The sequence below is a fragment of the Pinus tabuliformis genome, chromosome X (assembly GCF_031772625.1).
Source record: "Pinus tabuliformis cultivar Carrire ecotype Pingquan chromosome X, CPIR1, whole genome shotgun sequence".
NCBI classification, from domain to species: domain Eukaryota; kingdom Viridiplantae; phylum Streptophyta; class Pinopsida; order Pinales; family Pinaceae; genus Pinus; species Pinus tabuliformis.
In genome coordinates, this window is record NC_142308.1 from 352,733,516 (window position 1) to 352,805,604 (window position 72,089).

Below are 72,089 nucleotides of genomic sequence, written 5' to 3' on the forward strand. Positions count from 1 at the left end.
AAGATGCAAACCTTTCATTTACTCACCAATATCCCTTTTTGAGGCTTCCCATTATTGCCTTCTACTGCTTATCAAATCAACTCCCCCGAGAGTCAATACTCTTTGATCTCCTACACAACTTTCTCACCTCTGCATGGGGACTGATCCTATGGACTTGACTTGACTGTGAACTTCCTATCATTCCACACTTCCACTCAAGACCATATTCTTCCCTCAACATAATATATTGTTGTGTACTCCTCATGCTAGTTGCACTCCTCCTTTTCAATGTTGATACATTCAAAATAAACCAATTTATTCTAGTAATCAACAAGAACACAGAACCATACCTTCATCAATCAGATGCACCTTTCTGTTCATTTTCCTTGGCTTCTTGTATCTTATTTATTTGGACTCCCTTGAGGCCCTTCTCTTCCTTCACTGAAGAGAAACAAAGGATCTACTCCCCCTAAGTAGATCATCCCCCTTCTTCCTCCAAACCTTCAAAGGTCAAGTTCTAACAGAAGCCTTACCATATTGATTTTTATTTACCCCGGTTTGGGTATTATCTTGATTGTGCATGAATAGAGGAAACTTTTATTTCACCTCCTCTTTCTTCACCCAAGTCCACTTGGAACATTTCTACCTTATGTAGGGGTATGCTACAAGAGTAGGAGGATCATTCTTTTGATTTCTTCCTCCTCTATTCACCTTTCCCTGTTGACACAGAGTATTTAAGACAAATGTGTATCTCTCAACTCCATTCTTTCTCCTTGTCTTCAAATCCAAAGATGTTGCATTTGCATGCGTATGCTGAGAAGCATTTCGTTTCTCCTCATTTCCGGAACCAGCTCTCATGTGCCAGATATTTCCATAATTGTAACATTCAACATGGCTTAAGTATGGGGCAGAGGAGTTACTCTTTATGAAATTTTTTTTGTCAAAACTCCTATCGTGGCCAACATGCCTTTTCCTAGCCTTTTAGTGCATTCATGGGTTGCTTCTACCTAACACATCTGGTTTCCTTGAATGCCATCTACAGTCTATGGCTTTATGTCCAAAATTATTGCAAGAAAAACAAAACCCATAAAAAGGCTTTTGTTGACAGAGGTTACCCTTTCTCTGAAGGCTCTGTCATTGAGAAGGAAGGGTCCTCTGTTGGCTCTTCACGTTCCTTCTATGAAAGTTTGAATTATTGCCATGCACTCTTTATTTCAGTTACCTAGCTCTCTTTTGCTACTTTTCTTGTTGCTTCATCTTGTCCTTCCGCTACTACCTTTTCTTCTTTTGTTGATGTTGCTTTCCTTGTTTTGGTTGACGTCCAACAACCTCCTTTCCTTTGTTGTTGTTGGAATCTTGAACTTCCTTTACATGGGAAGTTGACCCTTCAACATTCATAATCTTGGAGCTTGGGTTTTCCTTGAAACCCACACCAGTCTTGATGAGAGGGGATATTTTCTTTCCAAGCATCTCATCCAAGACTTTCTTTCTCCCTTCAAGCTTTTGATATTGAGACAACTCTATTTTTGACTTTTCTAAGTCATGTCTCAATGAGACTACCTCATTTTGTAGTCTCCCATAGTAAGCTTCCTTTTCACTCAGCTGATTGGTTAACATCCCATCAGTCTACTAGCCTCTTCTTATTGAGCATTTAGTTCAACTATTGTTTTTCTCAACCTTCCATTCTCAAGCTGATAAATTTCCAGTTGCTCCTCTTGCTTGAGAGTTACCTCTGATAGGTCCTTGATCTCATTTAGAGCAGAGATCAACTTCTTTCTAAAAAGTATCCTTTTATTTAGATCCTTTTCTTCACTATCATATGTGTTAGTTGAGTTACCACAGAGATCTAAGCCCATCTTTGTGTCCATGGGTTCTTCCATAGGTCTAAGGGTTATCCCTTCATCATCACTACCTGGGGTATTCTCATTTGATCCTATGGATGAGCACACTGGGAATCTCTCTTCTTCCTCTGAGGATTCCTCTTTTTATATTGCTACTAAAGTGGATCTATCTTAATTATAATTACTAGATTCATAACTATATCTAGCTTCTAATGATACACATGTACATCTAGATAATGAAGAACCTATATCTTTGCACGTATCACACAACAATAACTTACCTTATAAGAAATAAGATCTCCCTTTCGAGACTTCTTCATCACCACCAAGAGTGTGATGAGCAACAACTTCTCGATGTTCTGGTTCACTACTAGAGATGCAGGGCTCCTCAACCTCTTCTTAAGCCACATGGATATCTCCACCATACAGAAATTACAGTCTGTCCAACACTTCCTTTGTTGAATCACAATGCCTTATTTTATTAGCATCCGACTTAGATAGCCCCTTCATGATAATATTTTGGGCTTCTTCATTCTGCTCACCCTTTTCTCCATTCAATACAGAGAGACACATATCAACATCCAAGGCCATTAAGTAGGTTACCATTCTAACCTTCCAGAGTTCGTAATCGAGCCCATGGTCTAATTCATTTAAGAATGGAACCCCATCTTCTATTAGCCAAAATTTATTATCCATTGTTTCCCATTGTTCTATGTTCTAGCGATTAAGTTATTCCTGAAGGAACATGGATCTGATACAGATTGTTGGAAACAATGATAATACTGAGAGGGGGGGTGAACCGGTATTAAGGCTAGTTTTAAACTTCTATGCCTATTTACTTTTCTTATTCAAGCTTGGCACCCATCCATATTGATCTGAATGTTGGGAAAACATGTTTATGTTATGCAAGCTCCCTCATCATTATTAAAAAAGATGTGTTTAGGATCTTCTCAAATTAACCAAATGTAAGGAATTATATGTCAAGTGTTAAGTGTCTTTTATGAACAATTTATGAGGTTAATTAGTTGTTTAAAAACACATATACAACAAGTAAATTTTATATAAGTCAAACACAACAACTCATAACACAAATGTAATAAAGGATTTCACCCCTCCCGAGCTACATCTCCTTGGACCTGCTTCAATGGCTAGGCCCTCTTTGGATTAATGGTAAATTTTGTGATTACATGCACCTGCAGTGCTACAATGTATTTGCAACCTACTCTGTTGGATTCAAAAGACCCAAAAACCCTAGAAATGACTTTCCAAGCTCTACAATTGGACTTCAGCTGATCTAGGCTTGACCTCCTCTCCTAGTGGCCCTATGATTCCTTAAACTTCAACGTAGAAAAATCCATACAGAAGTGCCTTTCTGCATTTGCAACCTATTCCATTGTGTTTAGAGCATACGTATCATCTAGGAATGACTCTTTCTGAGCCAAAATTGGTCGAAAACTGTAAAAGTTATGGCCTCTTAAGTTTTCCCTAGGAAAACTCCACCAAATTTGGAGAAACTCCAGTTAACGCCGCCAAATTTGTAACAATGCCATATTTGTTGGACCTGCTAAAACCATCGTCAAATTCTGCTAGCACCTTCCTGTTTAGCGTTGGTCGTATGGCACCCATGGAACTGGTACTGGCCCCTTACCTCCAAACCTTCGGTGCTTAAAACTTAAATATAAATGAAAACGTTTATGGTTAAGTCTAATGGTTGTGGCATATCATTGGAGCGTGGGGCTTGTGCGGGCGAGGTCACAGGTTCAACTAATCCGTCCTCCCAAAGAACATTTTACCAGACCTTTGAGGGGTCACGTGGCGGCCTTCGAGTTGCCACGTTTCAGCCTCTCATTGGTCCACCTCAAATGCCCTAGACCAATAATATGCCGACACTTGTCACAATGCGATTGAGCCACCAGTGGGAATAACATTTTACCCACCCTTTGAGAGGGCATGTGTCGGCCTCTGGGCTTACCACGTTTCAGCCTCTCATTGGTCCACCTCAAATTCCCTAGACCAATAATATGCTGACACTTGTCACAATGCAATTGATCCACCTGTGGGAATAACCAATAATATGCCGACACTTTTCACAATGTGATTGATCCACTTGTGGGAATATGCCCACAGGTGGATCAATCGCATTGTGACAAGTGTCAACATATTATTGGTCTAGGGCATTTGAGGTGGACCAATGAGATGCTAACACGTGGCAAGCCCATAGGCCGCCACATGACCTCTCAAAGGTAGAGTAAAATGTTATTTGGGAGGTCGACGAAGTTGAACCCGCAACCTCATCCGCACAAGCCCCATGCTCCACTGCTATGCCCAACCATTGGACTTAACCATAAACATTTTCATTTATATTTAAATTTTAAGTGCCGAAGGTTTGGAGGTAAGGGGCCAGCCCAAGGGGACTAGCCTTGGTTCCATGGGAACCATACGACTAGTGTTGAATAGGAGGGTGTTAGTGGCAGTTGGCGATGGTTTTAGTGGTTTTAAAAATCTGTCACTACTCCAAATTTGGTGGGGTTAACTGGAGTTTCTCTAGATTTGGTGGAGTTTTCCTAGGGAAAATTGAAGAGGCCATAAATTTTGCTGTTTTTGACCAATTTTGGCTCAGAAAGAGTGATTCCTAGATGATTTGGATGCTATGAACACAATGTAATAGGTTGTAGAGGCATAAAGACACTTATGTACGTGTTTTTTCTACGTTTAAGTTTAAGGAAATCTAGGGCCACCAGGAGAGGAGGTCAAGCCCAGATCAGTTGAAGTCCAATTGCAGAGCTTGGAAAGTCATTTTTGGGGTTTTTGGGTATTCTGAATCCAATGGAGCAGGTTGAAAATCCATTGGAGCATTGAAGGTACATGTAATTAGATAATTGACCATTAATTCAAGGAGGGCCTATCCATTGAAGCAGGTCCAAGGAGATGTAGCCCAGGAAGGGTGAACTCCTTTATCAACTTTGTGTTATGAGTTGTTGTGTTTTACTTCTATGCAATTTAAAAATTGTTCATAAAAGATACTTAACACTTGCCACATAATTCCTCACATTTTGGTTAATTTGAGACAATCCTAAACACATATTTTTTAATACTGATGAGGGAACTTGCATAGCATTAACAAGTTTCCCAAAATTCAGATCAAGTTGGTATTAGAGCATTGTTAGCTCATTTTAACCCTAAGATGGTTTTCCAAGGTTAGTTAGAAAATTAGCTATTGGTTTTGTATTTGTGCAAGGAGAATTTAACTATGTGCAAGTTTATGTGTGTAAGCTGAAGAAGGGAGATGGTCTGAGATGCTTCTTTGTTGAGAAACTTTTTGAAGATTTGTGAAGCTTTTTGATGCATTACAAGTGTGATGGAAGCTTCAACAAGTGATGTTTCTAATCCATCTTCCTTAGCAAGACTCTTTGATTTAGAGATGTTGCAAGAGCTTATCATCATGAGAGATATGGTGCAAGAGATGAATGAAGATAGGAAGGAGAACACTATACTTCAAGAGGAGTTGATGGCCATGAAGGAGGAGAAGCAAGAGCTTCTTGAAAAGATGCATGAGATGGAGATTCAACTCCATGATGCCAAGGAAACCCTAGCCAAGTATGTGCATGAAAATGAGGTATGCAATTCAATTTTATCTTCAATTTCCTCTCAAAATGAATGTTTTTGTGATTTTGAAAGACACAACAGAGGAATAGGGTCCAAATTATTGATGAAGATGGGTTATGAAGCTAAAGGGTTAGGAAAAAATGCACAAGTCATAGTTGAGCTAATTGTTGTTGAGGAAAGGCCTAGGTATTTGGGTCTTGGTTATGGACAACATGATGGAGAATGCTCCAAAGCCAAGGAAGCACATGAAGGTGTTCCAAGAAGGACTTTCATTACATGTTCATTACCTCAAGCTTGTGAAGTTTGTGTTCATGAGGAATGCAAAATTTTTATACCCACTTTGCAAGAAGATGCTCATAAGCATGCAACTAGTGGAAATGGCAAACAAGAGGATGTTGAAAGCTCTAAGGTCATTGAAACCATTGTTGGTATTCCGAAGAGAGCCACTACCTCATCAAATTCACCTCTTCAAGAAGGTGACAAAGGTGAATGTGAAAGGTATAAATCTACCTTTAATCAAGTTTCTTTTGATTATGATACACATGATGAATTTAGCTGAAAGAAGTGCCATTGAAATGGTTTGGAAAGAGATGGTTAGATTTCTTAACTAATTAAGGCCTTGCATTTCTTTTGATAATTGATGCAAATCTTGCCTTATTGATGCATTTACTTGTTATTTGGATGTATTTCTTTTCTCCTAGAAGTATGTTGCATATTTCATGAAGCAAGATGTTGGAAAAGTAGAGTTATGTTGACTCACTTAGATGTAGCAAATATGGAAATTTACAACTACAAATTTGCATGCATGTTGCATTCTTGAACTTGCATGTTTACGCCAGGAAGGTGTTCGAAAGTGGAGTATGTTGACTCACTTTATTGCAGCAAATTTGGTCATTTCATCTCTTTAAGTACTCATACATACCAATGGGATTCTTGTACTTGTGATTGTACTTGTGAGAGAGTTGAGAATTGTTATACATGCATGATAGTTTGTGTGTGTGAACAGTGGAATTTTTTATAGTTTCATTGTGCTTGAACATGCATGAGTGATTGACTTGTGTTGGTTGATTTCTTTGTTAACATGTATGTTTTCAGCTGGAGAATGTTGATCATTTGCACATGCATGAGTGTCGGCTTGTGTGGTCGATTGATTGTTACATGTATGTTATATCAACTTGGAAGAGATGCTTTTTGTCTCCAAAGATGAAAGGGAGATGTGACGAATTGTTTCATAAGAATATGGAATTCTTGTTGTAAATTGTCAAGTTGTTGTACATGCTTTTGCTTGACTTGAAATTTAGTTGTTTGAAGAAGCATGATTTTTCGACTTGTGTTTAGTCAATGGTTTATACACCAAGATGTAAGAATACATGGCGCTGTTCATATGATGTGACATTTTTTTCTTTGAATAAGCAAAAGGAAGAGGTTGTCAAGTTATCTTCTTGCATGAGTGTTTTTCAAGATTAATGGTGTTTCTTGTGACAAGATCTCGCAGGATTTTGGAAGGTCCATGCTTGAGCAAGAGGCTCATGATTAGCCTTCATTCTCAAATCATGACATGAGTAGCATGTCAATACTGAAGGTTGATGGAATCAAGAAGCGAAAGTGGACAAAAATGCCAAAAAAAATTGTAGCCATTGTAGACCATTTGATGTGTTGACGCCAAGAAGCGAAAGAGATGGAAAATGCATTCTTCCAGATGTGGAATTTGGAACAGTGGAGGTAAAATAATGGTAATTTCTTTTATTTTTATTATTGATATTGGAACTCATGGTTGTAGTTCACTTAGATGGGCTTAACTTGGAAAATTGGTTTCCAAGGAGAAGCTTGCATCGAATGCATGTGTTGCAAAGGAGGAACATGATTCTCAATGGGAAGGCCATCAGTCAACTTTCCAAGCACCGAGGGATTGCTTTGGTATAGCAGGGAGTTTAATCAATGAGCAGCCAAAAAGTGTTGGATTGGGTCAATAGCAAAAGGAGAACATTGGTTGAAGTGTTAAGCCATTTGTAAGGCAAGGCATGTCAATGAACCCAAGTGGTTTTCATGGATATTTTTCCAAGCATAATCAATTGATATAACTTGGGAAGGAAAATATTATTCAACTCTCATCAGATAACCAGCTTTTGTGGGTCCAAAATCCTGTTAGTGGGAAGGAGTGATCAGAATCTAGATTAGGGGAAAAATTTGCTCAAAAATCAAAGTTCTCATAATCACTCAAAAACTGAATGACCGTGTTCATCTCGGCGATACGATCCCAACACAACTCATTTAACTCAAAATGGAGTTCGTATGAGAAAGATAGAGACTTTTATCTTTTTTTTCAAACAGGCAAAATATTAGGTACATGGCTAACTGGGATGATGACTGGGCTGTATAGATGCCTATTCAGCATCCCAGTCAACCTTGTACCCAAAATTTTTCCTATTTGACAAAATGGGCAGAAGTATCTATCTTTCTCATACGAACTCTATTTTGAGTGAAACGATTTGCATTGGGATCGTATCACTGAGACAGATGTATTCACTCAATTTTTTGGCAATTCGAGCACTTGGATTTTAAAGAAAATTTTTGACCCTAATCCATATTCTGATCACATATAATTAGCAACAATATGTAATATGGTAGCAACATGAAATCAACATACAAGCATACACACCATGAGTATCATACACATGAGACACAAGGTTTTTACATGGAAACCCTTTCGGGAAAAAACCACCAAATCTTGTTGTTGTTATTGATGTAAATAAGAGCACCTACTTTATTACATCAATATATTTTGTGAGTACCTACTCACAGGAAGCACCAACTCCCTTTTATTTCTTGCTAGCACCGACTAGTAGGAAGCACCAACACCCTATTTTTGTTGAAATCTATCCAACTTACCAAAAACACCATGTGAGGCACCGACCATACGTATTTGTTGCAAGCACCAACTTGCAACTCCTTGGATTTTTTCAAGCCAATTTGCAGGAGGCACCAACCCCCAAGCCTTCTCAAGCACCCAATAGAGATGGAAGCACCAACTTCCTGTATGCAGGCACCAACCCACACTCAAATAGGAACTGAATGTTCTCTATAATTTGGCAGCCACTATGTCTGATAACAACTTTGTTTTATCTTCTCACTCTATAGTAGCCCACTGATTTTCTCAACAAAAGTCACTCATCACAGTCCACACAGCTTTGTCTCTGCTCTTCATCGGCATGCACTCATCTCTCAGCCTCTTTCTCTCCACAACATAGGCTCAACTCTTGGCCTTCTTTCTCTGCACAGGCACCTTCAACCTTTCTCGCAACATAGGATCTTTTGACCTTACTCACAGAGCACACATGCAACTTCCGCCTTACACACAACGCACAGGAAAAATTTTCCTATACTCACAGAGCATATGAAACTTCCGCCTTTACTCATAGCAGCACAACTCTCAGGGTCTCTTACCTCTACATAGGCATTCATGGCCTTTCTCTGCAAAACTAGCTCTCTCTCTCAACCTTACACAACATTGTACTCGCTCAGAGATTTTCCACTTGGCTCTCTAGAAACTATGCTGATTTCCCCATATTTCTCATATGTGCTCCTAGTTTTTGTTCCTCTACTGCCCCCTAATCGATGTTGCCACTCTATCCTATATTCAAACTACATGAGTGTACCTCGACATGGCCCTTCCATTCTGATGTCTCGTCTTACTTGGTTTCTGCCATTGCATTAACCATGAGAATGGGCACCTGACTATTTCTCCATACTAAGAATGAATTCTCAGTCCACCTGCACACTCCAACTAGGCACAATCCTCTCTGTGAAAAACACTCCTATCACTGAGGCTCTCCATGCTTATTCATAGTTTCACGCAACTTGGTTTTACTTTGGCATGGATTCTATAGGAACATTTTCCTTATTGCCTTGTCTCAGAGTTGTTTTCTGATCCATCTGACTCCATGAACCAACTCCGTTGATCTGCATTTGTTCTATGGTAGTCGACCCATTCATCCACTTAACTCACTGAGATGTGCATCAGAGCACAGAAATATCTTGTCTCACCTCAAGGCAGACCCAACACTCTTTCCCGAAGATCATGGTCCTTGCCACCTTGACCCATCGATATTTGACAATCATCATTAATCCTAAGACCAACTACTTTGTTGTCGACCCATACACCTTTAACTCTTTGTACTGCACTACCGAAGAAATTCCATATCCCAATATTCACAGTGGTGTATTATTCTAATCTTCCGACTATCGACCTCTGATATGACTAGATCCTTCTGCTTAGCCCTTCCTGTACTTCTCACCATAGGACCGAGGGTCGTGACCTGTCGCTTAGCTTTGAGGTGCTAGAGCATTTTTTATCCTGTGGGGGGATATTCTTCCTTTGTTAAGTTCTTAACACCCTTGGTTCTTTAAGTTCTTCTTGACCATGCACTTGCCAAATATCAGATCCCCTCTCATCAGAAGTTTTGAATCGGGGATTTAACTTTGGAGTTGTGATATTCCCACTTCTGATATAGCCCATAGCTCTTGGTGCTCGACCCAAGATCCACGTTTCTCATCATAGAACCACTACCCGTGACCTGCTGCCTAGCATTAAGGTGTTAAGCCTTGAGAATTTGTCGGGGGTCTTTCTCCCTTTGTTAGCAGCTCTCTGCCCTTGGTCCATTGAGCTCTTATGACTAGCCCATATCAAAAGCCCTCTATATTGGATCTTTTCAACACTTGATCTGTTATAGAGTTCCACATCTTCAATCCTCCTATCGCCAACTTCTGATATGACGTCATCACTGCCACATGGAAACTCCTTAGAGGTGACACGTTTCACCCGTTTATTGCCCATTAGGCCACCCAATATGGTTGAATATGCCTACCATGTGTCCTTTCATACTGCCATGTCATTCTAATCTCAGCTTCCACTGTACATTGTTGAAGCCAATCATATCCTGCTATGTGTCCTTATCGGAGACAATCACATGTTTCCATGTGTCCTTATCGGAGCCAATCACATGTGACCATGTGTCCTGCTAGAGGAGAGAGGGAATGGCTCACCCACCTTTGGTTTTGCGATGAAATCATTTTTTTAATCCTTTATCGGTGTTCCCAGTGTTTTTTAACACTAACAACACTTTACCCATGTAAATTTTTTTTAAAGGTTCTCACGTTTAGAAGTTCTGATTCTCCAATCGCCAATATGCCTGATGCTCCAATGTGCTGATCTCCTCTAAGATATGATGTTTCGATCGCCGATCTTCGATGTCTCTAGACCTCCGATATGTGATGCGTCGATATGCTTGATGCTTTGATGTTTCAATGCACTGGTATGCCTAACCTCTGATAGGTGATCATCGATATGGCTGATGCTTTGATGTTGTGATCGCCAATATGGATAATGTGTTGATCTTCCGATCTCCAATATGCTAGTCCTCTGGTATTCCAACCTTCTTAGGATTTCAAGTCCCTGGTCATCTGCAGGCCATAACTTTTGAACTAGGAATCCATTTCTGGACTTCTGCATATCATTGGAAAGTACTTCCAGATAATTTTCCAATGCAGAGGATTTGATGTAGGCTTTGATCCCATCTACTACCTCTAATATGGATCCAAAATCTATGCCACTGTTCTATGCCTTGACTCTCCAGACAGCTGAAATCATAACCACCAAGGTGATCCTCTACATGAAGCCTGCAACTACCATGGACTTCCTCCCAGTCCATCACTATAATAATCAGTTTATGGCTTCTCCAATAAGCCTACTACTATGATGATTCCCTACATGAAGCCTGCAGCTACCATGAGATTCCTCTTGGGACATCACTATCAACATCTGTTGAGCCAAGCATTTGAGATAGTCTGGTTGACAACAATTCCAACAATCTTGCCAATAGTTAGGCAATGAAAACTTCCCAACAAATCTCCCCAGCATGATTGTTTTAATCAATGCAAAAACACTTTCATATGCCTTCACTAGGCCACTGGCCATCCAGACAATGCCAATTGTCCAACAATTGTTACTGCTTCTGGCCCATTGGATTTGGAACAATTATTCCATCTTGCTTTCCTCCTCCATCTGATATTATTTATTGTGGATTCTGATTGACCTCAGGTGTGGGATTACCCCATTTTATTTCATCCTCTTCTTCTGAGAGATGTTGCTCTAGAAACTGCCATCCCTTGGGCCTTTTTGATTCTTTCTTTTTCTTGCTTGAATCTTTCTTTGCTTGGGGGAATTAATTTTATAAATAAACTATTTGTAGACAAATTGGACATGTAAATGCCATATTTTCAAAATCTAAAAATTGGGTCCAACACTTTTTATCATGTAACAAATGAATGTGGTTGGGTAAACATTTACTAAGGTCTACCTCCAAAAACATTTTGGTATAAGTAAAAATTGCTTCTTCTGTTCTCTCCGTATCTATCTTTATGTACTTACCCAACTTATTTCCAATTCCTTCTAGTACTTTATGATGCCAAAAATGGAGAGGGAGATTATGTAATCTGATCCACACTGGAATGTTAGATATCACCATAGTATTGGCATAAATATTTGGGAACCATGGAGTTATAAAAAGACCCGTAGATCCCTAAAACCATGACCCCCCTCTCAAGACCAAATCCATATCCTTGTGTGTTTCAAATTTAACAATGAAAATAACTTGGGAAAAGAGATGAATATCACAATTTACTGTCTAAGTATGAAAAACCCATTGAAGAAGATGCACTAGTTTTGGCCAGAAGCCATTAAATATGCATATAATTTCCTGAGATTGGAAGTTTGCACTAATAACATTTACCTTTGAAAAAACTATTGCCATTTATGGGACCTGATTCAGTTGTTCCACAATGTAGGGGCCACGAAGATTAAGATTTTAATATAATTTGACTGGACCTTCCATCTTCCCTTGAAGGGCATCTTGAAAGATGTGGGTCTGTAAGATTTCTTAAGCAAACCTGTCCTCAACCTCATATTAATAATGATAGAGGAGTTTCATTCTATGCCATAATCATGAAGCAAAAACCATCTTCGAGAGATATACTCGCGAAGATAAATATTTCAAAGTCCATTGGAATACTTGATCATTTTGGAATCCCATCTTTAGATATTGCACCAAAAGGTCCTCCTGGGCCTCAATGAGGACCAATATTCCTTCTGGAGTTTGCGCAAAAATTTGGAAAGATGCTCCCTCACCCAACACACATGCTTGCCTTTCTTCAACATGATCTGCCTATATTTGGTTTATCGAGCCCAAATCTAATCTTGGAAAGTGGCTTTCGTCCAAATATATCGATGGATAAAGTTGATATGCTGCACTTAAGGACAAATCCATCCTATCAAAGGGACTTTCTATCATATCTAAGGAAAGTGTGATTAGATATATGCAACAAATTGATTTGTTGGGCCAAAGACTGCCCTGAACGTCAATATATTTAAGGAAAGAGATTGCATCTTCAAGAAAGATTGTGCTTGTGCGAAAAAAATTCAAAGAGTTCACCACAAAGCCCATATCCTCTTCACGCATGGGCAAAAATGATGTAGGAGCATTCATCTCAAGAAAAAATATTGTATTTTAGTAGACATAGGGGGTCTTGTATTTTAGGGAAGTTGGTTTCCTAAGTGTCAAAGTAATGTAATTATTTAGGCTTTTGAGAGATTTTAATGAAAATAGGAATTAATTAAGTATTGTGATGCATATTGTAAATGTTCTCGAATGAAGGGGAACATGATAGAATCAAGATAGTTAAGAGTTCACAAGGATTGATATCTTTGGAAATTAATTGTAGATCTTGAATTAGGAATTAGTTCATAATTTATAGGATTGAGAGGATTCTTAGGTTTTAGTTGAAATTATTAAGGATCTAAACCAAGAATTGGTTGTAGAATCCTTTTGTATAAATGTAAGCCTAAAAGGCATAGTCAAGTTAGATAGTTCGTTGGTTAGCTAGTTAGAGGTTTGACTGTAAGCCTACGGGCAGGTATGAAAACAAAGGCCACTAATTAGAATATCTGGCCAGAGAGAGAGATACTCTTATGTAAATATTTATTTATCAATACAGAGAATTCGATTGTGAATTGTGTGGTGTGTATGGAGTTATGAATTGTGCGTGAATTAGAAGTTTTTGCATAGTATATGTATGCAGGTGAAGTTCGAGTAGAACACAGAGAAGAAGGTGGAGTATGAAGGATCGGGGATTGATCATTAAATCCGATCAAAAGATCCAAGTGAAGTTAAAGGATGGCAGTGACTAAGAGTACACAAAGTTAAGCTCAGGAGGGAGTTGTGTTGCAGAACAACCAAAAAATCAGAAACCCTGAAGTAAGACAAAACCAAAGAGAACTTTGAGAAACCACATAAAGCCAAAGAAAGTAAAGGCACGAAGGAAGGAAGGAAGGAAGTAAACATGCACAGGAGCGTTGGATCAACTAGATCAATGGACGAGATTGTTTGCAATAAGCAGCCAGGATTAAGTTGCATATAATGGAGTAAAAGAAAAGAACGACAGAGATTAACTCAAGTGTTAGCGTAAGAGGAACCAGAGGATCCATCGCAGCCGTCGATGGTAGAAGATCTACGGTCATCAGGCGCCAATAAGCTTGAGTGTTAGTCAAGGAAGAAAGGCGGGTTTATAAGCGAAAGCAGGTTATCAAGTGGAAAAAAAGTGGTAAGTGGTAATTCGGAGAGGTCACCCGATTCCATTAATCAACTGACATGTAGCACCTAGAAGGAGAGAGGAAACCACTTTATCGGGTGGGTAATCCTCATGCAGGTGGCTCAGTCAATATCGTTGTTAACCATTGGATCAAATGGGTTTTGATCAACAATGGAGGGTTGCCGAGCAATTTTGTTGATCGGGGAAGTCAACAACCGTCGGATTGAATGGTACGATCAATGATGGAGATTGAAGCCGATAAGGCTTGGGAAAGAGCGAACCCGAGAAGTTTATGGACTAGAGTGAAGTTTGTTTGAGTTTCGGAGGATGAATGGAAATCGCACAACAACCATTGATCTGATGGAGTGAAATCAATGGTGGAGGTTGAACACGATAAAGTGAGTATTAGAAAATGTGCCAAGGTCATGGATTGGCGGAAAGGTAAGGCTTACGTGTGCTTTATGGAGCATTTCTATTATATAAGAATTATAATAGAAATAAAGCGAATAAAGGTTCTATGGGTTAATTTGAATATAAACAAAGTTAAAGAGTGGGGTTTGGTTAATATGCATGGGGTACAAATTAACTAAAGTTTATGAGGTTGAGTAGAGTTCCACTCAAAGGTTGATGAAGGGTTAGACTATAGAAAGTCAAATATAATGTTTCAGCATCAGATTTAATTAAGAAGCCTTAAACCTTGGGTTAAGAAGGTTTTCACAATGGATCAGGTGATTAAGGCTTGGGACCAGTGACATGCAATTTTATTTGCATAATGTGGGTATTGTTAGCTTAGCCCGGCATCATTTGGTATCAGAGCAAAATAAGGAAATTCTATGTAAAAGGTCTTTGAGAAAATTAGAACAGAGTTATGTTTTGAAGGTTTGTATACAGTTGAATGGTGATGAAAGCAGGCAAGAGGAGATCAGATTTTAATCTAATAAGCAGTAGGCACACAAGGATAAATTGTAGCAGAATTTACAGATGCAAGAAACAGAGAACAATCCATTCAAAGTGCAGGAGAATGGTAGAACAAGATCATGCAGAGATCTTGAAGGTAGCAGCATAAGAAGGTGAGAATATTGTAGCAATCTAGAGCAAGGAGTGCTCAATTAGTTCCAGAGGAAAGAACCAATGAAATGATAAAAGATTGAGCTCAAAGGAGAGAAGCTTAGTGAGGCATATGTAGCAAGAAGGAGACTTGTTACTGCAGAGGTATTGTTGCAGCTCACAAAGGAAATTCCACAGAGGATGTGGGTAGAATTTCTAAGGGATAAAAGAAGTTGGTAAAAGTTTCTGAATGAAAGCAGGATGTGGCAGAACCTTGAGGAGTTCCAACAGAGGTTGGGTAAAGAGGAAAATTGTGTTCTTAAAAGGTGCAGATGAGTTGAAGCCTAGAAGGAGTAGAGAGAAGTGCTCAAAGAGGTTTCAAGGACAGAGAATCAAGTGCTTTCCAAAAGACCAAGTATAGAGGAAAGCTTGTTGAGGCAAGTGGAAGCAGGAGGACTTGTTGTTGCAGAGGATTTAGTGCAGCTCATAGTCAGTGAGTGAAGAACTCATAGAGATGGAGAAGAATATGACTAGATAGTGGAGGTTCTAAGGAAGACCACAACAGAAGAAAAGTGAAGAAAGAGAATGCCAAGGTAAATGGCAAGAGAATGAGTCAAGAGGAAATTGACAAAGAGATTGCTAAGGTGAAAGAACAACTCAATGTATTAATGATGATACTTGAGGAAAGCCAAAGACTAGGTTGGGTCTTGAAGAAAAAGCTAGTGAAGTGGCATAAGTTACAGAGAAGGCTACAGCAGAGGCAAGTGAAGATCCTAGTGGAAGAACTCAAAGAAGCTGAGTTGGAAATGGAAGTTTCCATTTGTGAAGCAGAATAGGGTGAAGCTCTGGGTGAAGATGAAGACTTGAAGACTAAAACTTCAAGTGAGACCAAAGGGTCACATGATTTTAAATCTGATAATTTGTGTACATTTGCAAGTGAAACATGTGAAGAAGGAAAATTTGCCGATATTGTCATAAAGGAGGAAGAAGACATGCATAGTCTAAATTCTATTTTGAAAGAATAAGTAGAGAAGGATATCAAGCAATCAAGTGAAGGACTTGATGAGATTGAAGAGAATACCATTGAAATATTTCCAAGTCATGTAAAGGACTTGGAACAACAGGAGGACTTGGTGATTGAATCATCAAATGAGATCATGAGGTCTTGTGGTTTTACAACAAACAAGTTGTGTGTGAATGCAGGTATTGTAGAAGACAAACCATCTTATCGAACTGTCTTGAATGGAGCTGAAAGTTGCCAAGAAAAGTATGATGATGACTGTCTTAAAATGAAGATCAAGTTGATTTATTACAGCAGAAGGAGTTCATAAATTCATTTCTTAGTGGAGGAAATATCTTCAGTAGAGATGATACAATTATGTCTTATGATAAGGAATTTTCTATTGGTAAGAACAACGAGGAGTTGATTTTCTTAAATGGCCAAAGGGAGAGTGATGGGCATACATCTAAAACTATCACAAAAATGGAGGATCATAATTTTATTCTAATCAAGAATGAAGAAGTAGTGTCAACAAGAAGTTATACTTGTTACAAAGAAGAAGATAGTGAGGATTGTACAGAGCTTTTAGGGGAAATTCCAAGTGAGATGGCAAATTTATGGCATGAGTTAAGTCTTTTTGAGAAAAGGCTAGAAAACTAAAAAGTAAGTGTTCAGGTTGTAAAATCAGAACTGAATGAGAATGAAGAAGTTCACTATAGTGGACAAGGACAAGACGAAATCATTGAAACAGATGGTGTGGAGGAGAGACTAGGTAACAGTCTCGTGAATTCCGTTGAGAATTCAAATTAGCAAATTGATGTGCTGACAGAGGAGGAAGAATTAGAGCAACAAGCTAAATTGTTGCCAAAGGAAGAAAAGGCACAGAAGCCTTATGATTTTTATATTAACAATTGTTTTATGATTATAGGTTTTGTTGCAGACAAGGAGAAGAAATTAGATGTTGCAGAGGAAGATATCTTCAATGATATTAAGGAATTTTTGGTGGAAGCAATATCTACAGTAGTACCTGGAGAAATATCAAGAGTAATAGCAGAAGCTAAAGTAGAAAAGGTTGAGGAAAGTAATCAGCAATTTGAATATGAATGGACAATGTGCAGTGAGATGCAGAATGTGAAGGTGCTGAAGTTAGTGGACAACAACAACGACCTGAAGCAGAGAGGAAGAGATAATAGTAAATGGCAGAGTATGGACCAGCCCAAGGATGTGCTAGAAATGGAGATTGAAGAACTATGGTAGTTGATGATGAAACAGTCCAGGCTGAGGAAAATGATAGTGGGAAGTGTGATCAATCAGAATTTGAAATTGATTGAAGAGAGGAAAATGAATCAGAAGACAACAGATATATAGCAACAACAAAGGTGCAAGGCATTTGGGCAGTTACAAACTAAAGTTTGGGACCCTGGAGGTTTTCTATCAACATATGAAGACACATGATCAGGAGATCATGAATGTTTTCTACCTTGGGAGTCTGATGTAGGAGCATTCAGCTCAAGAAAAATTATTGTATTTTACTAGACATAGGGGGTCTTGTATTTTAGGGAATTTGGTTTCCTAAGTGTCAAATTAATGTAATTATTTAAGATTTTGAGTGATTTTAATGAAAATAGGAATTAATTAAGTATTGTGTAAATGTTCTCGAATGAAGGGGGACATGAGAGAATTAGGATAGTTAAGAGTTCACAGGGATTGATATCTTTGGAAATTAATTGTAGATCTTGAATTAGGAATTAGTTCATGATTTATAGGATTGAGAGGATTCTTAGGTTTTAGTTGAAATTAGTAAGGATCTAAACTAGGAGTTGGTTGTAGAAACCTTTTGTATAAATGTAAGCCTAAAAGGCATAGTCAAGCTAGATAGTTCACTCGTTAGCTAGTTAGAGGTTTGACTGTAAGCCTACAGGCAGGTATGAAAACAAAGGCCACTAATTAGAATATCTGGCCAGAGAGAGAGATACTCTTATTTAAATATTTATTTATCAATACATAGAATTCGATTGTGAATTGTGTAGTGTGTACGGAGTTATGAATTGTGTATGAATTAGAAGTTTTTGCATAGTATATGTATGTAGGTGAAGTTCGAGCAGAACAAAGAGAAGAAGGTGGAGTATGAAGGATTGGGGGTTGATCGTTGAATTCGATCAAAGGATCCAAGTGAAGTTCAAGGATGGAAGTGACTAAGAGTATGTAGAGTTGAGCTCAGGAGCAAGTTGTGTTGCAGAATAACCAAAAAACCAGAAACCTTGAAGTAAGCCGAAAACATAGAGAACTTTGAGAAACCACGTAAAGGCGAAGAAAGTAAAGGCATGAAGGAAGGAAGTAAACTTGCACAGGAGTGTTGGATCAGCTAGATCAATATTGTTTGCGATAAGTGGTCAAGATTAAGTCGCGTAGAATGGAGTAAAAGAAATGGACGGCAGAGATTACATTAAGTGTTAGCAGAAGAGGAATCCGAAGGAGCCGTCGCAACCGTCGATGGTAGAAGATCGACGGTCATCGGGCACCAATAAGCTCGGGCATTAGTCAAGGAAGAAAGGCAGGCTTATAAGCGAAAGCGGGTTATCCGGTGGAGAAAAAGTGGTAAGTGGTAATTCAGAGAGGTCACCTGATTCCATTAATCAACCGACACGTAGCATGTCGGAGGAGAGAGGAAACCGCTTTATCGGGCGGGTAATCCTCCTGTAGGTGGCTCACCCGATATCGTTGTTAACCGTTGGATCAAATGGGTTCTGATCAACGATGGAGGATCGCCGAGCAGTTTTGTTGACCAGGGAAGTCAACAACCTTCAGATTGAATGGTAAGATCAATGACGGAGATTGAAGCCGATAAGGCTTGGGAAAGAGCGGACCTGAGAATTTTATGGACTGGAGTGAAGTTTGTTTGAGTTTGGGAGGATGAATGAAAATTGCGCAACAATCGTTGATCTGATGGAGTGAAATCAACGGTGGAGGTTGAACGTGATAAAGTGAGTATCGGAAAATGTGCCAAGGTCGTGGATTGGCAGAAAGGTAAGGCTTACATGTGATTTATGGAGTATTTCTATTATATAAGAATTATAATAGAAATAAAGCGGATAAAGGTTTTATGGGTTAAGTTGAATATAACCAAAGTTAAAGAGTGGGGTTTGGTTAATATGCGTGGGGTATAGATTAACTAAAGTTTATGAGGTTGAGTAGAGTTCCACTCAAAGGTTAATGAAGGGTTAGACTATAGAAAGTCAAATATAATTTTTTCGCATGAGATTTAATTAAGAAGCCTTAAACCTTGGGTTAAGAAGGTTTTCACCATGGATCAGGTGATTAAGGCCTGGGACCAGAGACATGAAATTTTATTTGCATAATGTGGGTATTTTCGGCTTAGCCTGGCATAAAAAAATCACAAAAGTAAAATGATTGACTCCCCTTTTTCACTTGCAAGATCGCTCTGGGCCTCATTACTTCCACAATTCCATGCCTTCACTCTCATCCTTGCAAAGGGAATTGTAGAAATTCCTCCGTAGATCACCTGATAATGCAATATACTAAAGCAAAATACTTGATCTACTTCTACTATCAAACTTTGCGAAAGCTTAATCAATTTGAGCAAGATCAAATAGAACACATATAACAGAGAAGAAGATTCAATCACACATGAACACAGAAGAATAACCCGGGGAAAGCCTCAGCCTAAAACCCCAATCTCTGTATTATCATACAAGTGGAAAATATGTCCGGATTACACAAAGCCTTAGCTCGGAAGCTATCCAACTCTCAGTACAATCCCTCTGCTACTCATAGACAGTCAAAGGCCTCTCACAAACCTTCTCCTTTGCCCTCCAAGCCTCCTATTTCATTGAATAGGTTTTTCTAGGGTCCAGCTTCCACTTGTGTGAATTCCCACCTCACACTGCTCACTTGGCTCAGAAATAACTACACAAACCTGAAGGATATAATTCCTTCTACATGGATGAGTTTACTTTATAGGAAAAATTCATCCAACTGATAGTACAATGTCCCTCCTCTGATCTCAACTATGTCTCTGACTGAACTGACATGCATGAGTTATTTATGAGAGAATATTCAGTTATCTAAAGTGCAGCAATGACATGCATGCAAGCATTAACTAACTGAACTCATAATTAATTCAACAAACTGTTTGAATTAATCTAACTGAACTTGACTCAGTTAACTGAGCCAACTAATTACACTTCAATATTACAACTCATCCTTATCTCTTTAACTGATGGATAAATTCCTCAATTAATGGAGAAATTGTTGCATGTCCCCACATAGACTTCATGTTTGATTTTCTACAGCTAATTAAATCAAGATGAATTAATTAATTATTTTACAAATAGCTGCTAAGATCAAATTCAAATTTTACTTCACTACTTTAGTTCAGGGACTAACTAAAATAGGAATCTATCCCGAACTGCTAAAAATAACAATGTTATTTTTAGCACTTCCATTTTCATTCCTTGTTGCTTAGTCCAGCACTGGTACCTAAACAAATAAATATCCATATATTCCATATGAGAAACACAAATGTTCATCATATATATTCTATTACATCAAAGTTCATTGTGTCACTTGTGGGAATTGAATTTGGGCAGGGAGATTCTCAATCATTCATCCAAACCACCTAGGATAAACCCAATTGATAACAAATTTATCTAATTACATTACATTAAAATATGATTAATAAAAAATTAATAATATATAATTATATGGTATTACATTTATTTATTATTAATATATGATTACATCACTGTAAGATGATATTTTAAAATTTAATTAAGTTTATTTGTTGATTGAAAGGAATGATTATTATTCTTTTCATTTAGATTCAATTTTGGCAAGTTATATAATGAATTTTATTATAATGATTTATGGTATTGTTGTTGATTGTAAATAGTCCCTCGAAACATGTATATTTCTGAAAATAAAATGATACTTTAAAAATTATATAGAAATATTAATATGGTGAAATAATAAGCATTTTCAAATAAATAGAATTTCTTGGATGATTTTTATTTTATTTTATTTTATATATTAAAATATAAGTACAAAAGCAAAATTTTAAACATAATTTAAAAAATTAATATATTATTATTGTTAAATAAATTATTATATAATTTATATTTTATATATAAATATTAATTTAAAGAGACAATGGACGTTCCCAAATCTCTCTCTCTCTCTCTCTCTCTCTCTCGCTATATATATATATATATATATATATATATATATATATATATATATATATATATATATATATATATATATATAAGCAGTCTGTGTATTGCAATAGAGAATATTTAAATAAATTTAGCGAAATTACTATCTATGGTTTCCCATTTTGGAAACTAGATCGAAAGTAATAAAGTAGAGAGTCAAGAACTAGCAAAATTAAAGTAGAGTACACGAAAAATAGAGACCAAAATAGTTTGATGCCCCACTCAGGGGGAGACTGACAACAAGAGACACAAATTCATCATTGAGTTGTTCAAAGGTATTTTCTTCTTTTTTTCTTGTGAAGGTCAATCCATCTTGAGAAATTTTTGGGAGCGGATGACATGGAGATAATGATTGCATTTCCTTAAGGCATTTCCATTTCTAGAGTATTTGCAACAATGGTTTCTTCTTTATCACTATATGAGTGATTTGATTCATGAAGACATTTATGTCTACTCATGGAAAAAGCCAGGATCATAATTGTATATCTCTCTTTTCGATCTGAGGGATCAAGATGAGAGTGGGGAGATGGCGAAGTGAGACGAGGAATCACAAGATTTGTGGGATGAGTTGGTGCAGTGGGGGGCTAAGCTAATGTAGAAGGAATAGATCTGAATACATTTTTTGTTGTTGTTGTATGTTATCTTGCTTAGGAGCTGAGGAATTCTTCATCGTCATCCTCAATTTGTTTTGTTGGTATTAAGGGGATGAAAATTCTCTTGAGAAGAAGGGAAAACATTCTAGTTATGACTTGGCTATTTACAAGACCTACAATGGAAAGTTGTGTTTTTGTAATCCATCGACTATAAAAAGTACCATCTAATTGATAAAGGTCTTATCAGGCAACCCTTTGCTAAGATCCATTTGAAAATAGATGTGTCCAAAGGTTACAACACCCCTCTCAATATTGTTTGTATCTATCTTAATAAAGCAGCCTGGAGAGTTTCCTATAAAAGCTAATACATTCAAAGTTAACAAATGAATGAGAATATTAGGAAGTATTACCCAAACTAGAGCATCCAGAGTTTTCATGGAAAAAGGGTTGAATCCATGAAATCATTACTGAAAAGAGAGCTCGGAAAGGCCATAAAATCAGGGTCCTCGATAAAAACTATTTATAGTCCCCTCGATTTTTGAAAAAAACCACAAGGAATCCCTTTGAATAAAAAATACGGAACCTTATTAAGGGACCGTGTTTGACGCCCCAATTTCCAAAGCATAAATTTTGATAGCTAGAGCCCATTAAAACAACATGTTATGGCATTCTACTCATAAGATATGCTAAAAAGATCAAATAAAGGGTCTTCCACCTATAGTTGTGGAATATCTTTCACTTGTTCTAAAATGAAGGTTATCCCTAAGAGATCTTTGGGAGTTAGTTGATAGAGCCCTGGCTTTAAAGCACCCTTAAAGGATTGTGGTTTATAGGAATAGGGTTCACCCCAGCCTTTGTCTCCTCCGCTCAATCTTGAAAATAAGAGGATTAAGGCATCTGTAACACAACCCTACTATCCCTAGCCCCTATAAGGGTAGAAGGAGGCAGTTACTATAATGAACCGACCTCTAAAGCCTAGTTATGGAAAGGGGGTCTTAATTTTTTCATCTTTTTCAAATTCCTCAAAACCCAAAATGGCTAACATTGTTGCATTTGTCCCATTGATATTTTTCCAATGATATAAATTTTGTCTCAATCTGAATCATTCTAGACCAATGTGGTCCCCAAATGGCTACCCAAGTTAGCCATATCACCACCATGTGGCATCTCCAACCCATCTTCCAACCCTATCATGTTAGGTCACATTCTCCCCTTTCCATGGATTGCAAAACGTGGATATGTATATTATAATACAAAGGGAGGAACCCCTTCCAAATGCACATAAGAAGTAAACGAGCCCCTCAATTACCACCTTACCCTAGGAATAAAATCCTAACGGTATCCTTTGCATTCCCTTGTCAAAATTGTTGGGGAATATCTTCCAGTGTTACATGGACCTGCCTCCAATGTGTCCCAACACTACTCAATAGAACTGCATGCTCGGATTTGCGCTTACCACATCGTCTTAGTCCTTTCCTTTACTTACAATGCGTTCATAATTTCCAGGGTGATGTGGATAGCCAACGAGGATTGATATGTCAAGGTTACATGGAAGTTGCCTCATCATAATGCCACATCCCTATGTCAGAATATGATTTAGATAATCACATGGAGCTTGTTCCCCTTCCTCCTACAGATTTCATTTCTCTACCTTACAGTTGGGAATGTGGACTCCACCGTTGTTACATCACCCTTTGAATAAAATCCCTATGGAATTGCACCCAGATCCATGATAAATCGCCAGGGTAGTGGTGTCAAGGTGATGTCATTAGCCTTCACCTCTGAGTTGACATCACACCATCCACATGGCTCCACTATAGTAGTGTCATGTGTCACTCATCTATAGGCCACTTGTCCTAACCAAAACCATAATTTCAGGTGACACATGTCTTGCCTTTCGGGTCACCACATCACCCTAAAGCTACGTCACTTAGTACACTAGACATGGGTCCCACCAATCTTCCATTGTATGGTAAAACACATATTCACGTTATAATTTCACTTGGGTTCCTCTTCCATTATTACGCTGAATGAGCCAACCACTGGCCCCATTGCGCCATTTCTTCCTTGCGGATAAATACTGGTGAAACCATCCTTGTATCCCTTTGAAATCTTGAGGGAAATACCTCTAGGGCTATGTGGATGATTCTAATAATTCCTCAACATCCAATGACTCAAAGATCATCTGCTCGCGCACCCTTGGTCATGGAACTTAACCATATGGTTCGATGGGTTTCCCACTCTTTTAACCTGCGTCAATTGAGTTTTAAACCCACTCTCAACACTTGGTCATATCACATGTTCACATGGCACGTAAGGAACGAGCCTTCTTGCTCCTCCGAGCCTTGAACTTCTAGCCCCTGACACATGCATATGTGTATGCTTAGGGCTTCCTCATCCCCTGGCCCCCCGTGCTTGGTTACAATTCCATTCATGTGTGATATATCACAAATGTTAAGCTCATTTGAGCTTCGTCCGAGTCTAGCCTTATGTACATATATATAATACATTATCAATGCTAAGCTTTGATAGGGCTTGCAAACAAGATAATGCACTAGGGATAAACATATCTCTAAAGGCTTTGAAGCTTGGTGGCAAATGAATCCATTGTCACTTTACCAACTAACAAAATCCTCATTAACAAATATAAAAATATATAGGAAACATATCTATGGAACCATCAACATATCACTGTTTAGGTTAATTAAGTCAAGAACTCATTATCATATCCGTAATTTAGTTATTTGTTTTTTAAATATAATTATTTTACTATAAGCTTTCACAATTTGAAACATTCGTAAAAGAACTTTTCATTATAATTACCAGCATTTTTAACCCAATACATTTTAATGCAACACTTCACTATGATAACATTGATTTGTTTTGATAAGTGACATTCTATTTTACTCTTCATTGCTCAGTTCACCCCAAACATGGGTGAGGCAAAAAAAACTCATAAATAATTATAACAAATTTTCCTCACTGTGGTTACATAGAATGCAATTAAATCTAAGAGAAATTTTTAGAGTCACGTCCAAAGTACTCTCTTCCTTCCCTTTGCTACTTATGTTGTGTGATGTTAGTTAATAATTCTTGTAATTATTTCTAAAGGAAGGGCTACTTTGATAGAGAAAGAATTAACAATGGAGGAAGATACTTTTAGGGACATGGAAAGAAATATTTAAGGGAAAATAAATTAGGAATTGAATTTTATTAATATAAATAAAAAAATTTAGGAATAAGTTTATGTTAGAGGTGATATGATGTAAGTATGAGAAGGCAATATTAGAGTCCAACATATTACTAAGTTTGCTAGTTAATGTTGGAGAGTGTGCTAATTATCTTTCACAACGATTGGTATTAATGTAGATAATCTTTATTAAATATGAATATTAATTATTAATATTAATTATTAAGTATATTATGTTTGGTGAGATAATTATTAATTCATTTAATGTTATGATTTTATACTCACATTTTTTTGTCGGTTTATGCATTATATCATATGATAAATATTGGAGATCATTTATACGGTCTTTTTTACATTTTTTATCATTAATATTTTTTCTTATGAATAATATGGCATTCATTTGGATGATCCATGTTTAAATATGAGTGCTCATTCTTATTTTGTAATGAGCATTATATTTTGGGCCTATATTATAAAGATTGTTTTGCTTGCTAATATTTTTTTTATTGGGAAATATTTTTCCACATTATTAAGATGTCAACTTTATCATATTTAATATTATATTATTATTGATATTAAGGGGATGTTTTTTAGGATCATGAAATACTAAGAGAAGTGGCGGTGTTTAAAGACATCATTATTGAGATCCCACCGGTCACTAGGACCAATTTACCTAGAATCTTTCTACTTTTAAATATGATATATTCCACATGAATACCATAGTAAAAACCACGTATTCTCATAAAATCGGAGCTCAAAAACCGTCAGTAATTTGACTGAGACAATCTTACCCAAACCACCCTAACAATATCCTCTTAAACTTGACTTAAGGAGATTAACCTGGTCAAAATCATTCATCAACCATCTCACTTGAGATCACACATTCCCCCCTCAAGCTAGGATACCCATACACCTGCCACCTTGACACCTATCCAAGTGCTCTATTCGACAACTTGATGACTCCATGCACCACTAAACTACATGTATGCTTGGTCAAATTCTTAAGGCCTTAGACAAATCCATGCTCTTGTGCAACATGTATGCCTGAACAACAAATCTTGAAACTTCCTAGGGAAATACACCTTCCTAAGACCAAAACCCTCAAGGTGTTCACACACCACTAGAGTTATCACACTATTGTGGCTCTCATTACATGTTGGATCCTTCACTATCTTCAAATCATTGATTCCATCTCCATTTTCTTGTACATACAACCACTCTTGCACTACATCTAAAGCTTTGTCAATCCATATGTTGATCTAGCCTTCTAACATTATTTGCACTTGCAAGATCCATGCAATCTCTCATTAACAAACTCATGTCCATTTAAAGGAATTCATTCTTCTTTACTAGTGCCCCCATAGCCTTTAGTTTCACATACACTGTGTCTTCTCTACAGCTCCTCCATAGCCTACAAAACTTGTTTACCACACTATTCTACTACTCCAACCAAAGAGCATATTTACATGCTTTTGCAGTTGCCCTATCAAAAACATCTCTATAGGATCATGTGTTGGCTCTCATGAATCTACGCAGATATTCTACTAGGCCATCCATTCTCAAATCCAACTATAATATTCAACGGACTTTGATCAACACATAACAACTTTGACCAGAACTCTAATACTAACTGTTAGGATCATGAAACACTGAGAAAAGGGGTGGTGTCTAAAGACATCGTTATTGGGATCCCATTGCTAACCATGATCAATTTACCTGGAGTCTTTCTACCTTTAAATAGGCTATATTCCATGCTAATACAATGGTAAAAACCATGGGTTCTCATAAACCTGGAGCTTGAAAACCGATAGTAACTTGACCTAGTCAAGTTTACCTGAACCACCCTAACATTATGTCTTTGTTGTCAATTTGAGGATACTAGAGATCTTGGATCAATGTGTTAGAGAAGACCCTATTCCTTAACTAGTTTTGTTTCATTATGCATCCACATAGAGGTCATTATATTCATGGTGCAAAATTTGTAATAGTCCATAATTGAGGAGTTTCAATTTGGTGTGTTGTAGTTAGTTCAACTTTATTGGTAGACCATGTGGATTTTGTAGTAAAAGAATCAATGAGTTGGACATTGAGAAATTCCCTAAGTACAAAATCAACCTTTGGAAATCGGAAATGGATTATTTGCTTATTAAGTGAGAGTTGGAGGATGTTCTCATGAAGAAAAATAACCTCTATAATATGAAGAGGAAGATTTGAACACAATAAATAGTAAGTATGAAGGTTTGAACAAGATAAATAGAAAGTCTATTGCATTGATTAGCTTTCATATTTTTAATTTGGTGTTGATGGATGTGTCACTAGGAAGCACATCAAAGGATATTTGGAATGCGTCATTGACAAGTTCTATGAATATGAGTTCACGAGGAAGAATTTATATGCCCTAAAGATGAAGGATGTTGATAGGGAAACTAATCACCTAAATGCTTTCAATACTTTTGTAAATCCATTGAAGGTCATTGGAGATGGGGTGAATGATGTTGAGAAATGCTTTTGTTTTCTTTGCAATGTCATTGACTCCTTTAATTGTTGCATAATTTCAATTGATTAGGTCTTGGTGTAATGGCATCAAGAAATCAACACTTCTTGATTTTTGGTGGATGCAATAATTACTTTTCACTAAGCACAACAAAAAAGGAAAGGGAACATAATATTGTTCCTTTAATGTTTTCAATACATATAAGACACAAATTACAACCACTAGATGTGAGTGTGTTTGGTCCTTTCAAAACTTACTTCAAGAAGCCTTCACAATATTTGGAAACTCACCCAATTAGAGAAGTCAAAATATTTGATCTTGTATATTTTGGAAACAGGGAATTCATGTCGAGGTTGAAACCTAGAAAAATAAAAATTGTTTTAAATGTACTAGTCTAGGGCCTTTATATCTCGAGGCATTTAATAAATACATGGCATGCAAGTAGACATTTGAAATTGATTTAAATGAAGATGGTAATGCTGCATCAAACATCCTGAGTTTCTCAAGTAGCTTAAGATAAGTACTAGAAAATCTAAACTTAAAGAAGATGCCATCATCCAATGTTATATGAATATGAAGAAGAACACATTCAGGACAACTACCAAATTAACATGCTAAATGTGGTTTTAAGCAGTCCATCATTTGAAGGGGAAAAAATCCAGAAGTTTATTAATGCTTTACCTAGGAAACAACAATTCGGAACACTTGTCCATGCAAGCCAACCAAATCCAAATACAAATAAAAATTTCAAATTTAGCAAAATAAATTCCAATTCCATCTATTGTTTTATAGCTAATTTTAGTGATGAGTCCAAGTTGTCCTTAATTTATTTTTTGGTAAAAAACGTTACGATGTAAAAAATTTACTAGTACCACTTGGTTAATTATATGTTTAAATCCTAATCTCAGGTATATTCTATGCATGAAACTAAAAATCATTTTAGATTGGTGGTGGATAGAAGCATTATGCTCATTATGCTCTTTCAACTTGGATGTAGAGATAAAACATTTGACTTTTTCCCATGACAGTAAGAACATGAGGCTACAAGATATTAGAGTGAAGTTATGTACAAAACAAATCCTCGTCATATGATATAAACAACATGCAATATCTTGAAATTAAACATGATTAACATTATAAGAGAAGAAGGATGAAAATATATTGTTAGAAAAAGAAAAGAAAAAAAAATTAAAGACTCTGAGTCAAACCTTACTTATTAATGTAAAAAATATAAAATATATGGATATATCAATGAAGAAAGCCATCCATCTAGAAAGTCAAAACTACAAATAAGTAGCTTTTAATAAAGTCAAACAAATATAAAAATCAAATTATCACTATTAATGAAGTTTTGTCATATATAGAACATTTAAAAATTAAGATAGAAAAAAAAGCAGTAAGATAACAAGATGATCTCCATAGATTCAATTATAATTGAAGGTCCATTAGTGGTTGTTGCTTAACCTATATCTCAATTAAACTATGATAACACACGAATGAATACAAAATATCACATATTAACACAATGACACAAATAAATCATGAAAATATGAAATTTCATATTAGGAAGCATCTATTGACGAAGGTATAACATTGCTAGCCAAATTATGAAGTTGTAGTATACTATAAATAACATACGTATGTCTAAAAATCCAAAACGAAAGTCAACAATGTACTTACTTATTGAAACATAGGAAGATCAATACCTAATTAGAAGGCACAAACTTAGTCAATTGGATTTAGAAAACACAAAAATTCAACTATTAGATATCATAATTAAAGTTCATGAACTCATGTAAATTGTTGTCTATTGAGTCCACGGGGCGCAGAATAGATAGTGATAGAGTGCTCTGATAAGACTCTTCGTGGTGAAAAGGTCACCGATTCGAAACTCAATAGACAAAAATCAAATCATGCTAAAGATTGGTATCAAATCATGCTAAAGATTGGTGTGGTCCAGACTGGATGTGATCCCCAGATGATTTTAACAACTTAAATACCAAAAAATTACATTTACACAACCCATAAATTAAATATACTAATCATATCAAAATTCACATTATCACCTTAAAAAAATTGTCTATGGGAGACAATATCTTCAAACCAATTCATCTATCGGTAGTGTCATTTGTCTAAATTTCTTTTTGTAACGATGCCATTTCAGAGTGAATGAACATTTCAGTTGCCTTTCTCGACCTATACTTGTGTACATTAGCAACTAAAAAACAATTTTGTGTTGTGGTTGGTCCTCGGACGTGTGGTAGTTTATGAAAATGCTTCCACGTATGTCTCGAGTTCGATCTACCGCACGCTCAACCATAAGTGCAACTAAGGCGGTGCTTCAAAGCACTCCATATTTTATTCTGTAATTTTATTGGTTTATGATAAGTTAAATTTTATTATCCTAATTTATTTATTTCGTAATTTTATTTTGTTGGTGATATTGTAATTTTATTGGTGATGTTATATTTACATTTCGATATCATAATTTATTTATTTTGTAAATATCATAATTTATTTATTTTGTAAATATTATACTTTATTTATTTTGTAATTTTATTGGTTTATGATAAGTTAAATTTTATTATCCTAGTTTATTTATTTTGTAATTATCAATTTATTTATTTTGTAATTTTATTGGTTTATGATAAGTTAAATTTTATTATCCTAATTTATTTATTTCGTAATTTTATTTTGTTGGTGATATTATAATTTATTTGTTTTGTAATTTTATTGGTGATGTTATAATTTATTTATTTTGTAATTTTATTGGTTTATGATAAGTTAAATTTTATTATCCTAATTTATTTATTTCGTAATTTTATTTTGTTGGTGATATTATAATTTATTTGTTTTGTAATTTTATTGGTGATGTTATAATTTATTTGTTTTGTAATTTTATTATTTAAAGTTTTGGATGCTATAATTTATTTATTTTGTTATTTTGTTGGTTTATGATAAGTTAAAGAGTATACATTTTTTAAAAGATAAAAAATGTTTGTTTGTTTTTTTTTTTTTTTTTGGGTATATTTTGGTTTTGTTGTTATTTTAATTGATTAGATTATATGACTTTAACGATAGTTGGTATGTTTATTTTATGGTTTTAGTAGCAGTGATTCAGGGGTATTTAAGTTTTCATAATTTTTTAGGGATTACACCTAGCCTAGGTCATATGAACCCTTTGCATGAATGAATTTTTCCCTGTGGAGTTTTGAACTGGTGACCTTTACACCACAGAGTGCCTTAATAGAACACCTTGTCACTATCTACTCTATGCCTAGGGGCGTATTGATTGATTTATATACTTAAAATTGCAATTTGAATTTTTCAAAGTATCGGTTTTATTTATATAGTCTTTACAATTTAGCATGGGGAGATGTTGTAGTGTCAATAAATGAGTGTGAACATTTTAATGTTGGCTCAATATGGGGGAGATGTAGTAGTTGTAAATGACTATAAACATTTAAATGTCGACTCAATATGACAGAGATGTTGTAGTGTCCGTAAAATGAAATATTAGATCAAATAAAAATAAAGCGTAATGTTGATTCAATTAAAAAAATAATAAAAATAAAAAATTCATTCTATTTGATTTATTACATTGTAATTTGTTTTTTATTAATAAAATTATAAATAATTTTTAGAGGTAAAAATCATAATATACATATTATATTTAAAAAATATCTAAATAATAGCCCTTGAGTAGCTCAATTGGTGATGGTTGTGAAAATGAATTGTTATATGTGAGGATATTCCAAGTTCAAATCGCTTCGATTCACCTGTGCCTAAAGAAGAGGTTTAGTGATAAGGGTATACATAGGCATCGACGCCCATATGTAAAATGTATATAAATATAAATAATATTATTAAGAACGAGCATAGTTCCATCTTAATTCTAGATACTAAGCCTTCAGAGGAATCAAACCTTTTGAGGTGCAAATATTTCCTCAAGTTTTGCACTGAAAAAAAGTTTTGCATGTTGAGAGATTTGATCCCTCTAAGCGCTTCATAGATTGAGACTTTTTCCTAATTACATAAAACGTTGTGTTATGAAGGACAGATAATGTATGAGTGATGAACTTGTTACATGGAGAGGTGCATTCTACAGTCTAGTATGAGGGAGATGTGTCACTCTATCAATGTTCAATGTGGAGTTGGAACATACTCTAAATAAAGAAACAATGCTAGCTCATATACATATTTTGTTAGTTTTAAGTAAAAGCATTATAAAACATCAATAATCTCACTCTCATTATGATACCTCAATTCATTGTTAATATTACAACGAAGTATGAACCAAATGTGGTAAAAATATTTCCCCTTTACTTTAAGAGCGATAAATAAACTATTTTGATGTCTATCTTAAGTAATAATTTATATCAACTTTAGAAACATGAATTAATTTTAAAAAGAAAATTAAAAAAGTTCATATCTCCCTTATAACATTGCAATATAAGATTTAAATGCATTGGTTGAATATATCTATGTATGTGTTTTTATCATAACATATGTGTTTTTATCATTTCAAAATATTTTAATGCCTAATAAAAAGTAAAATACTTGAGTTACTTTCTAACCAGTGTTACATAGTAACTAGTCCTTGTCACTTAGTTTAAATATCGTTGAACTAGATGGAAAGAGTTGCACACATTAATAATAAATAATTAGATGTTCAAACTCAGGTTGTGAGGGTGCAAGGTCATCCATAGTTAAATCTTGGTTGAAGGTCTTAGATTAGAAAAATATGCAAGTCAATATGTCCCAACAAATATATGCCTAGTAAAAAAATTATGCAAGTTGTCGAATGTTAGATGATTGTCGAGAAGAAAAATATGCTAATTGTGAATGAATAATAAGATGTCTATATCAACCTAGGAATGTTGATATCCAAATTAATAATTAAATATAAGACAGACATTGTTGTCTATGTTAACATGAATTGGATTTCAACTCTAATATAACTACATCCATACTATTAGAGAAAATAGTTTACTAAGTCCATTTTCTATAATATTCATCTTAATATTTTTAAATTATTTATATATGTATTTATTTTATTTTATGTTTAAAAACGTATGTAATGTATCATTTTTTAAAAACAGCCAAAAAAAATTATTTAAATCTAAAATAAAAATATATTTATTTTATATTTAAAATATTAATTAAAAAAACAGCCAAAAATTTTTTATTTAAATCTAAAATAAAAATATATTTATTTTATATTTAAAATATTAATTAAAAAAAAATCAAAATAATTTTTTAATATTTAAAATTAATAATATGTTTGAATCATGTTTAATTTAATAATACATTTTATATTATGTTATTAACTTTTTTACATTTAAATTATTTATTTACATACGAAATAAATTTATATGTGAATAATATTTTTATTTTTACAATGATAAGAAATTATTTTAATTTATTTTTTAAAATACAATCTTTTCATTGACTTACTTTTAATTTTTTAGTTTTTATTAATTTTTTTTATATATGTGAATGGGCCGTGTGAAGTGTTTTTGTGTGATGAAATTACACGTGAATGTCACTTTTATGCAGTGAATTTGTGATATTGTTATTTATTTTTTAATAGGATAGTTATATTGTAATAGAATAATATTTTATGAATGGATAATATGTATATTATTATTATTGTAAGGTTTGTAAATTAATGCAATGAATAATAAAGGTTGAAGATAAATAATTTAAATATTTAAAAAAATAATAATAAATTTTAATGTGAAATGTTAAAGTGTAGAAATTTTCAAGTTTTTTTTGTCAAACCCAAACAAATATGAGTTTGATCAAAATCTCACTGCTTTATTTATTTCATTGGCAAGGATAACTAATACATTATCTACTTCCTACGTCACGGATAATAAGAGAGATATATGTATTTCATTTAATTCTTAATATAAAATTGATGTGTCAGAGCATGGAGGAAACCCTAGATGGAAATGGCATAACCCTAACTACACCATGGGTGGTGCCCCTTCCATGGCGGTTCTGACCTTGTTGCCTGACAACTGACAGTCTGGTTTGGCCAGTCCACAGACATTGGAACGACACCGTCGCACCTCTAGTAACGTTTTTGTTCTCAGGCACAGTTTCAGTGGAACACCCGTTTTCCCGACAGCGCTTCCTCGATCACGGGTGGCACCTAGCATGGAGGGGGCGGATAAATCAACGGTCCCTCACTCCCTCGAGACCAACAAAACTTCGCATTGTGTCGTGTCGCTCCCGGGCCATTCTGCTGCTCCTCGGCAACCGTTTTCATCCTCATGCTCTGCACTTGGTCGATCTCAACCATCAGCTGCCCATACCTCCACTGTACACCTTGAAGATGACCCTGGGTTGGATTGCCCCCCACTCTCCCCTGCGACCCTGAATCTGCTTGGTTCCTGCTTGCAAGCATCGCCATCCTTTGACGCGCCGCTCCCTCAGCTACCTCTTGTCTCCGCCCCGCCCGGCTTCGCACCCATCCCTAGTCCACGACCTGAAACCCTTATCCCAAACCCTCACCCCCCTGGATGCTCATCAAACCCTACTGTCCCTAACCCTAACCCTAACACTCCCATATGCTCCGGCTGCTTTAGCTCCCCCATTCCCACCCCCAAATCCACCCCCTCCACCCCGCAGACAGTAAACCAAGGGATCTGTGGATTACTGAAGGATTTCCCGACGGCCAGGTGCTTAGACAAGCAAAAAAAGGGCAGGTGCCTTAGGGCTGGAGACAAAGACATTAAGCTCGCCCTGGGAGAGGACCTAACGATGGGTGAAGTGGACAACACCGCCAAGAAGGTACTGGTTGGGCACGTCCAAGGGAGGAATTACTCTATAGAACGACTGAGACTCTGGACTGAGGAAATCTGGGGCTCCCTCCTCAAAGAACTTCCCATCATCCATGTTCTGGCAAGGGGCTGGTTTGCCCTTCGATTCCACTGGGAGGAATACATAGACTGGATCCTTTCCAGATTTTGGCATATAGAGTTAGTGCCAGTTTTGCTGAAGCGTTGGGATCCCTTGTTCGATCCTAAGTGAGAACAGCTAGGGGTTGGTCCTATATGGGTTCAGCTGTCGGGTCTCCCTCTACAATACTGGACCCCCACGATATTCAAGAGAATTGGGGATGCCTTGGGTACCTACCTGGATCATGATCAATCCTTCGAATCAACAGGGATCATGACCATGGCTTGAATTTTGGTGCATCTGGATACTAGAGTCGGGCTAGAGGAGAAGATTACCCTACTCTGGAGACATTTCGCTCGCAGGCAAAACCTGGACTACGAGGGGGTGCCTTTCTGGTGTTGACGTTGTCACAAGGTTGGACACCTATACAAGGATTATCCCCTGCTCACGAATTCAGTCTCGGCTGCAATGGGTTCGACGCATAGGCATTCAGAAGAGCTGATGGTGGATGTGCAACCCCCAGATCCGGATCGTACAAAGGAAGATGTTGGGAACACTGTCCAAACCTCCAGTGCCTCCCAGATGCCACCTCCATCTCCTCCTAAGACCAGATCCAGATCTGCGACGGAAGCAACTCCGTCTTTAGGTACTGTCTCTACTCCCTGCTCCTCTGTCTTTCATTTTGATCAATTATCTGTCTCTATGGTATCACTTCCTCCTTCCACTTGTTTTAATTCGGTGCCCATTACTTGCTCCTTTATTCAACCTCAGCCTATTTTCTCCACTACCCCTCCGCTGATATCTGGGCTGGTCGACCCCCCTTCATCTGAACAATCTCCTATGGGCCTTCATGCCTATAACCTTCAGTCCCACAGGCCATCCACACCTGATTCTCTGGGACTGGGTATCATCCACGCTCCCTCTGATCATAAGCCTACTAGAGGGTGACCCTCCAAACTCGCCAAATCTATAAAAATCATCAGGGATGACATTTCCTAGGGCCGTCAAACACAATTGATTGGGTGCTTAGAGCAGCAGACACCCCTTCCATGGTTTCCCGATGAAATGGCTCTCCTTCAATTGCAGGGGCTTGGCCAGCCCTCAAAAGAAATTGGCCCTCAAGAGACTCATAAACTGCGAACCCTGTGACATAATATTCCTACAAGAAACTTTGGGGCCCTCAGACCAGACTGTTAAAATACTCCTGAGTATTTTGCCTGGATGGCACTTTCAAGCCATGGATGCAGCTGGCAGATTTGGGGGTCTTGCCCTCGGGATAAATCCCCAAACCATAAGAGTGATCACTTCTTGGGGAGGCCTCGGCTTCCTTGGCATGGATCTCTTCACTGCAGCTCTGGGCAAGTAGATCTGTATCATTAATATTTATGCTCCCTATCAAAATAGGCTGGATTTCTGGAATCAATTTCTGGATGGGCCATTGATCAACTCCACCACTATTTTGGGAGGTGACCTTAACTTCTCCATTGGTCACGAAGAATCATGGGGTCATCACTCTCAACTTTATCCTTTTTCAGATCAACTGAGGTCCATGTTTGATCAAAAAGGCCTCATTGATGTCCCTATGAATAAGAAGATGCCAACCTAACAAAAGAATTGGAGAGACTGCATTAGGGAGAAGACTGGATAGCTTCATGATCCATGAAGAACTGTTGATGACTTTCACCAACTACAGACAATGGGTGGGCTCGAGAGGCATATCTGATCACTCACCTATATACTTGGAATTGGCAGATGCCACAGCCAAGCCTCGAGGCCCATATAAGTTCAACTCGTCCTAGCTAAAGGACCCTAACTATCTCAAGATGGTCATGAATTTATGGAATTCACACCCCCTCCTTGCTGAGAGGTGGAAGGTGATGAGCCCCAAAAATGGACAATTATTTGGGCTCATTCAACCTCCTAATTTGACTTAATCCACCATTCTCATTGGTTTATTGCATGTTTTTTATTATTTTTATGTTAATAGAGTGAATTTGGTTAGTCATTATGCCAACAAGTCTAATGGGTGCTTTGTGTAGCCTTTTTGGTCAACTTGGAGACAAAAATGAAGGTCTTAATGAGCACTTGGCAGCCAAATTCGTGGGAGAACAAGCTAGAGGATTTGTAGGAAGGTGTCCCCCTCATTTATGGGCCCTTACCTCGAATTCTCCACCATCAGCTCGGAGTTCAAAGGCCACCAAATCAATGAGCACAAGGGAAGCCAAGCAAGTCAAGTAGGACTGCTGTTAACTACAAGTCTTGGGCAGCCAAGTCCCTAAATTTTAGGAGGACTGTTGGGTCCTCAAATTGTATAAATAAGAAGGCTTAGGGCCTCATTTTGGTTAGCTAGTTGTTAGTCATTTTTGGGGTTAGCTAGTGGTTAGTCATTTTGTAGCCAGTTAGTCATTTTGTTTTAGCCATTAGTTAGCTAGTTTGTAGTTCGATTTTTATGCAATAGATTAGCTTTGCTTTCAGCTCATGTTCAAGTTCTCCTTGTGAACAGTTTTGATGTAACTCTTCATTCTTGATTAATAAAGATGAATCCAGCTTTGCACCAGCTCTAAATCTTTCTTAGGAGGCTGTAGCTCTTGGGTTTGGGCCCATCTCAAGCGCCCAGTACCTCCTTTGTTTATCTTTATGTGTCTTTGCTGCATTCTCATAATAAAATCTGCTATTTAGATTTAAATGTTGTGTTGTTGTTTAGGTTGCTTTTGATGATTAGAAAAGGTTTTTAATGTTCAGATTTGCTTGATAGGTTAATCACAGGGAAGATCTTCATAAAAAGGCTGCCAAACACCTTGGATCTCACCTCCCCCTTTGTGGAATCATGAGCTGGGACCAATGTGACTTTGCTGCCAACAAAAACGCTGTTTTGCTTTGCCATGCAATTTTTAGTGTTGGAATCCTCGTTTGTAGATGTTAATATTAGTAGTGTTAAATGCTTCAGTTGATGATTTCTTAGTGGCATAAGTTAGTTCATGCATTTCATTTTGAATAAGTTGTTGTCCATTCTTGTTACAGTTAGCTAAGTCATATTAGGGTAACATAACTAGATCTTTGTTTTCTTGCATGTCTTTGTTTGTCCAGTTTGAAAAACCACTTGCAGAGTACCTGTTATCCTTCTCTATCTACCCATAATCCATCTGATAATCTACTCCAACCCTTAGTCCATGATTCGTACCCTTCATTTGCCATACTTTCCCCACCTTGCCCTAATTACTACATTCTTGTGCATCATCGCTTCCTCCATCCTTGAACAAATCCAATCGCTCCTTAGCCTCATCCACCAAGTCCTAGGCCTCTTCACACCCCTATTTCACCTCCATACTCATTCGTCCACCTTTTTCCCTCCATCCATCCTCCAAAATCCTCGTTTCAGAACATCCTGTAGAAATCTCTGAACATCCTGTAGAAACCCCTGCAGACTTCCTGTAGAAGTTCATAAGCACGGTTGCATGTCATCCAGACTTTGTGAAACTCTCAGAGAGAATGTCAGGTATCCCTTAGACCCTCTCTGTACCATCCCAACCGTTCCCAAATCATTTCATCCCTTGATCCATCCCTACACAGTGGAAAACTAGTTAGAAGCACATGCATGATAACTCCAACCACTTAAGCAAAAATACAAAAACAATGTTCTTTTCAATGGAAGTAGTTTAAGTTCATGCATTTCATATCACTAGCAGTAATGGCATCATTCTTAGACACTTGCACTCCCACTATTGCACCATAGAGGTTAAACTAGTCAGATTAGGGTTTACTAGGGTTTCCATGCTTTGGTTGGCTTTCAGTTCATTTTTGCAAAGTAGATCAATTTCCCTTGAGATAGCCTTCGTCCATCATTTAGAAAGCTTCTTTTGAGAGCATATAGAAGTTGGCTTGAGCCCTAGCGGACTTGTGCCAGCTGACCAAGTGACAGCTGCGACAAGAGCTAGTACTTGTGCATACAGCACCGTCGCTTCCAAGTTTGTACGAACTACCGGGTTGATAAAATTAGAGATATGAAGCCCCAGGAGTTGCAGCATTATTGCTATAATACTGGAGCCCACCATCTTTTTGGCGCCGTTGCCGGGGAAGCGTCAGAGTATTGGTGATTGTCGCTTTTCTTCTATTTTCCACTACAATCTTCTGCTAAGTAGTTTATTTCATTTCCATTATGCAATTTCATTTATGCAAAAGTAGATTAGCATTTCCCGCTTTCATAGATTAGCATTTCAATTCCGCAATTTCATTTCTGCAAGCGTAGATTAGCATTTCAATTTCGCAAGCGTAGCCTAGCATTTCATTCCTGCAATTTCATTTGAGCAAAATAGATTAGTCCTTTCCTGCTTTCATTTCAATTCCGCATTTTCATTTTAGCAAGATAGTTAGTTGCAGTTCAATTTTTTCAGTTTTGCATGTAAAAGTAGAAAAAAAAAAGCAAAAATCAACCAAAAAGATTTCATTTCATGCCTTGTAGGAGTAGAGATAAGTTATAAAAATGATTGCAAAACACCCCCACTGCTTCACACAGCCTTTTCTCTTCTTCGATGGCTGTGAGTGAAGAACCCCTGGGTGGACATCAAGGCATATTTAAAGAACCTCTAGGGGAGAAGAAGAAGAAAACATTCCTCTGGAGCAAATGGCTACAAGCAGAAATGTTGGGAGCAACATCTTATCCAAAGATGAATTTGCAAATCAGCTGGAAGATTTCAAGAGTGATATGAGGCAGTTTCTTGCCATGCAACTGGATACATTGCGGATCCAACAGAAGCAAGAGGAAGCCAAGAGGGCTTTGGTCATTTTTTGTCCTAGGTGCACTAGAAAGCATCCTAGGAACGAATGTCCATTGTACTCCATAGAAGTGTGTTTTGTCTGTGAAGAATACCATCCTACAGATCAGTGCCCTTCCTTACCCAGATTCAAAGCTGCATATCAGAGAGCCAAAGGAGCCACTGAATCACTCTATTATATGAACCAAAGTTGGCCGCATGGACCTAGATCTTACTAGCAGGAACTGCAAGGGACACCCGAGACCTATTATGACCCCAATCAAGCCACTTTCATTCCTTCTTGGGGTCCCCCTGCTCATCCTTCCTGGTTCACACCTCCTCCTTGTTCCTTCACAGATCCATATTATGCCCAACCAGTTGCTCATTCATTTCACTCTTATGCTCAGCCACAGCCTCAGTGGAATGCACCTTATCAGGAGTGGAGGCCCCAGTACAACTCTCATCCCGCTCATTGTCCTCCACCACCTGCTCATCCACAACCATCGCCTCCTCCTCCACCAAGGCAACCCCAAATGCCTACCCAACCACAATGCCATCCATCTCCATCTCAAATACACACCTCCACTCAGCTACCCGTACCACCATTTCCAAAACCATACCATGGAGCAGCTCAACCCAATTACAAAGCTGAGGCACCACATGTGCAAATGACTCCTTTTGAGCTCAATGATGGTCACCAAAGCTCAGGAAGAGTGTTGCAAAATAGAGACTATATTGCAAGCATTGAAGGACCACATCCAGCAGAAGGAGATTCAAAAGAAAAGATCAAAGAACCATGGGCTGCACTTGATGAAGAGAAGAGATCAGAATCAGAGATCGAGAAAGCTTCCTCATGGTTACCATCAAATCCTCCATGTACTCAAGAGAAAGATCAGCAAAAAGAGGAAGATGAGAAAGTCATGCTAGAAGGTGACAAGAAGAATGATCGAGATCAGAAAAAGGACCAAGGATATCAAAGCTATATTGAGACATGGTTCCAGATAGCCACAAAGTTGCAGCAGTACCCTCCTCCTCAGCTATGTTTTGTACTTTCAAAGTCAGATCATTTTGTCTCTGAAATGTGGATAGTTGTCAAAGCATGCATTCCGAGCCTTCACATCATTTTGTCTCTAATCTCGATGTGCACATGGCTCCATTGGAAGTATTCTTATACTTGAAAATGATTTTGTTTTTCAAGTAGGGTAGGGTAGAAAAAAGAAAAAAGAAAAAAGAGAAAAAAAAAAAAGAAAAAAATGAAAATAAGAAGAAAAAATAAAAATCTAAGGTGAAAACCTCCTCGGAGGCGCCTTAGATTGGCTCATTGATTGAAAACCTCCATGAGGCGGTCAATGGGTTGGAAAAAAATAGAAAAGAGAATAAGATCTTTGGGTGAAAACCTCCCTTGGAGGCGCCCAAGGCAGGCAATTAGGGTGAAAACCTCCATGAGGCGCCCTAGTTGTTTTTCAAAAAAAAAAAAGAGCAAAAAGAAAAAGAAAAATAAAGCTAATCTCCATTGAATAATTTCATGTTGCAGCAATGACGTTGCAGGTTAAAGAAGGACGTTTCATGACAGGAGGAGCACTCAAATCAAGGTCAAAGGACTCTTTCTTGTGCCTTCTACAGGAAGCTCTGTATTTCTACAGGAAACATCCTGTAGAACCTTTGGACGAGCCAAATCCAATTTCAAAAGTGAATATGATGGTGGGAATCTGTTGATTAGGCCTACAAGAACTTGTGTGTCCATCCCCTCCTTCATCCATCAATTTTTCACCTCCTTGTGCTTCTCATTGTGCTTCTACAGGAACTTCCTGTAGAAATTGTGGGAAATTAGGCATGCATTTCAAAAAGTGGTTTGGCGAACATGGTAGCTTCCTCAAGGGTTCAGAATTCCTCATGCAGTCTTCCAACTCCTCCTCCATCATCTCTATACATGCATCACAACCAAAATTCATTTTGTCATCCCATGCAACCAAAATGCAAAGTGCCTTGAAGCAAAAACACATAGAGCAGAATTTGTTTTTGCCATAACTTGAAAACCATGCATCCATTTGACAAACCGTTTTATGGGGAATTTTACAAGGTTGATGACAACATGCCTGAGCAGTTTCACACAATTCCGGTGCACGATTGCCAAGAAATCAGCCTCCATCACCATCAGCCATTTTTGCATTTTCTCCATATCCGTGCATCCGTTTTAAAACCTATTTCATGGGGAGATGCACATGGGTGATAGTAACCTACCCAAGAAGTTTCAGCTGATTCCGATGTACGGTTTCCGAGAAATCGAGCTCTGAAATCTTCAGCCATTTTCCATTTTTCTAAAAATCCGTGCATCCATTGATCACGATTCTGCTATGGGAGATGCATAATGATGATAGGAACATGCTCACTGAGTTTCAGATCAATCCGCTTCACCGTTTGGGAGAAATGGCGAAAACAAGTTCTGGTCCTGTGAAAATTCAATGGCAGCAGTTTGAGGATGCAGATCTGAATGTGGAAATGAACTCTTGTTGCATGCATCTGGCCAGAGGACACCTGCACAAGGAAACCAGCCATGAATCAGCAACCAAGCCATCATGCAACCATAAAATCAAATGCATGCAGCAATGACAGTCCACAACAGCTCACGGCAGCCATTCAACTTCGAGGTATGTGACTGATCTCATTTTTCTATTGCATAAGTTTAATTTGAAAACTGCATGAATTGATGGAATGGTGGAATTAAGCCACGGATTAGCGAGGCTCAACCGATTGTCTTCTCTAGCGCTCAAGGAAAAATCACGCAGCATACATGTATGGTCATTCATGGAAAATTTGAAAAACACAGTTAGTGGTAGGTTTGTTGAACTTCAGTGAACAGGGCATCATTTGATTAACAAATAGAAGACATGCAGTTCATAACATCACTTCAGTTCGAAAAAGCCAGCGTGCATGTTTTTTTGCCACCTCACCACAAATCACGCTCAGTTGAAACTCTCACCACTCTTTGTTCAACTGCGGTCAACTGAAGCGCATGTCCATCATTTCCAGATCAGTTAAACAATGGTGATCTCCAAGATTTCTGCCTTTTTTTCTCGAGATCTCTACAGTTCCTTAAAAAATTCCCGCCTGTCGCACTCTACAGGCGTTTCTACAGGAAGATGTTCTACAGGAAAGTACAGCAGAGCCTTCTAGAGCAGAGAAGCTTGGATTTTTCTTCGACAAATTGGGAATCCCGAAAGTGGTAGGCTTGAAAAAACACTCTTCCATGCATGATACATCTGAAAGGTGGTGAATTAAAACTATTTTTGAATAAGAAAGTATGAAAGAAATCTGTATGTGGGTCAAGAATGGTAGTTTTCCTGTGTGATACACAAAATTTTTCAGTTGGTTATGCATCACATTCCCCTCCACAGGTCCTATTAACAAATTTCTCCTGTACAAAAGTTAAAGCACTGTGAGGACTAACATGTGCATGAAGGATGTGAAATTTATGTGGTTGTATGCGTGTTGGGGATGAAAATTAAGCTCTACACTTTGTCTGTGGGAGCCTAATTCCCTTCTGACAGTCAAGTATTTGGGCAGCAAAAGTCTTGAAATGAGGGAATTGTTGTTCATTGATATCAAACAGCTGAGGAATTCTTCCTTGAGTCCAGGGGGAAACTATAAACAACACTTTTGTTTCTGAAAAAAGAATAAGAAAAAGGGAGCACTCTTACCATGCCAGGGGGATTCATGATTCTGCATTATCCATGGTTGTCATGTGAACTTCCACTTCCTCCAACAGTGAGGAAAAAGAAGCAGTGGCCGAGGGAATGAAAGAAATAGGCCAGAAGACCCAGACCACAGTACAGAAGAAAGAACAAAAGAGGAAGCATGAGAAAAAGGATGACAAAGAAGAAGGTGACACACCCATCTTGTCATCAAGAGAAAATAGGTTGAAGAGCAGAACGGACAACGCTGAGGTGGTCCACATCAGCCCAAGTACCTCATCAGCACCTGCAACCAAACCAAAAAGCAAAACCCATGCAGCAAAGCAAGCAAAGGTGGTGACACCCGTGTCTACAGGAAAGCAGAAACAGGCTTCTACAGGAAGCCCGAAAATAGTAAAAGGATCTTCTACAGGAAGCCCAAAAATCATTGAAAAAGGGGCTTCTACAGGAAGCCCGAAAACTACCAAAACAGGGGCTTCTACAGGAAGCCCGAAATTGGCTAAAACAGGGTCTTCTACAGGAAGCGTTAAAAAGGCGAAACCCAAGGAGAAGAAGGTGGACATCCTAGCTAGGGAGGCAGCAGCTGTGCTGGCTGCCCTAAGTACCTCTCCCAAGCGGAAGAGGGAGCTTCCACTATTTTTTTTAAGGCAAGAAAGGGCATGCAGATAGGAATTGGCAGACCCCAAACCACAGTCAAAGAAGCAAATTGTCATTGAGGACACACAAGCTAAACAAAAGAAAGAGTCTCCTTCAAAGAGATCCATCATCTATGAATGAGGAAGCTAAAAGCCTTCACCTAAAGAGAGCAAATCAAGATGATGGACTCAAAGACAGTTCTACAGGAAGTTGAGACAGTTCTACAGGAAGCTATAGGACTTTCTACAGGAAGTTCTGTATTTTTAACAGAAACATCCTGTAGAAACCTTTGGGCAGGCCAGAATCAATTATGGAGAGGGATTGGAAGCTTGAAGTCTGTTGAGGAGGCGTGAAACCACTCTTTTCTTCCATCCTCCACTGGTTTCATATCCTTTCACCACCATTGCCGCCATCAGATTGAATATACTTGCACAATCATACCAAGGCTGAGAATTCACTAGGAAAAGGAACATGCAGTGGGAAGAAGCAAAGAAGCATGGTTTCATGACAGAAAAGAGGACATCACTTCAGAAGCTTGGCATGACAAGGAGGCCACCAGGGCCATCAAAGATGAGGAGAGAGATTGGTTTCTCAGAGGATGAGCAACACTTTCAGTAGGGGGTGATGATGAGCCCCAAAAATGGACAATTATTTGGGCTCATTCAACCTCCTAATTTGACTTAATCCACCATTCTCATTGGTTTATTGCATGTTTTTGATTATTTTTATGTTAATAGAGTGAATTTGGTTAGTCATTATGCCAACAAGTCTAATGGGTGCTTTGTGTAGCCTTTTTGGTCAACTTGGAGACAAAAATGAAGGTCTTAATGAGCACTTGGCAGCCAAATTCGTGGGAGAACAAGCTAGAGGATTTGTAGGAAGGTGTCCCCCTCATTTATGGGCCCTTACTTCGAATTCTCCACCATAAGCTCGGAGTTCAAAGGCCACCAAATCAATGAGCACAAGGGCAGCCAAGCAAGTCAAGTAGGACTGTTGTTAACTACAAGTCTTGGGCAGCCAAGTCCCTAAATTTTAGGAGGACTGTTGGGTCCTCAAATTGTATAAATAAGAAGGCTTAGGGCCTCATTTTGGTTAGCTAGTTGTTAGTCATTTTTGGGGTTAGCTAGTGGTTAGTCATTTTGTAGCCAGTTAGTCATTTTGTTTTAGCCATTAGTTAGCTAGTTTGTAGTTCGATTTTTATGCAATAGATTAGCTTTGCTTTCAGCTCATGTTCAAGTTCTCCTTGTGAACAGTTTTGATGTAACTCTTCATTCTTGATTAATAAAGATGAATCCAGCTTTGCACCAGCTCTAAATCTTTCTTAGGAGGCTGTAGCTCTTGGGTTTGGGCCCATCTCAAGCGCCCAGTACCTCCTTTGTTTATCTTTATGTGTCTTTGCTGCATTCTCATAATAAAATCTGCTATTTAGATTTAAATGTTGTGTTGTTGTTTAGGTTGCTTTTGATGATTAGAAAAGGTTTTTAATGTTCAGATTTGCTTGATAGGTTAATCACAGGGAAGATCTTCAGAAAAAGGCTGCCAAACACCTTGGATCTCACCTCCCCCTTTGTGGAATCATGAGCTGGGACCAATGTGACTTTGCTGCCAACAAAAACGTTGTTTTGCTTTGCCATGCAATTTTTAGTGTTGGAATCCTCGTTTGTAGATGTTAATATTAGTAGTGTTAAATGCTTCAGTTGATGATTTCTTAGTGGCATAAGTTAGTTCATGCATTTCATTTTGAATAAGCTGCTGTCCATTCTTATTACTGTTAGCTAGGTCATATTAGGGTAACATAACTAGATATTTGTTTTCTTGCATGTCTTTGTTTGTCCAGTTTGAAAAACCACTTGCAGAGTACCTGTTATCCTTCTCTATCTACCCATAATCCATCTGATAATCTGCTCCAACCCTTAGTCCATGATTTGTACCCTTCATTTGCCATACTTTCCCCACCTTGCCCTAATTACTACATTCTTGTGCATCATCGCTTCCTCCATCCTTGAACAAATCCAATCGCTCCTTAGCCTCATCCACCAAGTCCTAGGCATCTTCACACCCCTATTTCACCTCCATACTCATTCGTCCACCTTTTTCCCTCCATCCATCCTCCAAAATCCTCGTTTCAGAACATCCTGTAGAAATCTCAGAACATCTTGTAGAAACCCCTGCAGACTTCCTGTAGAAGTTCATAAGCACGGTTTCATGTCATCCAGACTTTGTGAAAATCTCAGAGAGAATGTCAGGTATCCCTTAGACCCTCTCTGTACCATCCCAACCGTTCCCAAATCATTGCATCCCTTGATCCATCCCTGCACAGTGGAAAACTAGTTAGAAGCACATGCATGATAACTCCAACCACTTAAGAAAAAATACAAAAACAATGTTCTTTTCAATGGAAGTAGTTTAAGTTCATGCATTTCATATCACTAGCAGTAATGGCATCATTCTTAGACACTTTCACTCCCACTATTGCACCATAGAGGTTAAACTAGTCAGATTAGGGTTTACTAGGGTTTCCATGCTTTGGTTGGCTTTCAGTTCATTTTTGCAAAGTATATCAATTTCCCTTGAGATAGCCTTCGTCCATCATTTAGAAAGCTTCTTCTGAGAGCATATAGAAGTTGGCTTGAGCCCTAGCGGACTTGTGCCAGCTGACCAAGTGACAGCTGCGACAAGAGCTAGTACTTGTGCATATAGCACCGTCGCTTCCAAGTTTGTACGAACTACCGGGTTGATAAAATTAGATATAGGAAGCCCCAGGAGTTGCAACATTATTGCTACAATACTGGAGCCCACCAGAAGGTTGTTGGGTTCTGCAATAACCTATACCATCTTAAACATCTATCGATTGACTGGGCCAAGCAGAAGAAAGCCAAGGAGGATCGGGCCATATCTAAATTAGAATCCATGATAGCCAATCTCACAGATGAACAGGGCAGGGGTTATAACACCATAGAATCCAAATTGCAGCTAGTGGAGATAGAAGCTCAGAGAGCTAAGATACTTCTGGCTCGGGAGGAAACTTGGAGACTCAGGAGCAGGGCCATCTAGTTACAAGCGGGGGATGGCAACATAAAATTCTTCCATAAATTTGCAAATGGAAGGAAGGCCAACAACACGATTTGGCAGCTCCCATCGGATGATGGAATGCTGGCTAACACACATGCTCTGCTCTCTAACTTGGGCATCTCGCATTTCAAAAAGCTGTTCAAATCCCCTCCTAGTGCTACACTACCTGATATTATTCGTCTTGTTGGTCACTTCCCTAGGTTCGTAGAACCAGAAAGTATGGAGGACCTCACTAAACTTGTGACTTTGGGGGAGTTGGAAAGCACCCTCAAATGGTTCAAAAGAGATAGAAGCCTGGGTCCAGATGGTTGGCTAGTGGAGTTCTACCTTACCTTTTTTGACACTCTTGGACATGACCTTCTTGTTGTGGTAGAAGAATGCCGAGTCCAGGGCAGATTACATGAACCCATTAACTCCACATTCATTGCCCTTATTCCCAAATTAGACTCCCCCCTATCATTTAATGACTTCAGGCCTATTTCCCTCTGCAATTGCCTCTACAAGATCATCGCCAAGATCATAGCAAACCGCATTAAACCTATCCTATCGGAGCATATTTCCCCGGAACAGTTTGCCTTCTTACAAAACCGGCAAATCCATGAGGCCATTGGAACTACACAAGAGGCTCTTCACTCCATCAAGCTGAAAAACCTAAAGGGAATGATGCTCAAAATTGATCTCTCCAAGGCTTTTGATAAGGTTAGCTGGCTATATCTCAGGATGTTACTTACCCACCTGGGTTTCCCTCCGACTTTCATCCAATGGATCATGTGCTGCATTACTTCGGTCTCCTTTGCCATCCTTATCAACGGTTCAACCTCCCACTCCTTCCAGGCCGAGAGGGGACTCAGACAAGGATGCCCTCTTTCCCCCCTCCTTTCCTCCTGGTTATGGAAGGTCTCAGTAGAAGGATTGCCTCGGAGAAGGTTGATGGGAACCTCAAGGGACTAAAAATTACAGATCAATGCTCTCTGACCCACCTTCTCTTTGTAGACGACATCCTTATATTCTTGGATGGTGGGCTTCAGGACATAATCACCTTCACTGGGATTTTGAGACTTTTCAGCTCAACCACCAGGATGGAATGCAATTAGACTAAATCTACCATATCCCATTCTAGATGTACTCAATAGGAAATCATCCTTGCTCTACAAAACTTCCCCTTCCAAATTCAAGCCCTTAAGGATGGGTTGAAGTATCTGGGATTCATGATAAAACTAGATGGATACAAAATAGTGGACTGGATCTAGTTGATCACTAAGATCGAAAGAAGACTCAATCTTTGGAGCCACCGGCTACTTTCCAGAGTTGGTAGGTTGGTGCTTATTAAATCGGTCCTAGAAGCCACACCAGTTTACTGGATGTCCTTGGCCTGGATTCCACAAGGAATCATTCATAGGATCCAGAGAATTTGCTGCAACTTCTTATGGAAAGGAAACAAAGAGGGGAGGTTATATGCTTGGGTAAAATGGAGCAGCATCACCTTGCCCAAAAAGTGGGGCGGGTGGGGATTAAAAAATTTGTCTGCCTTCACCCAGGCTCTTGCAGCAAAACTAGGTTGGATGCTCTTGAAACAAAGGAGCTTATGGACCGATGTGATATTCTTCAAATACATCTGGTCGATTCCAATATCGAACTAGATAAGACTACCTATCTGGAACCGAAAGAACATATCGATCATCTGGAGGGTTGTTCTGAACACCCTCCATACTATAAGAAAGGGACTCACATGGCGGATTGGTAATGGTGAGGAAGCCCGCATTGGTATAGATCCATGGATTGGATGTGGGAATGCACATCTCCTTCCACAGGCCCTGATAGACTTTCTAAATCAAAGAGAAATCTTCTCCATTGCTCAGATTGGTGACCCACAAAACACCTCTGTTTTTAAGCAAGCTTGGTTATCAAGGGCAACTTTAGACATCCTAGATAGATGGCACTGGGTTTGGGGGACATACTTGCATGCTTTATCTGAATCTCATGTCAGATTAAGGGATGAGCCTGACGAGCTGCTATGGGGACTAGCACAGAATGGGAAATACTCCCCAAAGGCAGGTTACATAATAATTCATGCAAGGCACAAACCACAAGTACTAAAGAACTGGTGGCGGGACCTATGGAAACTTCAGAGCCCTCCCCGATCTAGACTACTAATGTGGAACATTATTGCGGATAAAATTCCGATGGGCAATAACCTCAGAAAGTGGGCTTTCTCTGGACCAACTTGGTGCATCCTCTGCAAGAATGAGGAGGAATCCTCCAATCACCTCTTCCTTGCCTATCTGACAACATAGAATGTCTGGACTCATGTCCTACATATCCTTAAGATAGCTCATACATGGACTGGGGAAAATATATTCATAGCCTGGAACAACTGGTGGAACAATGTTTCGTCCCCGAAAACAAGGAACCTACTGTTGATTGTGTCTTGACACATTTGGATCAGCAGGAACAATAATATTTTCCATGGGAAATATATCAATTGGGCCCTGATCATCCCAAAGATTTGCACGAGCTATCTTGAGATCCCGGAGGAGCCACCGAACATCAGGACAAGGCACATTACACTAGAAACCATTGATCGAAGGAATCCCTGGGCATACTTCGATGGTGCTGCCCAAGAACAGGGGTGTGGTGGTGGCATCATCCTACACAAATCAGATTCTCACTATTTCCATGTCAGTTTGGGGCTGGGTAATGGCACCAACAACTATGTGGAACTTATGACCCTGCGCCATTTATTATACTTTGCCATATCCAAAAACTGTCGACATCTACAGATTTTTGGGGACTCAAAGATGGTCATAAACTGGTTCAATCGCACATACACATGCCATGCTTACTCACTCAGAACAATATTGGATGATGTATTATATATAAAATCACAATTTGACTTGGTTTCTTGCACTCATATATACAGGGAACACAATGCAGCCAAGGACAGGTTATTGAAAGAGGCAATGAATCATCCTCAAGGAGAATGGTTAATCAGAGAACACACTCAGGCACAGGTCTACCAGTACTACCACAAACCTTACATAGACCAAGTTTTGCAGAGGGCAAATGAGCCCTAGTTATAGTCTTTTTGTTATATATTTTTGCACAACTATCTGAATATGTAAATATATAAGTATTTGAACATCTATCAGCCTACCCGAACAGGGGTCTTTTTGTAATTTTGATACAGGTTTCTACAACTCTATATTGCTGACTAAGGTCAACTTACTGCATATGCCATGGGCATTTACAATTTTTCTTTCCGGGAAAAAAATTGATGTGTCATGAAAAAATATTAATAATAATAAAAGTATTTAGTATGGATTATAAATAAAATGTTTGTGTCATATTAAATAAAATATTTCAATGTTAATTACGCATATATGTATATATTATATTAAAAAACTAAGATAATTAAATTATTATGGTTAAAATGTTTTAAAATGTTCAAGTAGTCTTACTATTGTACATTTTTGTCCTTTTTCAATATATTTTTTTGTCCATTTTTTTCTAAAATATAGCAACTATTTGTTGGAATTATAAAGTTTAAATTAATTTCTAGGTTTACTAATTTATAATTAATCCTTAACCGTTAATTGTTTTCTACCCTCTCTATTAAATACCTTTACACACTCGTTTCTGACCATTCAATTTTTTGGCCCCTAATGATAGGTGGAGTGTCCACCCAAAATGTTCGATGGGATTAAAAATGTTCTACAAGTTTCATCGAAAAAATACCCTCAATATGAACAACTATGGAAATCTACACTCTCTCAAATTACACATGAAATTCATCTTAATCATTAATTTATCAAGTGCCTAGAGGGATTAAATCTCTTGAGGTGCAAATATTTCTCCAAGTTTTGTACTCTAAAAGTGTTTTGCACATCAAGAAATTTGATCCCTTTCAGTGCTTGGTAGATTTGTGGTTAAAATAGATCTATATTGGTATTTCAAGGAATTTGAATCTTTATGAGGGATAACACCATTATCACTTTACAATCCAACATATTCATTCAAACACACACAAAAATAATTTCCATTTAAAATTATAAAAATATTGAAAGTAATAACATTTTTTTTTGTTGATCAAAGACTTTTATTAATTTGTTAAAAGATTACAATATGTGTAGGGGCCTGATTCCTATTATTAGAGTCTCAATCTATAATACACTAACAGATCTATTTTCCTACTGTTCTAAAAGTAAAAAAAAAAAAAGAACTTGCTGACCTTATTACATAGATTTAAACATTCAACATCTTATCACTTTATCATAAGTAACATAATTTAAGGTGAGCATTCCATTGATATCAACTTAACAAGAGTGGACCATGGAAAATACCTGTTCCAACGGTTGATGATGATACCTTTGTCTTATAGCTCCTGTTGAACGCTCCTTCTCACCGACCCAACCGGATTTACCTCCCAGCCAACTAGGAAATAAATTCCTAGCCCAGGAAACCTCCACAGGTTCCCTAGCCCTCCGTGCCCAAGTCCAACCAGATATAGTGTGTCCTCAAGAAGAATGTGCAAAACTAGATAATGATACTTTCCTCCTCTCAAACCCAAGAAACCTCCACAGGTTTCCAAGGTCTCCCAAAATCATAACAAGGCCAAACAATCACAACCAACCCCCACAATCCTAAGCAAGACTCCAACCCCCCCCCCCCCCCCTTTTCTTCCTTCCCCCTTCCCTTTTTATACCCTCTTTCCTCAACCACCTCTCATTAATGTCATTAACTTCTCATCCATCCTTAGTTGAATTCTCTTCTCCCAAGTAAGCTAGGAGTACATTTGGAATTGTGACATGAATATAAAATTGAGAATTTAATGAGAAAGGATCATGTCTTCTCCCAAGTAAATCTGAAAAGTACATTTGGGAATGTGAAGTGTAATTACATGGAGAGGACCATGTCTTCTCCTTAGTAAATGTGAGGGTACATTGGGGAATGTGAAATGAATAAATATATATTGATGATAAGATGGAGAGGACTATGTCTTCTCCCAAGTAAATGTGAGGGTACATTGGGGAATGTGAAATGAATACATATATTTTGAAATAATGGAAGGAGACCATATCCTACATAATATTCAATTTGAGAAGGTATGTGGGGAATTTGAATAATGGAAATCATAAATTTATATTAGACCAATATTTCTCAATATTTTCAGATAATGTAAATATTAACAAAATTTGTAGGATAAGATTTAAGTGGGGCATTACATACACCCCTCCTTCAAAAAACTTCGTCCCGAAGTTAGAATGAAAATATACAAGGAGTTTGAAAGCATAACAAACCAGAGAGAGTTATAGCATTAAAATTCGATAAGTCAGACAATGACATTACTTCCCATCAAGAGTCTCCAACTGATCTATATCTTCCTATCCACCCTGGCCTACTTCCGTTCCTGCCCTATCCGTCCTCTGCTACCTTATCAGTGGCAAAGGCCATATTGACCACTGATAAAACCGACATGGTGGGAGCGTCGAATGCCTCGACCAAACTTTCCCCAGCAGGAATCTAGCAATCGTCATCACACGTCTAGGGGGAGCATTCAACTGTCCTCCCCACGATTCCAAGTTTCGGAGGATACACGGTGGGAAACACCTCCACCCCTCCTTCAGAGCACGGACCACACTACAGAGCTGGTTGGACTTGTCATCGAATAATCCAGTCAAGTCGTCTTGCCACCTGTCATTTGCATTTTTTTTCTCATGTCATAAGAGTGCATATCAAGTAGATACCAATGAATTAAAATAATGTACATTATACCTTCCTCATGAGATGTCTCATCCTTCCCTCTTGGCTATCACATAGTTCTTTTCCCCTGCTGGTTAGCCTCTCATTCATGCATTTATATAACAACAAGACATATAATCATCACATTACTAAGTCTAGTATCCATGTGTCAATCTAGGAATTCTCGCTAAGTCATTCATTTAAATAAATCATATCCACTTGAGCTATATATGAACCAAAGTAATTCTGATAAGTTACGCACTAGATAGTCCATCACTAAGTGAGTCATACATGTAGTCCATACATCAACCATTTCTATCATTAATATCAAATCTATCAACTGATTCATATAAGTAGTTTTATGTGTCAACCAAATGCATCAATATTACGTAATGTTCATAAATAAATAACATGGAAATAGGATCTTAACATAGGTAGCTATCTAAGTCAAAATAGGCATCACAAATGCTCAAAAAGTGAGGGGTAGTCACGATGCATAGTCTCTGCATCCTCCCAGGTAGCAGATCCTGGGCTATACTTGTCCCACTGGACCTTAACTTGGTCCACCATGCGACGTCTCAGCTGTCGAACCCTACGGTCCAATATGCGTAATGGTTCTACCATTACGGTTCCCATGTCCGAGACCTGCAAGTCCTGCCAATCCAGTTTGTGAGATTCATCAGAAACATAATGTCGTAAAACAGATACATGAAAAACATCATGAGTTTTATGCAAATGGGGCGACAGTACAAGACGATAGGCAACTGGTCCAATCTTCTCCTTGATCCTAAAAGGTCCTACGAACCGAGGTGACAATTTCGTCCCCTTCCCAAACCGGATGGTGCTTTTTTTGGGCCGGATACGAATAAAAACTTGGTCCCTTACTTCATAACTGCGATCAATCCTATGTGAATCAGCATAACTCTTCTATCTATCTTGTGCTTCCTTTAACCTTTGCCGAACCTGCTTTACCTGCTCCTCCATTTCTTGAACTAATTCCGGGCCAACTATCACTCGGTCCTCCAACTTTTCCCAACTCAATGGCGTCCTGCAAGGTCTTCCATATAGAGCTTGATAAGGAGGCATCCCGATTGAACTGTGATAACTGTTATTATAGGCAAACTCTACCAATGGTAAGTACCTTTCCCACTGAGTCTGATTATCCATGACGTACATCCTAAGCATGTCCTCCAGAACCTGATTTACTCTTTCGGTCTGCCCATCTGTTTTTGGATGATATGCAGTGCTTAGGTTTAACTGAGTTCCCAGTGCTGACTGCAAACTTGTCCAAAACCTAGATGTAAATCGGGAGTCTCTATCAGAAATGATCTTTGTGGGCAATCGGTGCAGTCGGATAACTTCATTGACAAACACTCGCGCCACATCCGTAACATCGTAAGTGTCCCTTACTGGGATGAAATGGGCACTTTTGGTCAATTTATCAACTATAACCAATATAGCATTGTGCCTCTGGGAAGTGAGTGGCAAACCCACCACAAAATCCGTGGAAATTACTTCCCATTTAGATGTAGGGATGTCATGAGGTTGTAGGAGTCCTGCTGGATGGCGATGATCAGCCTTCACTCACTGACATTCAAGACATTTGGCGACAAACTGGACTATGTCATGCTTCATGCCTGCCCAAAAGAAGAGTTTCCTTGCATCTGCGTACATCTTCTTTACCCCAGGATGTGCACAATAGAGTGCTCTATGAGAATCTCTGAGGATGGTTTCTCTTATACCCCCTTCCTTAGATATGTACATTCTCCCTTGGAATCTCAATAGTCCATCTGGTTCAAGGACATATCCTTCAAACTTTGGTTCTATTTGTTTCCCATTTTGGATAGCTGAGATGACTTTTAAATACCAACTATCTTCAAAGAGTTTCTCCAATATCCGCTCCCTTAAATTTACCTTTAAGGCTACTAGGGAGAAAGTTCGTGGCCTCCTGCTTAGTGCATTCGCCACTACATTCTCCTTTCCCTTGATGTATGAGATTTCAAAATCATACTCACTCATGAATTCGCTCCATCGCCTTTGTCTGGCGTTCAAATCCCTTTGAGTGAAGAGATGCTTTAGGCTTTGATGATCTGTTCTTAACTCAAATCTTCTCCCAATGAGGTAGTGTCTCCATAGCTTCAAGGCTAACATCATTGCTACCAATTCTAAGTCGTGGGTAGCATATAACTCTTCATGCTTCTTCAATTTTCTAGAAGCGTAAGCTATTACTCCGCCTTCTTGCATCAATACTTTACCCAATCCCTGCGTCGAAGCATCGGTGCAGACAGTGAAGTCTTTTCTCATTTCTGGTACTTGAAGGATCGGTGCACTAGTTAGTAACCTCTTCAGCTCTGTGAATGCAGTGCCACATTCATTTGTCCATTCATACCTAACCCCCTTTCGCTGTAATGCGGTGATGGGTTTTGCAATCCTTGAAAACCCTTCCACAAACCTGCGATAATACCCAGCTAGCCCCATAAAACTACGTAACTCATGGGCATTTTTTGGTACTGGCCAATCCATTATGGCCTTCACCTTTTCCGGGTCAACTGAAATCCCTTCTCCTGAAATGATGTTCCCAAGGTAATGGACTTTCTTCTGAAAGAAGGAACACTTTGACAATTTCCCATACAATTGATTTTCCCTTAAACAAGTCAATACTACCCTTAGGTGCTTTTCATGCTCCTTTTCATTCTTGGAATATATAAGAATGTCGTCAAGGAAGACTTGCACGAATTGGTCCAAATACTTCCTGAACACACCATTCATGAGGCTCATGAATACTGCTGGTGCATTAGTTAAACCGAATGGAACAACTACGAACTCATAGTGCCCAAATCAAGTTCGAAATGCAATTTTTGAGATGTCTTCCTCCTTTATCCTCAATTGGTGGTACCCAAATCGTAGATCGATTTTTGAGAAGACCACTGCCCCCTTCATTTGATCAAATAAGTCATCTATTCGAGGTATTGGGTACCTATTCTTTATCGTGGCTCTGTTTAAGTCTCTATAATATATGCATAGGTGCAGGGAACCATCCTTCTTCTTGACAAAAATTACTAGTGCACCCCAAGGGGAAATACTAGGTATGATCAATCCCAAGTCTAAGAGCTCCTTTAACTACATCTGCAACTCACAAAGCTCTAGAGTTGTCATCCTATAGGGTGTCTTAGATATTGGTTCTGCACCTGGTTTCAGATCAATGGTGAAATCAATCTCTCTTACAGGAGGTAATCTAGGCAATTCCTCTGGAAAAACATCCTTGAATTCAGCCAAAACTGGATGTTGATCCAGGGAAGGTCCTTTCTGGTCACTTACAGTCTTGACCAAATACAGTTTGCAACCTTGTCTGAGACAACGTTTTACCTTCATCATGGATATGAATCGTAGGGACACTCCCCTCTTGATTCCACAAATCTCAATTGGCCTACCTTCATCATCTAAACAGATCACCTTCTTCTTGAAACAGTCTACCAAAGCTCGATGAGCTTCTAGCCAATCCATTCCAACAATTACATCATACATTCCCAATTCTGTGACGTATGCCTTTAACTTAGTCATACACACCCCGAGGTTTACCTGACATTGGTCAACACTAGGCCCTACTGCTTGTTTTATTCCAGAAGCCATCTCGACTTGTTTAAAGTCATCGTGCTCATAGGTTGCCAACCCACATTTTTCTAATGCAACTGGTGAAATGAAACTATATGTAGCACCAGAGTCAAACAAAATTTTAACTTTTACTTTGTTTATCATACCTGAGGTTTCTACTACGACAGACTGGTGTTCAACTTGTTGATTGTCAACTGCGGCATAGATTCGGTGGTGGCTACCTGCTCCCCCATTAGTTCTTTTCCCTCTCTTCTGTTGTTACTGGTTCGAAACTCTGGGCAGTCCCGCTGGTAATGAGGTCCTCCGCATCCCCAACAAGTGATGCGTGGTGGACCTTGAACCGAATGATGTGGAGTTCTTTGGAAAGAGTTTCTTCCCCTAGAACCCCTACCCCCACTTGTTGTTCCTCGCCTATGACTTTGATTTGTACGTGCCCTTGAAACTGTGGGTGAAGCTACACTAGAAACCATGGAAATTCCTACTGTTGGTGTTCTAGGTATAACCCTGTTTCCATATGGTGGTGGCCTCTGACTTCCCCCCCTTGGGAAGGTACGAGGGGCCTTCCCCATAAACCCTGTTTGACGTGGAAAGATGGCTCTGCCTTCACCCTTTAAATCTAGGTGTTCTTCGACATAACGAGCCTGTTCTACAGCTTCTGCAACTGAGGATGGTTTCCACATCCGTACCATTTCCCTAATCTTAGGTATCAATCCATACATAAAACGATCCGCTTGGCGCTGATCAGTATCCATGTAGGAAACATACTTGACCAATTCCATAAATCGAATTTCATATTCTTCTACAGTACGACCTCCCTATATCAGGGCATGGAAGGCTCCTACCTGTTGTTCTTCATAATATGCTGGTAGGTACTTCTTCCTAAACCTCTCCTCAAACAATTCCCAAGTAACTGTGTCTGGAGTGAGGTGTAGTTGACGCTCCAAGTTACCCCACCAATTCAGAGCACTATCTCTGAGTTGGAATATTGATATTTTGGCTTTGGAATTGGAATTGGAATTGTAATCCCTTAGTGCGAAACACCTTCCCATCCCCTCTAACTAGGCTTCTACACACTCACTGGCATGACCTCCTGCAAATTCTGGGAGTTTAATCTGCTGGAGCTCTCTAGTAATGTCCTCAACTGGAGGTCTTATATCATAATCTCTAGATCCCTCGGGGTTCCCTAACCCTGATGAATGGTGTTCCCCTTCCATTTCATTTGTTTGGCGTCCTCTTAAGGTTTCATTAATAGCTTCCAAGGAACGCAGGATGAGAGTCAATTCTGGTGAAGGTAATGGGTTATTTGAAGGAGGTCCTTGTGAAGACTCCCCAGGCCCTTGGTTCCTTCGCGTCCTCACCATTTTGATTTGTTCAAAATCTACACGATATCTAAGACTTATTAACCCATCATAAGAGAAACCGAAATTTTGAACATTATAAAATCGTAGGTGTATAGCACTGCCTTTCTCTTTGAACCTAATATTCACTAAAGGAGAGTATGTCCCCACCTACTTAATAATCACGTCTTTCAATATTAAATAATGATCCAAGAGTTAATGTATAAATTACATATTATATTTTAAATATTATAAAGGTTGTAAATACATTAGTTACCAACCTTGTTACAACAATGCCTAAGGGTGAATTCTATTAAAAGGACTCATTCTAAACAAAAAAAACTCCAAAAATGTCATTACCACCTAATACATTGAAACTAATATGGGCTAAGAAGAGTCTATCTCACCTACTTAATCACTATGTATTACAATATTAAGTTTTAACCTTACATAAGAAGCCATTATATCAATTACATATTACATGACAAGAATTTGAGAGTGTAGGTGTATAACATTGCCTACCCCTTGGAACCTAATATCCACTAAAGGAGAGTATGTTCCCACCTACTTAAAGACTCAGTCTTTCAATTTTAAATTATAACCCTTATAAATATAAGGGGATTATTGTATGAATTACATATTACAGGATAAATATATAAGGGTTGTAGATACATAAGAATAACATGGTGACCAACCATCTTATCAGCAACAGTGCCTAAGGAGTGAATTCTACGAAAATAAATACCCATTATAAACAAAATCCTTCTCATCATATAGGGAGATATTGTTGAATAGAGTATTTGGTTTGATAACATCCTTTTGTTGTATTATTGTTGTATGTCATTGTTGTTTTATCTCTGAGCTATTGAAGAAATCTTTTTCTGTTGCCACCTAAACGAGTGTTACTTTGCTGACGTCGATAGTCAAATATATTGTGTTGCTAAATCCTTCAAGTTGACAAATAATGGAATTGTCTGTTTTAGTTTAATTCCCACATCTACTTTTTCGAGGATTAATTCATATACATGCCACATTATATGTTTCCTTTTGTTTTCTAAAGTTATCTTGGTTGTCGGCTTTATTTCCACCCTTTATATACCTTTGCTTTTTACTTTTAATACTTTAACATTTGTTATAAACTTCAGAAAATATTTGCCATGCCTGAAATCATATTCCTTCCATATATAGAGGATTGTCTTATTCTCTCCTTATATTTTGATGGTGCCTTTTCATGCAACCCATTAACTCTAGACTTTCGTGTCAAACTTTGCCTTATGATTCTTCGATGTCTGCACAGCGAGGGGTTTCTTTGTTGCTCTAACAACACTTTCAGAAATATGTAATATATAGGTGAAGTTAGGTAAGTTGTACTCAAATTATCAATAACGTATATTTCATTCAGTGTGATAAAGAAATTCCAAAAATTGGTGCTTTTCAATTTTTTTTTTGCCCAGGTATATCTCACACACGTACACTGGTACACAGGGCAAGATAAGATAAATAAGATAATTTTATTACTGTTGGACAAAAGATCACAAAAATAGGTGTATGAGACTGAAAAGTACATCCAAAAACTCAAAGGAGAATGTAAAAGTGCAAGGGCAACACTTATAACAATGTTTCTAAAACAGGTAATATTTCTCTAACATTATAAATTACGTTAATTACCTCTTAGGACCTAAGTCTTAGGAAACAAATATTACATGGTCTAATACTTTTGTGTATGTATCAGTATTGCAAAAGTCTCTGATTTCTCCCCATTTCTCTAATTTTTTTCTAAGTTTATTAGGTTGCAAAGTTTTTAGAGCTTTTTAGATTTGAGTTTATATGTCTAAAAAGAAATTTAACCAATTATTTCTCCATTTTATCAATTTTCCAAATTGATTGTCTTCGCTAATTTTTTTTAGATGCCAAGTTTTGCATGGTCACTGATATGTACTTGTATAAATTTCAATAATTATTTAAAAAAAATAAAATAAAATTGAATGATGAATTAAGTTTAAATTTGGGATTATTTTTGCTTATTTATTAGAAAATCCCCAGAACTCTAAAACATTTCTTATCGCAAAGCCTAAGAAGTTATGTTTCCTATACTGACCCTGTTTCTGGTTTTGTTTAGTGTTTGTAATTTCCAGTAACAGTGTATCAAGCGACAACATCGGTTCTGGAACACAGACTGCCTGAACTTCATCGCTTCTTCTCGTTTTCCTCACACCTCAAGTAGAATCCACATTTTCTTGATGTATGGCAAAGTGTCGACCTAATCGGGCAGCTTATGAAATATACCTTGAATCCTTGATTAAATGTGGCACGCTGGAGAGGGCTGAGGGGGTTTTTGCAGAGTTGCAAAGGGATGGTGCAATTGGTATTAAATCAAGATGTGCAACATAATGCTAGAGGGATATCTCAATGCTAGTCAAGAAGAAAGGATCAAACAATTGTATGATGAAATGTGTCATAAGAAATATGACGTTGAGCCTACATTGATGCTACAAATAAAACCGTTGCTCAATTTGGGCGAAAAAAAAAATAAAAATGTGTTAATAAGCGTCTCAGCTTGAAACTTGTTGCAGAGCAGCGTGAAATTTTAATTGCTATATTTTTGTCTGGTGCTAAGGTAGAATCGTACGATGAGAACAAGACTTTTGAAGTTCATTTTGAGTTCAATGAAAAATTTGAGGTACAGGATGTATTGAAAGCACACATATACGACACATTTTATGAATGGCTGAAACCAGTTGATCAATTGAAAATTCAAGCTGAAGACATACCGCCTCATTTTTCTACTGTGAGTCATGGTAGTTTTCGATTTTATGCAAATCAATTTAGACCAGGGGGACAGATGGTAATGCCACGGCTTATACATCGGTGGCTATCTCCCCAGTGTTCTAGCATACTGGTATATGTATGGTGGACGTAAGAGCAACCCTGGAGATGTTATATTTTATGCACAAAACTATAAAGTTGAAGATGTTGAATGTGTTGGGAAAGCCTTGAGAATGAAGTCAATAATTTGTGTCATAAAAAAGGAAGGGAAAGCAGTTTCAGATACGATGTCAAGGTAAGGATGCAATCTGGGTTTGGGAGTTGATGGAGCCTTACATATTGGATCCATTGAAAGAGTTTTTGAAACCTACAGCTAGAGTTATTGAAAATGGAGCAGGAAATGAAGACACTGATTTTTATTCAGAGGACGAGTTTAATGGGGGGAGTTCTAAGTCCATGAGTGATTCTGACTCTCAGGAAGGGATTAAAGAGACTGAAACAGAGTCGGAAATTTTAACACAGTAAGCACAGAGAGAATGAACCTTTTTGGCTACACAACTTAGCATGCAGATTGCATTTGCTGCAAGGACATGAGAATACTCTCTACAGTGATGAGAATCGAACATTCTGACATGAAAGAGCATGTCATTTCTTCCAGTTCATGATCAATTAAGAATGATGGGATTCAATGATGGATGTGTGACACGAGTAGATGATCTGAGTGTGCTGGATATAGAAGATTGAAGGGCACTTAATTTATTTGTAAGCCTAATTTGATTCTGTTGTATGGTCTTAAAAACGACAACACAAACAGGCATCGCGCTCCCATTGGTGCTGGGTAGATATTGCAATTGGGATTGGGACGTCATCAGCGTTATGTTCTGTATTTTTTTTTTAGTCTTGTATTTTGTTTGAAGTCGTAGCCTCATGTAATTGCAATGACACAAGTCTTTTAAGCTGCCGGCAGACCGAGAACCCAATTGCGAGCTATGATACCATTCAAATTTACTTTCTATAGACTGTAACAACGACCATAATGGAAGGGATCCACTCAACTGAGGAGCATATGGCAACGTATCAGCAGATGAAATGGGAGAATCAATGAAAATGACACAAGTCTTTTAAGCTGCCGGCAGACCGAGAACCCAATTGCGAGCTATGATACCATTCAAATTTACTTTCTATAGACTGTAACAACGACCATAATGGAAGGGATCCACTCAACTGAGGAGCATATGGCAACGTATCAGCAGATGAAATGGGAGAATCAATGAAATATATATTGTATGATTCAAAATGTAGAATCCCATTAAAACTCGCTGCCTAATAATGTTTCTCACATACTGTCACATTTATAACCAGGTAATACATAGTTACAATAATTTGCCTTCTCAGAGAGCACAACTATTTGGCAGCATCACAAATCAATAGTAACACCGAGGATAGCTTAGATCTTATTGATAACTTAAAACCAGCTAGATTTTCTTCCTTGCATGAAACGAGCTCAGACAACATTATATAGCCATTATTTTCATTACATAAACAAGTTCAGAAACACTATATATCCCTTCATTTCATTAAATCAACATCTTGGAAATTGGGTTGCAGCGCACCAAAATTTAGATGCTCTCATGGGTAAAGGGTTGTTAACCACAACGGCTTAACAGCTATAAGGTCGGAGGTTCAAGTCCTCCTTCTAGCGGCATTTGGGTTTTAGTGGGCTTTGGGTCCAGATTTTGAACCAAGGCTCTGATACCATGTGTAGGGGCCTGATTCCTATTATTAGAGTCTCAATCTATAATACACTAACAGATCTATTTTCCTACTGTTCTAAAAGTAAAAAAAAAAAGAACTTGTTGACCTTCTTACATAGATTTAAACATTCAACATCTTATCACTTTATCATAAGTAACATAATTTAAGGTGAGCATTCCATTGATATCAACTTAACAAGAGTGGACCATGGAAAATACCTGTTCCGACGGTTGATGATGATACCTTTGTCTTATAGCTCCTGCTGAACACTCCTTCTCACCGACCCAACCGGATTTACCTCCCAGCCAACTAGGAAATAAATTCCTAGCCCAGTAAACCTCCACAGGTTCCCTAGCCCTCCGTGCCCAAGTCCAACCAGATATAGTGTGTCCTCAAGAAGAATGTGCAAAACTAGATAATGATACTTTCCTCCTCTCAAACCCAAGAAACCTCCACAGGTTTCCAAGGTCTCCCAAAATCATAACAAGGCCAAGCAATCACAACCAACCCCCACAATCCTAAGCAAGACTCCAACCCCCCGTTTTCTTCCTTCCCCCTTCCCTTTTTATACCCTCTTTCCTCAACCACCTCTCATTAATGTCATTAACTTCTCATCCATCCTTAGTTGACTTCTCTTCTCCCAAGTAAGCTAGGAGTACATTTGGAATTGTGACATGAATATAAAATTGAGAATTTAATGGGAAAGGATCATGTCTTCTCCCAAGTAAATCTGAAAAGTACATTTGGGAATGTGAAGTGTAATTACATGGAGAGGACCATGTCTTCTCCTTAGTAAATGTGAGGGTACATTGGGGAATGTGAAATGAATAAATATATATTGATGATAAGATGGAGAGGACTATGTCTTCTCCCAAGTAAATGTGAGGGTACATTGGGGAATGTGAAATGAATACATATATTTTGAAATAATGGAAGGAGACCATATCCTACATAATATTCAATTTGAGAAGGTAAGTGGGGAATTTGAATAATGGAAATCATAAATTTATATTAGACCAATATTTCTCAATATTTTCAGATAATGTAAATATTAACAAAATTTGTAGGATAAGATTTAAGTGGGGCATTACAATATGCTTATCCAAAATTCAATGTTCTTCCAACCTCACTCCGACTAGATATGTTAGCCAAAAGAACAACACAACAATTGATTACAAAATGCCAAGAGCTGCTTAGAACTGAGAACCAAAAAAACCAATATGCCCGAAAGACCCCTAAGATAAAAACACGACCTATAAACATCAATGAATATGAGGATTATCTGGATCATTACCTGGAGGATTTGGAATCTCGAGTTACCCATGAACATTCTACATGTGCTAGACGCCCCTCTAGTTGTTCCATACGTTCAACTAGTCGCCTTTGGCTTCGTCGGAGTGACGCCAAGTGATCCTAAATATTCCATTGATTACGCTTCAAATCATTCATGAAATTTATAATTTTATTACAATCATCATGCATATTTTGACTTGGTTTCTCCAGGAGCGTGGTGGCTTGTCATAATTGTGCTTCCAAGGCATCAGAGAAGGCTAGAAGAAATACATGACTAAGCGAAAAATCAAGGTTATGAGCCACCACCTCACCAAGCTCTGCATCCTGGACACCTTCTCCCTCCACTGCTATCGCTTATCTTCTATGTTCTGCCCCCTGCCCTTGTGGTCCTATCCCTCTCCTCACTTTGCCTCTATGTCTAAACATCTTCACTTCCCCTACATTCCATTGTTCCCATCACCAAGCCTATTTTGATGCACCATGAACCGAAGAATCCACCAACCCCTAGCACCTAACTACAAAATTCCCATGTTGTAGGAATCATTCCTCTTTTAGGGGTGGCCACCTGCAACAAGAGTCGTCTCCAAACCTTATTGAGTTACTATCACCGAAAGAGCACAAAAGCTCTCCTCTAACAATTTTTCCTCCAACCCCAACAACTCGGCTCCAAAAACAAAGTTGAGGTTCTCGAAACCCTAAAGACACCTCAAATACCCCAATTTTCCATGACTGGAGAGGGAGACCCCATTCGCTAGCCCATTTTTGTGTGGACCCTCTCACAATAACAACCCTTGAACAAAAATGCACCACTAGAAAAAAAAATTACAAACATAGTGCCAATTATTTCGCTACCCTCTAGCATTGATATCAACTAAATGGCCTTGAAGTCTCAGGCCAACATCCCACTCCAAAGTCTCTAACCCCAAAATCTATGCAAAAGCAACTAACCCATAGACGCCACTATAATAGCCCTAGAATTCTTGTAAGCATAAGCTACCGTTACTAGGGAATTATAACGCCTAGAGACCAGCACTGTTGTTAAACACCTTCCCCCAATTACAATGCAAACTAACACTATATAAGTCGTGATAACCGTTTTTCAAACTTACCGAGGTGATTGAATTCAAGCACCATATGAGTTTCTCCACTCCCATAAACCATTTTGTCAAAGCTTTAAGATTGGAGGTCTTATTTGGCCTCTTCCTAAGATATCGACCCCTTTAAAGCTAAGATATAGATTACATTTGAGGAACAAACTTTTTTCACTAAAATAATGCTAAAATTATTTTAGCATTAGTTTCCTAACAATAAATGTTTGTTTTTAATTAATTCAAACCATAGTTTCTCATCATTTGGGACATCTTTGTGACATAAACAATCTTTATGAAATCTGGACATCTGGTCCTTTGCTTGGCAAGGACATAGGGATTGTAATGGGATTTCGCCTTCTTTACTATCGACTTTTACCTTTGTTCCTCTACGGCATCAAGGTAAGCTACTCAATTCGTGACATCAAGTTAAGCTACTCAATCTTCAATGATTTTGCAGTGGGATATGGCTTCTCAGTAAACTACATCTGGATATGATTTTGTTGCTAGTTATTTACTTGGAATAGATGGATAGTCCTTTCGATCTATCTTCGCCTTCCTTGCATCCTAGGTTGGTGGTTATTGAAGGTCTTACTACAACTACTGCTTGAATGAAATGTGGAAAGTGCACTTGGATAATATATATAGCTCGTGTTTTGGAGCAAGTATGATGTGGTTATCCAAGGCTTAATCAAGGAAAAGCTATGGTAATATTGGGTCCATAGTAGCCTAATATTCAAACCTATGGCCCTAGTATTGACATGCAATTCATGGTAATGTTAAATTCTTAAAGTAAAAGTGACATTCTCCTTTATCTTTCATTTTCATCCTTTTACTTAAATTTTTAAAACTGCCATGAAATGACTCGGGATGTTTGAGAGTGGTTCCGTCCTCATTAGATTTCATATGGAGAAAGTAGAATTTTAGATCTCACTCAAAATCCAGTAGACTTATTAGTTTTTTAGGATTTCAGGATTCGGGGGATTGCAATGTTTCCATTGGAATCTGTCATGTACAAGCGTATGGAACTCATATTTAATCAAGATTACCAATCCCTCTATGTATTTTGATGTCAATGACATTGGTTGTCAAGCTCCTCTATCATGACCCTATTAAAAATGTACCCGTCACTCAAACAAAATCTTGAGTTTACATGCTACATTTTTTCTATCTTATGTTAATGCTTAGAGGGTGATATTAATGACAAGGATGCCAAGGCAGGTAATGATTTTGATGATATGTAGGTATTTGTTGTAGAATGATTTTTTTAGATGTTACAGGCCATCCAGAGTCTATTTGTTGATGCACTTTTTATTTAGAGATGGATTGCAATCAGTTTTATTTTGGTTATGTGCACCCTTACATGCTATATAAATGAGAACTTGTAATTTGTGGACATGTGGTTGATTAAGATTATAACTACTAGATGAATGATGTTATATGGTTTAATCCATGTTTTTATGTTTTTTATCACAAATTCACCATTCTACATGATTTTTTTGACGTATATGTATAAATATATATATTATATAAAATTCACTCCCAAAATTGCTCCCAACCTGGGAGCTTTTGAAAATGTCACTCCTTGCTCCTGCTTCCACTCCCACTTGTCGCTTCTACTCTCACTTCCCACTTACGCTCCCACTCCCAAGCAGGCATTATCCAAAACAAACATGCATCACATTACTAATACCTCTATGATCTATGTCTAATGTGTGTGTAAATATTTTTTACCTGTTTCTTAGTTAATGATCCTCCCAATGATGGTGCAGTATAGAAGACAATAGATATGGCACCTTCACCCTTTCCTTACATTAGTGATGATCAAGTTGAATCAAAGTGAAGGAAACAATGATACCGACGATTGCTTGGTAGAGGGAAAATGCATGCCACAACATATAGTGAAATAGACTATTTTTTGGAAGAGGTTGCATGCATGCTAAGGGCACACATGTCGCACCTTCAGTTAATTCCAATTTAGATGTTGTTTCAAATTTAGCAATTTTAGTTTTGGATAGAGATATTCATTGTACTTTCTCTCCTCTTCCTATTCTATAAGCGAGATGAAAGGTGCACCATTGTGTTGGTTATCGAGGTTTTCCATTCAAATTTTCCATAGTATTCGGGTTATTCTTTCTAGGTGCAGAATCTGCTTATCATTGTTAATGAAAATAAAGGGATATAAATATAAACTGGTATAAAAAATGTTGATGAAAAAATGAATACCTACAGTATCTAGTGAAAGTAGGATATTTTTAAATTGGGAAGGTTATTGGGTTCGTATTGGTGGGGGTTAAATAAAGTGATTTTTAGAGGTATTTTCCAATATGTAGTCAAATTAAGGGTATTATTTAGTATGCCATGAACACACGTGCTATGTTAGTGGTTCATTGAGTGAAACCCTCGTGCTTAATCTGCTTTGGTTTGGGGATTATTGTGTAGAAAAATTAACTCTGTGTAGGTTGTGATGGGATTGTGTGATTTAGAGATTTGTTTCTTTGGAGGAGATTATGTTTTTATATGCATATTTTAAATTATTTATTGTTATATATTTTAGTGGTGTGAAAATTCTTTCTTTTATATGTTATAAGATAATTAAAAAATGTGTGTGTGTGTGTGTGTGTGTCTATATATATGATGATGATGATGATGATGCTATATATATATATAGCATTTGTTTTTAATAAAAGAAGTTGCAATGTTCTCAATATCAAATTGATGCATAAAATTTAAGATGTTTAATTTGACATTGATGCAATCCTGCTAGCTTTGAATTGGAGAGTAAGGTTGCCCGTAAGAAACTTGTAGACGCATATCCATTACTAAATAATGATTTCGTTGGACAAAAAAAAAGCTTACATGATTTTATCTAAACTAAACTAAGATGTTATTATTGTAAGTCCATCCAAATTGATAATTGAATCCTACTGACATCCACGTACCACCCTTGTCACTCTAAAAGAAAGTATTTCTTAATGTTGAGTTCAACCCATATTTGACAAGGTATACTATTCGTCAAGCCATTCAAATTGAGTTTGATTTTCTTGTATTTCTAACAATTGAATCTTGTTACCTAGAAGCTAGTCTAGGATTAATATTAGTTCTCATGTTACTGAAGCATAAGTCTTGCTAAAGAGATTATTTTTGCGACATTATTTTGAATTCTCTTTCTTTCTAGATGTTTCCCAAGTATAGAAGTATCGAAGGGAACATATTGTAAGCTAAAGAGATTCCTTTTGTGACACTATTTGAATTCTCTTTCTTTCTAGATGTGTCCCAAGTAGGGAAATGTTGAAGGGAATTGAACATCTCCTCATGAAATATGAAAACCCAAAATATATTTTGTTTAAGATCTTCATAAACCCCTACTTCCTCTTGTCACACAACTTCTTTAATTTTCTACCATGGTATTTCTTGGAGCAACTCCAAAGAATCAATCTAGTGTTATTATTGATCATAGATAGTTGTAGTCATGCACAACCACATAGAAATTTAAAATAGACTTATGAAAATATATGTTCAATTTATTTCAACCAATAAATTAACTCGAACATCACAATGGATTTTCCTCACAAAAGATTCTATGAAGTTATTTGCAAAATTTTAGAATAAAAATGCAATTACGAGGAGAGTAATGCTCTAATTTTATCTTTTTTAAAAATTATAAAAAACACATCACATGCACTGAATTAAACAAAAACATGAGGAACAAATCAGCTACAAAGGTATCACACAACATATGAGGGAAAATTCTCAATAAGGACCATACATTATCTTCCTCATTCCATTTGTTAAATACAATGCAAATACATTCCATTTGTTAAATACAATGCAAATATAAAGAAATGCTTCACAAATTGAGAAAGTGGATCATTGGATCATTGTGGTATGTATACCAAGAATCCTATAGAAACTATCTATATCCATATTCTACTACTTGCTGCAAATTTCTTTTTATCAATCCAGAAGACAAAGAAGAATGTGTTTGATGTGTTTTTAAGGTTTGTTGAACTTCCATTGTCATTGACCATAAAACACTTCACATTTCAATTCCACCATCTATATCTCTATTTTATTACATTGCTACAAAATTCTTTTTATCAATCCAAAAGGCAAAGAGAAGAATGTGTTTGATGTGTTTTTAAGGTTGGTTGAACTTCCAACCTCATTGGCCATAAAACACTTCACATTTTAATTCCACCAATAAAGAAAATTGACAGTATCCTTCACATTTCAATTCTATCAACTAAGAAAATTATTGTATCCCAAATAATTTGTTGTCCCATTATTTCATTTTGGCAACCAACTACTCTTTTTTCTAATAATAAACTACTATTTTTTCTAATAATAGTTTGGTGGCAATACCTACATGGATATATGTGTACATTCACATGCCTCTTGTTCCTTTGGTGATAAAGGGTAGCTACATTAGCTTCATCTTGGTGTTCATTGCCTTACATAACTTGTGGCATACTTTTAAAGGTGTTTCCATTTCTTTCTTTTTTAACTTGCTTTCTACATGATTAGGTTTCCATTCTTAATATTAGGCATATTCATACCAAAAAAACTCAAAAGAAGAAACATGTACACATATTTAAATAGATTTGGGTTTTTTCTTAAGTTCATGTGATCAAACCTTGTATTTCCCACAGAAAAATTGTAAGTTTTTCATTAATGTCAAAGGAGTACATAGTAATGCAAAAGCCACTAGGGCACTATCTGGAAAAAGGCATATTTATGAGCTGTGAGTTGTCCCTGAAGGAAAAGGACAAAATATAAAAGCAATGCCCTAAAAAATAGTAAAGAGTATTTCTTCTATCTGAAATTTTTCTCTGCAAGAATGAATGATTTTATTTTTTGAGTGTTGTTTATTTGAAAGGATAAATGTGCTTTATTTCAAATGGTGTTGAAAACACTAAAAAAAAAATTCTATTTTGAAGATTTTGAAGATCATTTTTGAAAGGAAGCAATTCTAGCATCATCAACATCTATCCGACTTGCAGTTGTAAAGGTATTCAAATACATTTGGATTTTTTCTTAAGTTCGTGTCATGAAACCATGCATTTCCCACAGAAAAAATGGAAGTTTTTTTATTAATGCCAAAGAAATACATAGCAATATAAAATCTACTAGGGAACTCTCCAAAAAGAGGCATATTTTTGCGTTGGAAGTTTCCCCTCAAAGAGCAAGAAAAGCACAAAATATAAAAGCAATGTCCTAAAAACAACAAAAGTCTTTGAAAACTAAAACTGAAAAAAACACAGAATGTACATATTTTTCTATATATACCTTACTTTTGCTTCACTCATTGACAAAGACTTGCTACTTCCCTTATTAACCAATACAAACATTATTAATTACAAAATATTAGATAATCTAAATATCAATACTCTTCTCCAATCTTTCCAGAAAATGGGAAAACAAAAAACATATCTAATAAATAATAAAGGGATATGACCTACTTCAACATGACTCTTTTATGAAGGTTAGTTTAGGAAATTATTCTCATATCTCATCTTTAGTTATTTAATTCTTTTTAATAATAAATGTTGTAATTAAGCTTTTTTTAGTTTGACATGAGACACTAGGAATTTTCATCATAATCATATAAGTATTTTTAGTTTAATGTATTTTGAATGATAAATGGAGTTTTTGTTTAATATATTATTCATGGAAAAGTTAATCATAAGTATTAGTACTATATAAAAATGGTAGTTATAAAAAGTTATGGTGATTTTAACATATTTTTATAGTCCTATTTAATATATAAAGTTATTTTGACTGATTAAGAAGAACAAATTTCCAACTAATCAATTCTTAACAAAAACATAATAAATATTAACATTATTAACAATGTACATATACAATAGTGTATGTGTAACTTGCTTAATTGCTTGATTTATTTTTTCAATTCATATAAAAGATCTTACAATTTACACAACTTATAACTTGCTTAATTGCTTGATTTATTTTGATTATGAGTAAACTACTTCTAAAAACTTTTAATATTAATATATAAATACTAAAACTGTGATAAAAATTTATATTTCATTTAAATATAATATAATTTAAATAAAAAATTCAATATCTATTAATAATTTTCAATTATATAATCATGAATGGGAAACATAAGCATCAACGTAACATTATCAAATAAATCGATAATTTTCAATTATATTATTATGAATTGGAAACACGAACATCAATGTAACAGTTTTATGTGAATGTGATATACAGAGGTTCAAAGTATACTAATAAAATGGAGAGATTATTGATATGACATTTTGGAATTTCAGTGGTTTAAAAAGTTTTTAGTTTTTTAGTTTTTTTTTTTTTTAAGTTTTTTTATTAGAGATTTTGATTTAATTATGTTTTGTTAAATTGTGTGAGTTTTGAGACGATGGTAGGTGTAATTTTTAGTTTAAGAAACTGTGATTTAGGGGTATTTAAATTGTCAAAATTACGTGAGGATTGTATTGGGCCTAGGCCACACGAACCTTTTTAACACCACTGTTTTTTCCCACAAAATTTCGAACTGGTAACCTTCACATCATAAAGTGCCTTAACAGTACACCCCATCACACTTTAGTATATACCCAATAAACTAGATTTTAATTTAATCTAAAGTTAGTTTTTTTTGTTAAGTTATTAAATCTTACAATCCAAATATAATACAATTTAAACCATAAAACACTGCAATTTTCATTAAAAAAATTAAAAACAATAATAATAAAAGCTTACCTCATTAAACAATACCTTTCACTATGATCCATACCTTTTTTTCTTTTTTTTTTTAATTATGTTTTATATAATTTAACATTTATATTTAATTTTTAAATAAAAAATATATTTATTTAAAATAAAAAAATATTTAATGTTTTGTGTGAGTGTGAGTGTTTCTAAGAATCCTCAATCTTTCATGTTGAAACTTAAATATATTTATTAAACATGTATTTGTATTATAAGTAAAATTTAACATATTAGATTATTGTTTTCTTGTAAATTTTGTAAAACTATATCTTCATTATGTCCAATATATCACCTCGATGGGGCGGGGAATTGAATCAGTGACTTCACATCAAGAAGTGTCTTAACAAAGCACCCAATTACCATCTATCCAAGAACCCGTGAACCACATAATTATTTTTTTAAATAACAAAAACTTATCTCATTAAACCATACCTTTCACTATCAATAGCTATTTTTTTAAATATTTTTTTTTTTTATAATTTAAAATTTATATTTATTTTTAAATAAAAAATACTTTCTTTATAAAAAATAAGTATTTAAGGTTGTGCATGAGTGTTTCTAAGAATCCTCAATATTTCATGTAGAATTTGAATATATTTATTAAATATGTATTTACATAATAAGTAAAATTTTACATATTGAGATGATTTTTTAAAGTTATTTTTTCTATTTCTATAAACAACAATTACATCAAATTCATAGAGTGTTGGTTGATTGCTAGGGAAACAAGACTAAATATGGAATTGCAATTTCCACAACAACCATAGGAAGCGTTTGTTGAGTTTTAACCAAAGCATAAGAAAAACATATACAAAGATTGGGTCATCAAGGTCATTCTTAATCATTGAACTAGAAAAATTAAGACTAGGAAATGAAAAACTCATTGACCGAGAGAGAATTTAGGGATTTTCAAATTCATAAGCTTCAATCGAAATGGGGGTCCGTGGTGTCGCTTGGTGACTAGAATGGTGTAGGAGATCGTCCAAGTTGAGCTTCAATTTTACTGATCTTGCAATCCATAGAGTGTGAGAGCACCTAAATTTTGTCCAACTAGAGGGGTAT